A 71,923-nucleotide genomic window follows, 5' to 3' on the forward strand; every position below is an offset into this window, starting at 1 on the left:
ATTGTCCAGCGTCCTTATCAAGATATCTGAGATTGTGCCCATTATTTCACTTCCGTTCAGGCAGCCCTGATTGATGAAGGAAAACAAACAATAGACTTAAAATGAAGGAAATAAACAATATACGTTTTAACTAAGCAGTTATATAAGTATATGCAAATCCAGAGGTTTACTGAGCAATCTCCGGATGCTGGTCATAATGGTACTTGGAGAGTCAATAGTTCTCTGAGGTGGTACTCATTGTAAAAAGTTTGAGAAACACTGCGTTACTGTATTTTGCCTGTGGGTCTCACTCTGGACAGCTGCTTCTAGTGTCTCTCAGCTCTCGCTGATCAACACCTCTCTTTCTCACTAGAGGAGCAATAGCACAAGGAGCAATAGCACAAGGACATGTGTGATCTACGCTTAGAACCTAGAAAGGCACGTTGCTCACTTTTCACTTTATTGTTTTCACTTAGTTTAATTCCTGTCTTCAAATTATCTGTTATAAAGTAACAATATGTTATGATTAGATATTTTAAAAAATGATATCACAGCAAATTCCACAACACCACCCATCAATAAATCCAGTGACCTTTAGATGCCTAAAGATGTAAGCCACAGGTGTACCACCAGTGTCACCTAGTGGTGATTTGCTGAACACCACCACTAGACACAAGACAATTACTGTAGACTAGCTGCACAAAAGGCTTTCAGTGAGCTTGTTTGTTTCCTGTGGAGCCGCCATTCTTTATTGTGACATGCTGATTCACCAGGTGCAAACACACCTGTCTCCACAGGAAATAAACAAGCTCACCGAGAGCCTTTTGTGCAACTACACAGTTGTCTCCACTTCCTTCGCCCATGAAGTGTTACTGTTCTTATCGATACTCCCTGCGTGTTAGTCAAGTAGCCACTGGCGGCTCATAACTGTTTTTGGTTCAGTTTCGAGGTATGGGGCAATGCATTGAGTTGTCCTGCTGGAAATCATACCAAATTGTTGTAATCCTCTTTACATTTCTCTTACTGTTGTATAGATATGTTTCAGCCACAAAAGGAACACATGCAGCTATGGTTCAGTTCTTTATATTTACAAGCCAACCCTTCATGCACTCTTTTAGATTGATTCTGAATAAAATAAACTTTATTGTTTTAGTTTGGGAATAATAATGAACAGTGTCACACAAAGCTAGTTTGCTCTTGTGTTCTTGTTTTATGTACAGTATGTTACACTCCCTTTATGCAACCAGCTTCAGGGGTTTTCCAGATCCTGCTTTACGAGTTTACTGCCCTAGTGTCTTTCGTTTTCAGAGAAAGGAGACTCGGCATAGCTTTGTGAGGCCTGCCAACAAATGTTTTGCCTCCAGTTAACGTAGTGACGTAGGCTCAGCAACGGTCTATACAGCTATGGTTCAATATCATTTATATATACATATGTCAACCCTTCATCGACTAATTAAATGGAAGATTAATTCTGGAAAAAAAAAAAAACACACCAGCATGAGTATGGGAGTAGCCTACACATTTATTCAGTTGTTAACTTTATAAGTACTGTAGACATAAGGTGCTGACATGTGTGTAAATGTAAAAAAAAACCCATTTATTTTTCATTTTATTAATGAAAACATCTGATCAGATCCCAGGATATGTGCTTTAGTTAATGTTTGTTTTGTTGTTTTTTCTATTTCAGGATAAGGTTAATGAAGGTTACAAAATACACCACCATGTGCTGCATTTTTGCAACTACATCAGATGAGATAATATAACATTAGACATGTTTTGTACTTCAGGTCTTGAGAATTACTTCAAAACAGAAAAATAGAATATATAGTTCAGTAACACAAACTGCGATCATCTGCAAATAATTATGCAATAAGAACAGTTGGAGAGAAGAGGTGTGTCATCATAACAACATTCCCAGTGAAATATCCTGCACATGCAACCCCTTAATCCTCTACTGCAATTTTGATACATGTTTCAACCCCCCATCCAATATATTCACCCAGTGTTTCTCCAATCGCTCCACTTAGGTGTCTGATCTCATCAATTACACTTTCCGGAATTTCGCCAGCGCGTCCTTTAGCCCATTTTCCAGCCGCCTTTGTTCCTGCCTCTCCGCCAGCTCTCCCACCTGCTCCTCCTCCACGTTCACCCCCATGTTTGTATCCTTCTTTTGCTCCTGTATATGCACCAGTGACACCTCCTGCAGCTGCTCCTGTTGTTGCCCCTGCAGCTGCTGCAGTAAATACACCAGCTACTACTGCTCCTAGTTTTGTTCCAGCAACTGCTCCCACTGGGCCTCCTAGAACCATTCCGCCGAGTGCTCCTATCGCCGCTCCCCCGGCCGCTCCTCCTGCTGCTCCCCCGGCTCCTCCCCCAGCGCCTCCTGCAACTGCTCCTATGACTTCATCTTCTTTGGGGAGCAAAACGTTAAAAAGGAGTTAAAAGTGAACTCTTTATTGTGAAATCATGAAAATTGTGTGTGTGTGTGTGTGCGCGCGTGTGTGTGTGTGTGTGTGTGTGTGTGTGTGTGTGTGTGTGTGTGTGTGTGTGTGTGTGTGATGATCTCTAGTAGCATTTCTTTTACAAACCGTTGGAGGAAACGGTAGCATAAAATGGACATTCTGTAAATTAATTAACTGTGCGCTGAGAGCTTATCAACTTCAGGTAGGTGACTAATGCTCAACATTTTTGTTCAGCGGTAAAACTGGTTTGGTAGTGTAGTAGAAATATTTTATAATTTACTTTAAACATGAACATCAGCTTCTGATCACGCCAAAACTCAACCAACTAACCATGTGACCTTTTGAACATATGTTGATGATGTAACTATCTTGTGACCATGTGACTGATCATTGTTGATGAGGCCTTTCTTCTTGATTGAATGTAAAGAGAATACACAGTGCAGGAGACTTCAGTAGTGCCATCGCCCTATAGTGGTGTGCTACGCTGAGTCTCCGGCCGTAGTCTTGAACTGTTGTTAGCTAATAAATGTCTTATCATACTTTATAATCTCTGAAACTGCTTTTGTCTGCTTGATACGTCTTGAAATGTCTTACTTCAGTAGGAAGGGTCATGATGAACTAGATGTACCGCACAATATGACCGCCATCTCTCCACAACAATAAAACATCAATTTGTCTCCATCCCCTATTGTTGCAACTTTTGAGCATGCAAATAGCCTAAGTTTTTGATTTATCACATTGCATTTGTAAGATGTTACAAAATGGCCTAATGTGGTCAAATTTTCTGTCCATGGTATACTTTTATTAAAATGAGTTGTGTAAGTGGTTTAGATTCAAAAATTAAACACCAATTTGTTGATTAAAATTACTGAAAGTTGCATTTTGTGCTAAGAAGTTTTATTTTTACCATTTGATTTGCTAGTTGCCAAGGCGCTCCTCAGTCTAGCCATTAACAATAACATATAATGTTGGAATATTATGACATATTTTGGAGCACAAAAATACAAAAAAATAAATGTGTAAAAAATGTCAAGTGCTTATAGTGCTTATAGATAAAGGAAAATTGATGAACTGCAGATAAAGAGACAGATACAAAAAATGTTAAAATATAAAATATTTCTTACTTGTTGACTGATGGCCGGCAGATAACAGAGGCATTATCCACAGCAGCATCAACCACCAGACCATGATGTTTTTCATCTTCTTGAGTCTTTCCAGAGCTTTTCAAATGAGACCAGACAGTGAGGAGAGTTCAGACAGACTCTGTGATAGCTCTGATTGATCTCCAGTGAATCTCTGTGGCATATATGCCATACAGTCACATCAACGTTACCTGTACATGCACAAGCACCTCCCTGTCAGCCTCCAGTTTCAGTTTCATTTCCTCTTACACACTTAGCAAACCTGATAACCCACTGATAACACTAGGCAATTGTATTGTGCATTATTCACCTGACTTCCTCAGAAATGAAACTCAAAATGATTAACCCTCCTGCCCTCCTGCCTGCATGTCTGCCTGCTATCTGGAATCATGTCTCCTGCTATCTGGAATCCTGGAATATGTTCAAGAAAAGCAGAGATGATTTCAATGTGAAGGTTTATCATTAATCTTACACCTAGGCTATACACCAGGTCCGCAACTGAAGTTATCCTGTTGTTCAGCCTTAGGTGTGGAGGTTTAGTTACTTAAACAACTTTTTTTTGGTAAATATTAATCTTCATAACAACTTGAATGTCATGAAAATGATAATAACTACTTTTCAACCAAAAATGCAGCTAAGTGAAAAGCTTGAGAAACACTCCGTTACTGTATTTTGCCTGTGGGTCTCACACTGGACAGCCGCTTTTAGTGTCCCAACACCTCTCTCACTCACTAGAGGAGCAATAGCACAAGGACATGTGTGATAGAACACTTAGAACCTAGAAATGCGTGTTGCTCACTTTTCATTGTATTGTTTCTCTTCGTTTCTTATTCCTGTCTTTAAATTCAAATCCAAATACTCTGTTATAAAGTAACAATAGAATATGTTATGAACAGATATAGAGAAATGAAAATCTCACAGCAAATTCCACAACACCCCCCATCAGGGCCTCTTTCTCATGTAAATCCAGTGACCTTTTTCCAGTGACCTAAAGATTGCCTTTGTAAGCCACAGGTGTATCACAAGTGCCACCTAGTGGTGATTTGCTGAACAGCACCACTAGACACAAGACAATTAGACTAGCTGCACAAAAGGCTCTTAGTGAGTTTGTTTGTTTCATGTGGAGCAGCCACTCTGAATATAATTAGCGTCTACACGTTCTTCTTTATCGTAACATGCTGATAATAGGTGCAACACTAATTGAATTCAGAATAGTGCCAGGTTCAAACACACTTGGCTCCGCAGGAAATAAACAAGCTCACCAAGAGCCTTTCACTCGTTAATTCTATCCACTTCCTCAGCCCATGTTATGTTATTATCCATGCTTCCTAAAGCTTGTTAGTCGAGTTACCACTGGCTGCCAATAAATGCTTTTGGTTTAGTTTCAAGGTATGGGCCTTTGTAATGAGTTGCTTAATCCTCTTCAACCCAATACCAGTGTTGTAAATGTGTTGTTTCAGCCACAGGAAGAACCTATACAGCTGATCAATTGTGTATACTGTATATACAGTACAAGTCAGTCCTTCATGGACTATTTAACATTACTTCTGAAAAAAAAAATCGGAAAATAAAACACCAGTATGCATGTAAGGGAGTGGCCTACACATTTATTAAGTTGTTAATTTTTTAAAGTACTATAAGCAGAAGTTGCCAACACACCGCATGTGTATGTAAAAAGCATAACATGATCTTTCTATTAGTGAAATCAAATCTGATTGAAATACGTGCTTCAGCTAGCTTCTGTTGTTTTTTGTCGTTTTTTTTCTATTTCTCGAGAAGGTTCATGATTGGGTTACACAATACACCATGCACTTTTACATCAGGGTTTTTAGAATTTCTTCAAAATAGGAAAATATAAGATATTGTTCAGTGACACAAACTGCGATCATCTGCAATTAATAATGCAATGAGAACAGTTGGAGAGAAGGGGTGTCACATTATTACAGCAATAACAACATTCCCAGTTTAATATCCTGCCCATGCAACCCCTTAATTCCTTTACCCTACTGCATGTTTGATAAGTTTTTCAGTCTCCTTTCCAGTATATTCACCCACTGTTTCTCCAATCGTTCCTCCTAGGTCTGTGATGTCATCAAAAATGCTGTCAGCCTTGCCTTTAGCCCATTTTGTTCCTGCCTCTCCACCAGCTCTCCCACCTGCTGCTCCTCCATGTTCACCCCCATGTTTGTATCCCTCTTTTGCTCCTTTATATGCACCAATGGCAACTCCTACAGCTGCTCCTGCTTTTGCCCCTGCAACTGCTCCATTAACTGCTCCAGCAGGTCCTCCTACAACCATTCCCCCAAGTGCTCCCATTACTGCTCCCCCAGCTGCTCCTCCTGTTGCTCCACCCACTCCTCCCCCAAAAGATCCTGCAATTAATCCTATGAGTTCATCACCTAGAGGTCCACATTTTTCAAATCCAGTAGCCTGCGATGAAAACAGACCGCCTCCGAGAGCTGCTCCATGTATTGGTGAAGCAACAGCATGGATGGGAAACAGATGAGTGAAAACGCATTGGACTGCTCCTTCTAGTTTGTCTCCTGAAACCATCACTCCTGAAGGTCCTCCTAAGGACCTATGAGAAACTGATATGAAGAGGTACATTTAAATTGAAATTTTTAATTCAAATTCATGGTGAACTCCTCAATTCTTCTTCTGTGAAACATTCATAAATAGTCTGTGTGTGTTTGTGTGTGTGTGTGTGTGTGTGTGTGTGTGTGTGTGTGAGAGAGAGAGAGAGAGAGATTTTGACTGCAAAATCTAATAGTTATTCTTACTGCTATTCTTCAAAATGTTTAGCTACTATGACTTAGTTTTTGTCTTTTGTTGATTATGTTGAGTGTAATTTAATGTTGAGGTGGAAAAGTAAACATGATCATTTAAATCAAGTATACTATACTTGAATTTGTGAAGTTTTGCTAGACTGTGAAGTTAGTAAGTTTACCTTGGTTTAAAAAAACACATGCAAACCAATTGCTTCGACATTACAGACTAATCTGGAATAAGAATTGCAAGTTGTGCTAACAAATGCTTACTTAGTGTAGTGCACTTACTGTACACTACTGCGTTAACCTTGAATTACTGTAACCATTAACCATGGTTATTAAAAGTAAAATATATTGTGAGTTTCTTACATCACAACATACAGTCATGGTTTAAATTGTTGGCACCCATGCCAAAGTTGACTAAAAAGAGGGATTATAAAATCATCTTTTCGAAATTGATTTTAATGGCTTAAGTAATAAAATGAGGAAAAATCCAACCCTTAAGGACACCAATTTTGTTTGTGAATGAATAATGTATCATAAATAAATAAATGTTGCTTCCCAAAATACTGGGGTCAAAAATATTGGCACCCCTATGTAACCCTATGGGAATTTACTGTAACACATAGGGTTAACAAATGGGCGGGCCGTTTTTTTTTTAATTTTAGAAGCCACTTGAAGTTCCTTTGACCTTTGGAACTGAAATAGCCCCACATCATCACACACCCTTCACCATACCTAGAGATAAGCATGGTGTTTTGTTCGGTTTTGTTCAGTTAGCTTGTTAGCTTGTTTGATTTGCATTGAGCTCAATGAGCATCTAATCTTTAAGTAAGGTTATTAAACTGATTTTACAGTGTAGCACACATTTCAGCAATTCAAGTATTGTTTACTTTTCTACCTGAAAATTAAGTAACACTCATTTTGCACAAATAATAAAAAAAACAATAAAAAAGAAAAAAAAACGGAATTCTACTTACTAGAACCGTTTTATATATATATATATATATATATATAATATATATATACTTTATTGTTTAAATCAATCATTTATGGACTATAATCCACATGTAATTCCACATCTTTACATGTTACTAGAACATTTTAAGTAAGGAAAGCTATTATCGTTTACAGTGTGTTTTAAAAATTCTCTTACTCATTAATTGATTGCCTGCAGATAACAGAGGCATTGTCCACACCAGCATCAACAAGACCACGATGTCTTTCATCTTTGTGTGTCTTCTCTCTCCGACTGATCTTCAATGAGTTCCTGAATCTTTGTGGCATATACCTTACAGTCAACTTTAGCTGCACATGCACAAGCACCTCCCTCTCACCCTCCAGTCCCAGTTTCATTTCCTCGTATACACTTAGCAAACCTGATAAACCACTGAGGTTGTGCATGAATCGCCTTACTTCCTCAGAAATGAAACTCAAAATGATGAACCAGAGACAGGCCAGAGTGGCTGTGTTAAGTCAGCAGGTATAGTCAGCAATGGTCGGGTTTCCCAGATTTGTTAAGAAGCTCTTACAGTTTTTTACGATTGTTTACACACTAAAATAATTTTTTTCACACAATTTGCAAAATTTTACTCCAAGGAGCAAAACACCTCCACCGATTTGCAAAACATTACACACAATGTCTACTTCACCCTTTTTGCAAAACATTACACACAGTGATTTGTACAACTCTACACACATTTCCACACCTTAGACACAGATAAGGATTGTGAGGTTACTGTACTTCCTTGTCATTACAAAGCCCCGGATTGCCAATGACTACACTAATGAACGAATTGGATAATCACATCCACCAGGTGTGTAAGCACACATGTGCAAAATTGAAAACGCAGCACTCAGGTGTGCTATACAGTCTTGTTGCTTTTACAGTAGTTGTTCTTCAGAGTCAAAGTGTATGTACTTTATGCAGTAGCTTTTATTTGTTTCATTGATTTCATTGTTGGTTGATTACTGTTACTATTTATAGTAAGAAATACTGTAAGTATTGAAAGAAATACTTGAAATATTCAGTCTACAGCATCAGTGTTGTGCAGTGCAAGTGCAAGTTTATAGACCTATTTGTGTACATTTTTTCCGATGTCGAACTAATCATGAAGAATGTTGTGGGTTTGTCACTATTTTTTGGACATCTAAATTATCCCCTACATAACAATGTCTGGGCAAACATCTAGCACATGCTATTTCCTAATTTTTCTTTTTACAAATGTGTTTTGCATTTATCACTGCAGTGTGAAACTGGCTGCAATAGTGTCTGATCATTGAGGACTGTGTTTGTTAAATGACAACTAATAGCATTTTTACAAATATGTGTATATGTTTTGACTGAAGTGTGTATGTTTTGACTGAAGTGTTTCATTTTGCAAAGAATCTAGGAATTATGCAAACTGAGTGTGGCGTTTGGATACCTGTGCTTAAATTTTGTTAAAAAGAACTCGGTTTTAAAAATTGCGTGTAAACAATTGAAAAAAACTGTAAGTGCTAAAAACTTCCAGGAGCGTTCTTAGAGCGTTCCTAAGAAGTTCTTAGCACTTAAGAGCTTCTTAACGAATCTGGGAAACCAAGCCAATATCAGTCCTGCGAATTTTCTCCTCAAAAATAAATTACACTTGTCAATTTGTTTCCATCTCCTACAGTACATCCCCTACTACAACTTTTATGTATGTAAATGAGTGTGTGCATGTGTGCTTTTCTGTTTATAGGTTTTCCCTTTTGAGTGTGTGTGGTGGGAGTGATGGATGTGTGTGTGTGTGTGCGTGTGTGTGTGTGTGTGTGTGTGTGTGTGTGTGTGTGTGTGTGTGTGTGTGTGTGTGTGTGCGTGTGTGCTTGCGTCTGTCTGCTTGCCTGCATTTGTCTGTGTCTCTGTGTGTTTGTGTGTAGGGATGTTTGGGTTAGTGTGTGTGTGTGTGTGTGTGTGTGTGTGCATGCATGTGTGCACGTGTTTATGTGTGTCTGTGCATGCAGGTGCGTGTGTGCTTGCGTATGCCTGCCTGTCTACTGTATGTGTATGTGTATGTGTGTGTGTGTGTGTGTGTGTGTGTGTGTGTTTATGGGGGTGTGTTAGTGTGTGTGTGTGTGTACGTGTACTGTATGTGTGTGAGTGTGTGCGTACCTGTGTGTATATATGAACAGTATGCTGGTGTGTGTGTTTATGTGTCTGTATGTGTGTGTGTGTGTGTGTGTCGTTGAAAAAAATAAACCTGTATGACCGCAGCTTCACAGCATGGTGCATGGTCATAATAATTTTGTTTTTCAAAGGATACTAATGTGATATACTATATGATAGACCTGAAAATTTCGAGTCCCTATGGGACAATTCTCAAAGCATGTCAGCATGTAAATAAGTATGGAATGCTGATAGTAAACCATTTCTATGCACCATTATATGACTTAGTTTTAGTTTGAGAATAATTATGGACAGTGTCACACAAAGCTAGTTTGTTCTTGTGTTCTTGTTTTATTTATGTTACCCTCCCTTTATGCAACCAGCTTCAGGTGCTTTCCAGATCCTGCTGTACTAGTTTGCTGCCCTCGTGTCTTTCGTTTTCAGAGAAAGGAGACTCGGCATAGCAGTGTGAGGCCTGCCAACAAATGAAAGACATTTGGGCGTGGGGGGGGGGGGGGGGGGTGGGGGGGGGGAGAGATGACCTTGATAACTGGTGCACGCTATGACTTGGCAGGATTCCTTTATGTGTAGAAGCGGGTGCGCACATCTGAGTATTTTAAAATAGGTGCTGGACTCAAAAAAGGCGACAGTAAAAGGACAAAAAAAGTCCGCACACTAAGGCTCCAATATTATTTCTTTCTTTTATTCACCACATGTGACGTTTCGGGCCACAGCCCTTCCTCAGACATAAGATAGGTATCTAGCAGCCCATACTTATATACTAATTATACTGATTAAACACCTGACATCACATGATTATCCTTTATGACCTTTACTCTGAAAAATAAAGGTGCTTAATTTTTTTTTTCTTTTTTTTACGGAGTGTCTATTTGCACCCCTCGTACACAGCTGAGCTATTTAAACCCTGTGACGTAACAACAAAAACATTTTGCTCACGTGCTAACCCTGGCAGGACTATTTTGGCAGAAGATGGCCTACCTAAGTCCTAAATCTAACCATTTAGGATTATCAAAATAATATTTTAGATGGGAAAGTGCAGTGGCGGTTCTAGGATTTTTCTGTAACAGGGGCCATTAAGGGGCCAGATGTTACATTCAGGGGCCGAGTACAGGGTACATCCAAGCACAGAAAATCATTTATTCAGTTCAAGTTTTCTCATTTATTACTGTGCGTAAAGGACACAATGCATAGAACTCATTGAATGCAACACACCACACGCACATACTCTTACCCTTATACTCTTATTTATACTATGCATAAAGGGTACACTGCATACAACAATGCATAGACCACACACACACACACACACACACACACACACACACACACACACACACACACACACACACACATTACTACAGCAATACTGCCAAGCCTGAAAAGCTCATGGAACATCTCTTTGAAAGACTCCAGAAAAGCAACAAACTCAAGGAGCGTGGTCACTTTTTTCTATCCTATCCAGCACTCTCTTGATCTGATACACATACTCTTACCCTTATACTCTTATCTATAGGCTACTATGCATAAAGGGTACACTGCATACAACAATAGACACCCCCCCACACACACACACACACATTACAGCAAGCCTGAAAAGCTCATGGAACATCTCTTTGAAAGACTCCAGAAAAGCAACAAACTCAAGGAGTGTGGTCACTTTTTTCTATCCTATCCAGCACTCTCTTGATCTGATACACATAGGCTACTCTTATAGGCTACTTATTTATTTGCTGCAACTGAGCAGAGCAGCCACTCGTTTAATATGAGCCCTAAGCTGTTTTAAGGGCATTTTCACTACCTCTAGTTAGAAGCATTTATTCTGGTCATTGTAAGTGCCATTCGCACATGCTACATATTGCTTTTTTCAGCACAGTCTAGGCTATCTAGATCTGCCACAATATCATGTATAAATACTTGCATTGATTTGATTTAGATTTTTAAATAATACAAATTTGAAAAGCGTACTATACAAATTCTTATATTTTGACGGGTAGGCTATCTCACCACAGCAAGCAGACAGCTCAACATGACTTGCATGGTTGTGTAGGCCTGACTGTCCTGAAAATGGCAATATAAGAACCATGATGGAGGTATACTTTGGGGCTGAGCAATTTACAGAAATATGTGGTGTGTGCCTTCCAGAAATAAATGGCAATTTTTATTTAGTGATGAAAAAATGACTTTCTCTCCATATTTGTGACACTAGCTGATCTCTCCATATTTGTGACACTAGCTGATCTGACATGACTTGTTTGCGATAGCACACATGACGTGCACAGATGATGATTCTCTATAATATTTGTTTTACTGCATTGCAATGAACACAGTAAAGGCAAAAAGTGTTTATTTGACAAACAAATTTGGATGCAATATGAGTCTTGAATTGGAAACCATACAGGAGTTTGCTAGGATCTCAAAACCGTGTTATGAACGTGACTTGTCAAAGAGAAACACATGATAACATTGGATTATGAACATAGGCTATTATGCACACAAAAACACGAGGTAAGTGGAGCTAAATGAAGTTATTATTTTGCTGTCACTTCGTCTGTTTTATGGCCTAGAAGGTTGCATTTGGTATCTGTGGATAGCTCTAGCTCTCCTCTTTCATCTGACATGCGTGCCATATCTTTTTGATAGCGGTTTCACGAGGAAATCAAACGAGAGTAAAGGTAGCCAAAGCTATATGACATTATTATTTGTTTGTAACTTCGTCTGATTTTATAATACGAAATGATCGATGTATTTGGTATCAATGCAAAGCTCTGCTTCTCCTCTTTCATTTGATATGCGTGTCATGTCTGTGCGATGCGTGGTCCGCGAGTAATTCAAGCGAGAGTTCTGGATGCGCCGGTGAACGCAGAGCAATATAGACTGTAAATATGATATACTTTGATTTAACTTCATGATTTTATTTTATTTTCATACTTGGTCGTACAGACAAGTGTCTAGTATCGTTGGAAAGCCCCGGTTCTGCTCTTTCCTGCAATATAAGTCTCATCTCTCTGTGACTAATAATAGCGGAGCAATGTAACAAAGAAAATGTGTGCGTTTTTTGACGCACTTTGCGACCGTCGGGCTCATAGGGTTAAAGCACGCGGCTGCCTGTAGAACGTCAGTCGAACCGAACGTGGTGGTGCACAGCTGTGGAGGGAGCGGGAGGGAGAGGCGGCTGGGGTCGGGAGAGGGAGGGAGGACGACAGCTCAGAGCTGCGTGAACAGCAGTGACGACTCAGACAAGGAGGAGGAAAAGTCGCCGGCCAGACACACGAAAAAGTCGCCAGATTTGTTGTCAGTCGCTAGATAAGATTTTCGGTCGCCAGAAACGGCCAAAAGTCGCTAAATCTAGCGACAAAGTTGCTAAGTTGGCAACACTGCTTGAAACGTTGGCTACCAGCTCTGGTAATGTTAGCTAGCTCTGGCTCTGGTAGCCAACGTTTCAAGCAAGGTCAAGAGCTCCAGGTGTGCATCGACTCATTACTGCCGCCAACTGTTTTGGTGTGGTATTGCATCTGTGACCGAAGTAAAAAGACTCCGGTTGCTCTTTCATCGGCGATTAATGGAACAGGGGCACTTCGGGGGCCAATCAGATTTCAGTAGGGGCCAGGGCCCCTGTGGCCCCGCCCCTAGAACCGCCCCTGGGAAAGTGGTGCTAAATTTCCATAAACTTTGTTCAGTGAATGGGTAAAACCGTCCGTTTGTAAGCAAAATCAAGAAATACGATCTTTTAGTTTGTTAACCATTACTGTACCTAGCAACCACATTGAAATATTAGCAGCATCCCACTTTATACCCAAGGGATCTGTAGCGAAGATGTGATTGGGTTGCTATTCTGTGATCCAGGGTTTGAATCTCAGTTGAAGCAATGCCTATTTTTGGTAGCACTTTATAATAACCATCCGTTATAAATGGTTAATTGATGCTTTATTTTGCAACTATAATTAAACATTTACTAACTTAATAATCATAAATTAATCATTTGTAGATAACAATCAATGATTACTAAACACATAACTTACGAATACATTATTATCAGCTTATGAAAAAAGAAACAATTTATTTATATACAACATACGGAAAAATATCTGTGTAGTGATAACTTGATTTCAATATATTTTATATCAATAAACTACATTATTATTGCAAATATCATATTATTAATAATGATATATTGAGTTATTGTTAATGATTATAATGTTGATTGTAGGCCTTTCCATAGCCATATCCTCAACGCCTATGCCTATTACATAGGTCGATTAACTATTGAACTATAAATGATGTTCTATTGATTAACAGTTAGTTAGATAAACAATTACAATATTTGTTTTTCAGATGGCTATGATAAAGTTGGGCCTTAGTCGGTAACACTCCATAATAAGGGTCCTTAATAAATAGCAAACTAATCATTAACTAACCCTTTGTTAATATTTATTAACTGTTACTAAAATATCTATTTGCCACAAGTTAATGTTTTTTTCATCATTAATTAAATATTAGTTGTTTGCATATAATCTGTATGTTAATGTTTTAACAAATAGAAAACAATCTATTAACTAATATTGTATTAATATTTGTTAATAGTTAACTAAATGTATTTTTGGCACAAATTAACAATTATTTCTTCCATCATTAAATGTTAAATGTTTATTTACAAACTATATGTTAATATGAAAGTTAATGACATATTATTATTTAACTAATTGTTATTAAACTGTGTTTCTACCTATCCCAATATGAACCACTCCTTATAGGACCCTTGAAGTAATTGGTTAAGCTTAATTAATATATTAGTAATATATAACTATCAGTATGGAGGACCCTTATAATAAAGTTGGTTAAGTGTAATTAATATAATAGTAATATATAACTATTAGTATGGGGGACCCTTATAATAAAGTTGGTTAAGCTTAATTAATACTTTAGTAACATATAACTATCAGTATGGAGGACCCTTATAATAAAGTTGGTTAAGCGTAATTAATGTATTAGTAATATATAACTATTAGTATGGGGACCCTTATAATAAAGTTGGTTAAGCTTAATGAATACATTAGTAATATATAACTATCAGTATGGGGACCCTTATAATAAAGTTGGAACAGTAATTATTAATCATTTACAAATATTTATTATAACATTTATCAACGATAGCATATATTTTACACTGGATCTCTCTCACTGGAAATGAATGATCTCAGCACACATTGTTGGGAAGGAGGATGAAAATGCTTTATTCATAAAGTCAAAGAACTCTCAAATAGCTTTTTGCTTTCTACTGGAACACTGACCACTGATGGTTCACCTGATGGTCTCCTGGAACACTGACCATGTAAACGCAGTCAATGATAGTTAAACTGATCAAAAAAGATTAACTAGAATGACAACAGAATGTATAAAATATTAAATAAACAGAGAAAGAGCGAGTGGGTTCAACCAGAGAGTGAGAAAAAGAGAGAAAGACAGAAAGTGTTAGTGAGGAAAGGACTTGGAAATGGAAATGTTGGTTTGGATGGAGTTGATTAGGCTAAGTGGCGTCGGTTAGCACACCCGTGATCGAAGCAGTTTCTTCCTTTAATTTCTTTTATTGCGTTGCCTTCAACAATTGCCATACAACAATAAAGTTATGTGTGGTCTGTAAGGAACCAAAGAAGCCATCATTAGTAATACGGTCACTGTACCACATAATCACTGTCTAATAAACAAGGCAGGCCACATGTTAAACTAAGCACCCCATTTGCATCCAATGCTCATTGGCAATTTACTGTCACATAAAGATAGCCTAAATTAACTGAATAGCTGATATCTTTGTTATATTCTATGAACATAACCATATCTCAATCACACACACAACATAAGACAGGATACATGCATTGACATTACTAACCAAAGTGAAAGTTTCCCTCAAGGCTAATCTCCGCTTAGCATAACGCTAAGTTAGCATTCCAAACGAACATGACACACATCCATATCCCACCAAAAACAGGCCCTACACAAGACTCAGCCTAAGTATCTCGGTTACTTTCACTTACTTCGTGTTTTGCACGCACACAAGGTGTTCACACAACTCAAACTGTAGGCAATAGGCAGCAAACTCGTTCAGTGATAGCTGCTAACATAATGGCATGGACTCCACCAACGCTGTAACTTAGGAAAACTAACATGAGGCTAAAGTACACAGGAGGACGTTTCTAGGCAACCACACCCTCTACAAAATAAGAGTCCATACAGAGTGAGAGAGACAGAGCACAAGAAAGAGGGAGACTATGAGAGAGAAAGACAGAATGAGAGACAGGCAATAGAAACGGGCAAAAATAAAATAAAAATAATAATGTCCTCTTTGCATACAGTATTGATTTGCACTGACTTCTTTAGTGTAGGCTAGTTTTCGCATCAATTTGCTAGCCTACATCTTTCAGGACCTTGGTGAACCTTGTGAGTTTCCAGTGTGAGACTGATAGTTAGTTAGCCTACTAATATATCAATTAAGCTTAACCAACTTTATTATAAGGGTCCTATGAGGAGTGGTTCATATTGGGATGAAGGCAGAAACACAGTTTAATAACAATTAGTTAATAATAATATGTCATTAACTTTTATATGAACATATAGCCTAGTTTGTAAATATACATCTAACATTCTAATGTAAGAAATATAACTGTTAATTAGTGCCAAAACAACATTTAGTTAACTATTAACACAATATTAGTTAATAGATTGCTTTCTATTTGTTAAAAACATTAACATACAGTTTATATGCAAACAACTAATTTAATTAATGATGAAAAAAACATTAACTTGTGGCAAATAGATATTTTAGTAACAATTAACAAATATTAACAAAGGGTTAGTTAATGATTAGTTTGCTATTAACAAAGGGTTAGTTAATGGCTAGTTTGCTATTTATTAAGGACCCTTATTATGGAGTGTTACCCAATTTCTTTTTACATTTCTTGGCAATGTTGTGGAGTATAGGCGACCCAGAGTGGACCATTGCGATCATTCCACTCAATTAAGGTGATCTTTAGCAAGTCAGCTGTCCGATTCCCCCTGCGTCTTGAGATGTTCTCCTTGTAGGCTAACTCCGCCAGGCCCTCTCGATGTGCTGTGTGGCAACCTGTAGCCTATCTGCATTGACGAATGCTTGACTGTGTGTCAGGTTCACATACTCCTACCCAAATGCAGGCAGTAGCTGACGATAGGCTCACCGCCATTCATCACTTAAAACTAAGGTCCCTGTTCTAATATTGTGGACGATGAGAGGTACCAGCTTGTCTTGTCCTTTTTGCCACTAGAACAGACGACATCTTTTGTGCTTCACACCGAGCATCCCAAACACGCACCTGTTTCCTGTTCAAGCAAGTTGCATTTAATCTTTCTAAATCAGTTTTCTCCTCTGCAGCTATTTCATAAGCTTCTTTAAATTATTTTTACTTTAAATTAGTTGCACCTCCCTTGCTAAACCAGGCATTTTGATTCCATAAGGAAATATCATTTCTCTGTCCAGTTTGTGCCATAAAATACGCGCCAGAACAGAAGTGCATTGGTAGCTGTGAAGCTAGCAGCGATGGGGTGGAGGGAAACGTCAATATACAAAATACAAGCATTGACCGATTATACTGTCTTGCCATAATTTTATCAGCCTCCATTTACCATGGTTGGTTTCCAGTAATATGCTATGAATTATAAAATGTACAAATTATAAATCAACCTAGCAAGTTGCAATCCCAAAGAGAGGGATCTCAAACTCTTATTTTGAAGTCAATGAATTCAGGAAACTACGTCTGAGGGTGACTAAACTTTCCTTTTTCGTCAGGTTATGTTGTTGTTAACAAGTTGCTAGTGACATGATCTCGAAGTATGTGGACTTATAAGAAGAAATTAAGCATATAATTACATGTCATTGTCATTTATCTCAGACACGAAATATTAAAAAGAAAAAGTAGACATTTTACAAGGTCGGGGAATATCAGGAAACTAGATGGTGAAACTAATTCGCCTGTAACCCTATCGACGACGATGGCGGTTGCAGAGGAGAAGACTTGTTAGCCTGAATGAATGGCTAGCCAGAAAACATAGCAATGGGTCGCTTACTCCACGACATTGCCAAGAAAAAACAGAAGTTGTCCATTTTAATTTGATTCATGATCATTGTTTTGTCAACTTTCATAAATGTTTTGGTGAAACTTCAAATAAACATTGTGTTTATAGATGGTTTGCATTCCAGTTATTGATTGCCATTTTTAGATAATTTACAAATTGTTTATTAACATGTAAAAGACTAAGATGCAACTTTATAATAGCCATCCAAATTCTTCTCCAAAAAAGGTTTGATGCAAGTCATTTCCCATCAATGAATGATATTTACATTTTTAGATAGTTTACAAATGATTTACTGACAAATAAAAGACTAAGACCCAACTTTATCATAGCCATCTGAAAAACAAATATTGTAATTGTTTATCTAACTAACTGTTAATCAATAGAAAATCATTTATAGTTCAATAGTTAATCGACCTATGTAATAGGCATAGGCGTTGAGGATATGGCTATGGAAAGGCCTACAATCAACATTATAATCATTAACAATAACTCAATATATCATTATTAATAATTTGATATTTGCAATAATAATGTAGCTTACTAATATAAAATAAACTGAAATCAAGTTATCACTAAACAGATATCTTTTAGTATGTTATATATAAATAAATTGTTTCTTTTTTCATAAGCTGATAATAAAGTATGTGTAAGTTATGTGTTTAGTAATCATTGATTGTTATCTACAAATGATTCATTTATGATTATTAAGTTATTAAATGTTTAATTATAGTTGCAAAATAAAGCATCAATTAACCATTTATAACGGATGGTTATTATAAAGTGCTACCCTATTTTTTTGCATGGCAAAGTATGAACGACTCTCTCTTTTCTTAGATGACGTTACCTCGCTGCAAATACTGTAAGAGTTTGTGCTTTTTGAACCTGTCAAAGATTGACTAGTTTTATTTCAGTTATGAGAACAGTTGAGTAGAAGTAGGCTTCAGTAGTTGTGAGTAGAAAGGTTTCTTGGTGTTTTGAGCCCTCAACTTTGTCTTCAAGGCAGCGCTGCCTGGAAACGCTTGGGTAAGGCATGGGTTAAGGTTAGAGTTAGGGTTAGGAGTAGGATTACGTGCCCTTAAGTCAACAGTGGCAGCGCTGCCTGTAAGACAACTCAGAAAACAACTCTTTGAACTAGCTTGCCTTTGATCAAGCTACCACATGACCACTCATCAGCCTAATATTTGTATAATCACCATAGCCTACTGTACATAGTAAGTAACCCAGACATGGCGAAACAGCTAAAAACTGTTAAAAACTAAATTACTGTAGAGCTGGTAAATACACAGGCCTATTGACAGTGTACTGTACATGGATGTTAGACATCGGGTGTAAATAGTATTGTTGATTGTTACACTATTTACACCCGGGTGTAAATAGTATTGTTGATTATACACTATTTACACCCGGATGTAAATAGTAATGTTCATTATTTGCACCTGCTGCCTTTTTATAATCTTTGGATGGTTCCATGGACAGTCAAAACTCTGTGTTGAACCATTACATGAGGCAAAAGGTTCCTCACATTGGAAATGGTTCTTCAGATCATAATGGGCTAGGCTTATACTATTTTCTGTTTTGTCTGCCTGCTTTGGCAATATGAGTACCCCTTGTCATGCCAATAAAGCTCTTTGAATCTGAATCTGAATCTGAATCTGAGAGAGAGAGAGAGAGAGAGAGAGAGAGAGAGAGAGAGAGAGAGAGAGAGAGAGAGAGAGAGAGAGACTAAACTCCAAAGGCCCTGAGTGGGAGGTACTTGTGAACACACACAGGTTTACCATGGTTTGTCACTTACAGAGTTTGTGGACTTTCCTACCAGTCTGTTCTCGTTTTATAAGCTCTGAGTAGACAAAACCCCCTCAAGGAGATGGACCACTTTGTTATCTGGTTGACACTGTTGTGGACAATGGCGTTGTTATCTGCTGGCATCCCATTATCGAGTAAGAGAGACTTTTTTGTTTCTTACCACCTCTCATTCTTTCTGGAACTCAAGCTCTTTTTTTTGTTTTTAAGTTGATTTTTAGTATGTGTCACTTATTGTACTGTAATATATTTAATCATGGTTTCTCTAAATGTAGGCTTATCAAATAATGTTTAAGTTAACTCTTTGCTCTACTTGTTTTGTTTGTAGCCTTCTGAACAAACCAGTTCAACCACTGTGCTAGCCTTGATCTCGGACGTTTGTGGGTTGTGATCAATTGCTCCAAAAACAACAACTTCAGAAAGAAATAACTAACTGGTTGAATTCCACGTCTCCCATTAACATTAGTATGGAGAGAATTTACTGAGGGGTATTTCACAAAGGCAGAATTAAGAAATCCAAGACAAGTGATAAAGCCAGGCTTGTTGTCAGGTTATCCTAGCTCAAGACGTCCTCAAATCCTACTAATCCAGGATGAGTAGGAGAGACTATGTGAAGATAGTAATTCAGGATATGTGCACATTTTCATTTTCAAAAACCCACGGTTGAAATAAAAGATGCAGAAAATAGTATCTTTCACACAAAGTGAAGAAACAATAAAGTAAAGATTTTCTTTTTTGAAATAGCAAGCGCAGATCTATAGTATCTTGATGTGATTCATACTAGAACTAATGCATACTGGTTAGAATGGCTGACTTCATCCAGCCAGAGAGGAACTTGTCACTGTGTCACCATATCATCTGACCGTAACATGTCACAGGAGACTGCACTTTCATTCAGTTCTTTCCACGGACTGCACAAACTCAAACCCGCCCTCATGACGTCATTTCAAAGACGCGATAGGGCAGTTTGGAAGTGTACAATCACTAAATGTATACAATTAATTTATTGTATGGTCCCTCATGAACCAAATTACACAAAACTTGGCATACATTCAGGGTGTCATAATGATCTTACACTTCATTTAGCCATTTTGAACCTGTCAACCAAAGATACTTGCGATTACAATGCCTCATTTTTACTTTTTCATTTTTGACTAGGTGGCGCCAGATATTAAATGAGTGCTTATGGTATGGGTTGACATGGCTCCTAGGCCCTAGTTCTTGAGATATTCACAGGAGACTGTATCCGGCCATCTACATGCCAGTTGTTGTAGTCACTAAATGTACATACATCAATTTATTGTATGGCCCCCCATGAACAAAATGCCACAAAACTTGGCATGCATTCAGAGGTTGTCATAATGATCCTACACTTCTAATTTGTTGCAGTTTCGACCATGTCAGCCACAGACACCTGCTATTACAACACCTCATTTTTGCTATTTCATTTTTAACTAGGTGGCGTTATACATGAAATAAGTGGTTATGGGATGGGTATCACATGGAGGTCTGATTTGAATGACAGCTAGCTAAACCAATAAGACCATACAATTACTGTTAGAATTAACTTAGCTTGGCTGTTAGCCTGATCGGAACCAGGCTACATGCAGAGAAAAAAAATACCCATGTCAACTTATGTGCCATCTCTTTTGTGAAATCAAGTCAAGGCTAAATTCATAACCAACAAATCCCAGCCTAAGGGGCAAAAGAGTACACGTGTGCATTGTGCACAAAATAAGTGGTGCTTCTGCTGGCTGCTCCTAACAGGTTTTACATAAACATGAGCAAAGATTAGGTAAAGTTCAACAGTAGACATTAAAGCAGGGCTGTACGCTAAGCTTTTTCACTAGGAGCACAGGTGCTCCTAAATGAAAAAGTTTAGGAGCACAGAAAAAAATTTAGGAGCACTATGACATTTCCTTGAAAACCTTCTTGCCTTAAGCAGGATACAGATCATTCACAGCAGTGGCAATCATAGTCTCTGCTCAAACCCTACACACACAGAAAATGGCTTGTCTTGTTTCTATTTCATATTTTGAATTCAGAATTTGTATACATTTTGTTATCAATTTATAGCATTTTAGGATCTGCATAATTACTTATAGCTTAAAATATTCAGTAAACTGAATACTTCATATTGATTACACTGTAATGATATTACAGGGGTGGTGTGTAGGTCTAATTGAGTGCCTGTCACTTTAAGATGTACGTGAACATAATTAGGTTTCATTCGGTTTTAGGAAAAGAGTCAAGCATAGTTCAAGGATACATCATGTTTTCATTAAATAACTTAAATGTTCAAAAAACGAACAAAGGTAAAGACAAATATTTCTGGTGTAATAGAAAAGATGAGTGTCCACTGTCCAATAACGTTAACTTCTATGATTTAGGTAGCCTACCATGGCATGGCATCGTGAGTTGTCACTTTTTCCTTGGTCATGTTTAATTGGCTGGGTGCTTAACTTACTCTACCATGACTCGTCTTGGAGTTTGGTAGGCTATATCTGTTATATCCAATGAGTGACAACCAGAGCTCAAAATAAAACGTTAAGGTATTCTCCTGATAACGTTAGTGGAATGGAATTAATGTGAATGTAACCTCCATACAAAGACGCAGAGTGGCTATATGATGCGCACATTTGCCTTTTTAAAGCAGGTGTAGCCTACACCAAATCGTGGTTAATCCATCATTTAGACAACAGAATCAGTCGGATTTCTCTCATAGAAGTCAACCAGGCCTATGTCAAATGCAGGCTGGGGTGAAGCTAACACGGTTTCCACACCGTGTTTATCAACCGTGATAATAATAATATTTGAAATGAACACGGTAATTGTAGGCTATATAGTCAACATTCTTATCATGGTTTGCCGTTTCAACGGTTGGCTAATCGTAAGTCACCAACTGATAACGAACAGATTGAAGAAAAAGAAGAATGGTTTTGGAGTGACATTTCTTGCGTGTGTGAGAGACAGCAGGTTGATGCTGAAAGCGTGAGTTTCCAGCCAGGAGCGTTCGAGTTGTCAACTATGAAATTTGTATACAGATGCGCGAAAATTGTACTAGCCTATACTTTGATCCACTTGGTGTGGATTTTTAGGAGCAAAATGCGAATAAAAGGGTTGAATTCAGTACTCGCACCTGTGCTCCCATTTCATATTTTCAATTAGCACAATATATATTTCCTCGCATTTGCGACGAGGTGCTCGCAGTGTACAGCCCTGCATTAAAGACAACATAGAATAATTCAAATGTTCAAAATTGTGCAAACCAGTGACAGCAATCCTTGTCAAACACCGCATTCTTATGGAGATTCTTTACAAGCATAGTTTAGCAACCAAATTGTTTTAGTGTTCCCTGATGGGATATACACAACCGCTCATACATTATATATACTCACAAACTCTTCCTGAATGTTTTTACACAGGAGAAATAAGGATTGTGCTGCTGGGTAAAACTGGAGCTGGAAAGAGCACAACAGGAAACACCATCCTGAGGAGACCTGCTTTCGAAAAAAGTTCAGGTCTTCAATCTGTTACTTCAACTTCTCGTAAGGAGAGTGGAGATGTGGATGGGAGACGGGTCACAGTGGTGGACACCCCAGGACTGTTTGATACAAAGATTGAGATAGAGAAGTGTGTCAATCTGTCCCTTCCTGGCCCTCATGCCTTTCTGCTGGTGATCAGACTGGATATGAGATTCACAGAGGAGGAAAGGAATACAGTAAAGTGGTTCCAGGAGAACTTTAGTGAAAAGGCTGAACATTTTACCATAGTGCTGTTTACTCATGTTGATCAGCTGGATCAATCAGTGGAACATACAATAAATCAAGATCAGGGTATGAAGGAGATCATCAAGAAATGTGGGGGTAGATATCATGCTCTTAATTATGTCGAAAAGAATCAGACTTCAGTTAAAGCGCTCTTGGACAAGATTTGCACCATGGTGGAGGAAAATAACAATGAATATTACACAAACAAGATGTATCAGGATGCTCAGGAGAGGATGAGAGAAGAGGAGGAGAGAAAGCAAAAGGAAGAAAAGAAGAAAAGGGAGGAGGAGGAGAAAAGGATTAGAGAGGACGAAAGACGGAAAATGAAAGAGGAAGAGATGAAAAAGGAAGAGGAAAAGACATTTCGCAAAACATTGTGTTCATCTGCAGGAGCAATTATGATGGGAGTCCTGGGCCTGTTTGGAGGACCCCCTGTTGCAGCGCTTACTGGACTTGTGGTGGGAGCAGCAGGAAGTTATTGGGCGAAGTTCATGATGACAATCTTTGCAGTCCATTTACTGGATACCCCATTACCCCTTGGCTTACGGATCTTGCTGTATGTTTCTGTCATCACAATGTCAATGCTCCTAAGCGATGGCACACATTTTTTAGCCAGATTTTTTTTTTTGACATGCAGCAAACATCTCTTCACAATCCGCTAACTGCCTGTTGTTGCTTTTACAGTATTGTTCCTCAGAGTCAAAGTGTATGTACTTTATGCAGTCATTTTTATTTGTCTACAGATTTGATTTGTTTCATTGATTTCATTGTTGAAATGGTTGATTACTGTAACTAATTATGGTGAGAAATACTATACAGTAAGTATTGAAAGAAATACTTGAAATATCAAATATTAAAGGTGCTAAAAGCAATGTCACACATTTGTAGGCAAACAATGTTGTCATATGCAGCAAACATCTCCTCACAATCCGCTAACTGCCTGTTCCTTGAACACCCTGTAAAAAATGTGGTCTCTGTAAGCAGCCCAGGCTCCACAAACGACACCAAAAACAAACTGATGCAACCTGCACCACAAAACATAACAGTGTTCCAGCCAACATAAATTGGCAGCCTAGCAGGGAAAAAGCAAAAATGGAATCACCACTCTTCAGCTTCAGCTGTTTATTAATTTGTTTTTTGTTTTTATTAGAAAAAGGGCAAATTACAGATGTGCCTCAACACTATTTGTCTAACAGATCAGCATTGTGCCTTTGTGATACATAGCTAAATAAATAACAAATGTATAGTAATTCTAGCCAGTTGATTTGTCAGATAAAAAAAAAATATGGAACCATTCAATGGTGAGGAAAAAAATATGGAATCACAAACCTAAAAATCTTAATTAGTACTTTGTTATGACCATTTTAATTTTCTGAGGCATGCACTTCATTAATGTTGAACAATATTCATCAATCAGCTTTCAGCTTTGTGGAGTAGCAGTTGACACATCAGCTTTATTTTACAATGAAAAATGTACATGAGACAATAATTTCCAAATAAACCCACACATTCCCTCCTAATAATAATGTTCCAAACCTGCAACAATCAACATACAAGGCACACATTTGGTAAAGCCTTTCTGAAGAGCCAATCAGCAGATTGTGGACCAGCTTAGCAGACAATCAGAAGAGTACCAAACCATTTACTGTAGATATATTTAGGTATCTTGCTCTAGTGTCAGAGCCAGAGCAGAGGGCTTGGTCTCCTACTGACCCCAAGGACCATCTATAATCAGACCTCTTAGCAGTTCTGTTTCTACAGCATTGCCTTCAGGATATAAACATTATAAGGGGGAGAAACAAAAGTTCATAACCTGATGGTGAATCTGCCCATGGGTACAGTTTGCCTAGGGATCACTCAGCATGTCAAACTGTATGTTGTTGAGAATATGATGTTGACATTTTTGTATGACATTTCTTTTTTTTTTTTTTTGGGTTATGGACATTTGGTACAGTATGCATCACTGACAGATGCCCTATTGCATTAAAGATGGACTGCAGGAGCTGTTTGTTATGTTTTGATTAGTCTGTTATTCAAATGCTTCACACATGTCCAATACATCCATTTTGAGCTTCCTAGAGTGTTATACAAGGCATGTACAGTACTGTAGACACAGACACAGATTCAATATCTAAACAGGGCTTCAATAGCAGGGTTTATTCATAAGCAACATTTCAAGAACTGTATGAACAACAGCTTATGGAGGAGGCTTATGTGAAGTTAATGAATAGGTGTACAACATGTAGCTTGGCCTGTGGCCCTCATTTATCAAAGAAGAAAGCAGTGCAGTGCAGATCAGACTGGACTGACATGCGAGTCAGTTTACGCCTGGACACAGTACATGTCATGTGTATCTGTTTTGGAGCTTAAGCACTCTCATCTCAGGTGCCTTGTCCCTACAATTAACATCATGGAGGCACATGTTTAAATTATAAACATTTCTGACCTCAAAATGTGACACAGTGACATTGCAGGTCCAGCTAAACCAGTTACTTTTAAGTAGGGCCCACCCTAATATCAAATGTAAGATCCATTTGGGCAATTGGCATGGGACATTTCTGGAGCCTGTGGATCACCCCACTTAAATTCCAGCCCTTGGAATTTCTTAAGGCCCCATAACAAGTCTGTAGCTAGGGGACCAACATGGACCTGGAATGTGTTGCCCATAGGGGCTCTCATCAAAATCCAGTAACATATCCCTTATCTGCAATTGGCATAGGGCTGCAATAGTGGCTGCAATTACGGCAATTGCGCATTCGATCTACTGGTCATAAAGGTTGAGTCATCCATTTTCCCTCAGGTGCACTCACAGACACACAGAGGATTCGGTCTATTGTGAACTTTATAGGTAAGTAAGGAATTGCCATGTAACGTCCTAATGAAACAATAGACCATTGTCAACTGTATTGTCAGTCACACTCTTACTGTAAGTGGGGCTCAGACCAAAGATCTGTGATGAGACGAGCTGCAACGTTCTAAAACGTTGCAACTGCGACTAGACATGTTGAATGTTTCGCAACGGCTTGCAACTACTCTACGTGCAACATTTAATTCACACCGCTGCAACTTGGTTTTGTCTCGTCACAAATCTTTGGTGTGAATTGGGCCTTAAAAATGAACAACTAGCCTGTAAGTAAGGACCTACAATGGAAGAAGAATAATAACAAGCTCTATTGTCAGAGTAGTTTTGACACTTAATTGAATGGACTATACAGTATGTGCTCAGAATAGTGTTTAAAACTAGATGTACCGCAAAGCGATACACAATATGACCGCCGCTCAGTCCTGCACATTCTCTCCGCAAATATCAATCACGCTTGTGTTTCCATCGCCTACTCCATCCCTACTGCAACTTTTATGTATGTAAATGAGTGTGTGCATGTGTGCGCTTGCTTTTGTGTATGAGTGCTTCTCTGTCTAGTGTGAGTGTGTGTCTGCTTGTGTGTGTGTTTAATGTGTCTCTGAGTATATGTTCACTGTGTTCTCTGCCGTCACTGTCACTCCAATATCAGATAACACACACACACACACACACACACACACACACACTCACATGCGCGCGTGTGCACACACACACACACACACACACACACACACAAACACACATACACAGGCACACACTCACACACACACACTCGCACACACACACACACACACACACAAACACACATACACAGGCACACACTCACACACACACACTCGCACACACACACACACACACACACACACACACACTCGCACACACACACACACACACACACACACACACACACACACACACACACACACACACACACACACACACACACACACACACACACACACACACACACACACACACACAACACACACACACAGGCACACCCAGAGAAAAAGAGAGAACACACACAGAATACACACAGATAACACAGACACAGAGAGAGAGAGAGAGTGAGAGAGAGAGAGAGAGAGAGAGAGAGAAAGAAAGAGAACACACACAGAACATGCACATACACACATATACACACATGCAAACACACAGATGGGCACACAGAAACGCACCCACACACTATAGTACATCACACACACACTCACTTCTCAGCTCCGGTGGTCTCACAAAATGTACTCAAAGATGTGTGTGTGCATGTGTGTGTGTGTGTGTGTGTAGGTGTGTGTGTGTGTGTGTGTGTGTGTAAGGGTGTATGTGTGCATGCGTGTGGGCGTGTTTGTGCATGTGTTTGTATAATGTTTTATGTACATGTGTGTATGTAGTGGTGCGTGTGTGTGTAGGTATGCGTGTGTGTGTGTGTGTATTTATGTGTTGTGTGTGTGTGTGTGTGTGTTCCTGCATGTTTGTTGCACCCAGAGCAACCATTCTCTTTTAAAACATATTTGGAAACTAGTTGATTAAAGGTTTCTAATGGTGTCACTTATATGTTTCTAGGACAAAAACTAGCAGAGATTGAGATGTTTGGAACAGTTTTTGAAATCCCCAGGGGGGATAATACCACCATCTTCTGGCCGATGGGTATACAGTCCTGAATGTACACATAAATCCATTTATTTTATAGCCCCCCATGGATGAAATTCCACAAAACTTGGCATACTCCCAGAGGGTGTCAGGTTAATCATACACATGAAATTTGGTGCAGTTCATAACATCTCATCTGAAGATAGGGGCAATTAAAGCAATATTACATTGCATTTTCAATTTTTATGATGGGGGGGCAAATCACAAATGACTGGTTATAAGCTAAGTTGATGCAAGCTCTAGAGAACAACATACCATAAACATTTTGTCATCCTCGGTGCCACGGTTCAGGTAGTTATGTAGGAAAAACTGTCATTTTTGGGCTTCGGGCGGGGGCAGCGCGGGGGTGGAGTGACCCCCGGGGACGAAACGAAAATTTTCCATAGAACTCTACTGGGGCTACATGCCCACCAAGTTTCATGCGCTCCGGTGTTACGGTGTCCCGGGAATCGTTGACGAAAAATGACGGGAAAAAAGAAAAAAAAAAAAAAAAAAAAAAAAAAAAACTTTGACAACAACTATATGACCGCTTCGCTAGCTACGCTAGCGGCGGTCATAATGAACTAAAGACTTTAAGGAGAATTTTGGTTGATGACATTTTTTGTAAGAACAGGGCCCTATGTTGTAATCGGTCGGAATTCTCCTGAACATTGTTGACTTTACTGCCCTCCTTTCAGAAACATATTTTAGTTCCATCAACTGACACACTGAGGAAGGCAGAACGCCGAAACGCGTCTGTGTGAATAAATGGTGATTATGCATAGTGCAGCTTTCTTTCTTGTTTTTCAATGATAGTTCCATCAACTTGCAATCAACAAATGTGATTAAGAGAGATCACTGAACAAACCATATACAGTATACCTGTTTTCAGTAAGTTTTAGCAGGGATGGCTGCTATTTTCATGAACATGCACAAACATGTACAAACTATTTGTCTAACTTGACTAAATTGATTTATGTTCAGTTTCCACATAGCAGGAGATGGATATAAGTAAACGTGAGTATGCGTAAATGTAAAATGTTCAATGCTAATGAATGAACCTTTCTTTAAAATCACACTTTTACCGATGGAAAGTGCAACATAGTGAATGTGAACTTTGAAACATTCAAAGGCTCAAAAGATGACCAACAGGATGACAAACAAAGGAAGTTGCTGCATGCTTTGCATAAATACCAGGAAACCATGGGGAGAGAGGGCACCACAGCACACAAAGTGACAGCAGGTGAGTGGGACTTCAACAGACCTGTACTGCACATGACATTAGCCTACTGAAATTCCGTACTTTTTTTACTCATTTGGTAGATCCTTTTAACCCAGTGAAAACCTACGCTAAAGCGTCAGTGTACCAAATCTGGCCAATAAGATCAAGTCCAGGAAGTGAACAATTGGGCAATTGCTCTGTCGCTAGTTTGGAGTGGTCGCATGGTTTTAAACTGGAGTTGGAGTTTAAAACTGTGTTAAACTCCAAACTAGCGACAGAGCAATTGCCCCAGTATGTCTGAGATATCCATGTGATGGTGTTAATAGTTGTTACGAGAGGAGGCACTCTCAGAAGAGGTGGGTCTTAATAAGACATGACATGATGAACAGATACTGTATGTAACATTATAATTGTGTTCAAATAAAGGGTTAACATCAGAGCAAGTTGCTATACAATTCCAGGATTAAGCTCAAATGAGAACAAACACACACACACCATAAGAACAAACACACAATCCTTGTTAGGACACTTGCAGTTAGTAGCACTGTATTTGCACAATGTTATTGTAACCCCACACCTTTCTGACAGTTCCGACCGATGAGGTTGAGGAGCGACAGCGCTACCGTCATCAATGGAAGACTGAGGAACGGCAACGCAGCCTCCAGGAGAGACTCGAGATATGTCTGGCTGCCATTATAGGGCTTGTGTTGGGCTATGCTGCTCATGGTGTCCCAGGTCTCCTCTCTGGATGCTTGACTGGTGTAGCCGTATGGTTCATCATGGGTCTCTTTAGAAACTGGTATGGGCAATGAGTGTGGGTGTGAATACTGAGGCTGAAGCAGAGGTTGAAGCAGAAAAAAACATTTTAAAAAGACAAATTAACTTAGCGAAGAATAAATAAATATAATGATGAATATGTCTGTGTGACTACATACTGTATGCCATGTCCTGTTAGCATCATTGAGAAAGAAATGACTAGACAAACATGAAAAAACTATGTTTCTTGAAGTGCAGCCAGTTGATTTCTCATTCAAATGTGTTTGTAATGTCAAAGTGTGTCATTAGTATATGGGCTCCTTTTCAAATGAGCACGATAAAGCTGAGGGTGGACTTATTGTTTTTTTTATTGCCTTCTGGACTACAGCACCACAATCTGTGTTAATTATTTAACAGAGAAATAAAATAGAAAAACAACAAGGCACCTTTTGAGATCCACGGTGCCATTCCATGTTAAACCTACAGTACTGTACATGTAGGTCTAAATTCAGCCAGGAAATCAGATGGCAACAGGCAAACACATTATTGTACAAGTCATTGTACTGAAAATACTACTGAATGGTAAACACTGACCTTTGTTAATGCTATCTTTAACACGTTCAATGGAATACATTGCCTTCATGTACAACTGCAGTAGTGAAAACAATAACAGACTAGAGAAGCTATAAAGTATGTCAGTCTGTCTCTGGCTAGGAACCTGCAACAATTTCAATTGTGCAAAAGGGCGACTTTGGAATAAGTTATAGTAAAAAAGTTTGTGCACATCCCAGGTCTAGGTGCAGAACAAGGGTAAATCGTTTCGGGTTTCGACCGAGTGGTAGTGAATCTAGAGAAGACCACACGGTCGAAACGTCATTATTCTGTGCTAAAGAAAAGAAAATAAAACTAAAAAGAAGGATTTCAAGTGTGCAAACTCTTTTCCATTTTTTACGACTTTGGAATAAAACATGCACAGTATTAAGTAAGCATGTAACACTGATAAACACATCATCTATGCTGGACTCCATTTTCACACCAAACAAGGACTTTGAAATAAGGCAGTATTCACTCAGCTGAGAAGTTTGAGCCATAACAAATGGTATGGTGGAAATTAAACTCAGGGTGCACATTACACACACACACACACACACACACACACACACACACATGCGCGCGCGCGCGCGGACACACACACACACACACACACACACACGCACACACACACACTAGTTGCATCTAGGGGTCATGTCTTTCTGGACCGCAGAGAATATGGTTGAGAACAGCTGAGATAATTTAATTGTACATTGAAGTGAAGTTTTATCATTAATCTGACACTTGGGCTCCACCAGGTCAGCAACTGCAACTCTCTGTTTGTGGACTAGTTTTAGAAAAAAATTGTAGTTGTAACCTTTTAAATGTATGCACCGCTATCAGCACTGTAAGAAGTTCCTAGAAACTCTGCTGCCAGTTGATTCATGTTTTTTTTTTTTTTTTAATGGGGAAATGTTCTTACAGTGAGGCCTTGTGTTTCACTGATTACAGAAGATGATTGCAGCAACCATGTAACACTTTCCTGGTTTTGTAGACCTCTAAACATGTTTTAATTGGATGATAAAAAAAACAATGACTGTCCAATAACTGAACTAAGCAGAGATCCCTTCTGTGGCACCTTTAGTCATACCACACTGCCTAGTGGTGATCTGCTGAACAGCCTCACTAAGTACAAATGATGATCAGAGCCTGTTTATGGGGAACCGGTTCACTCCCTATGAACTCCGCTGTACTTGCAATATGTTGTAGTTCCACTAGGGGCGATCATGAGTAAGTGCAAAAACAATGGGGGTCTATGGAGCTAGACTGCTAAATATGTCTCTTTCACCTTTCACCAAGATTTAGTTTTTGCAAGCTCAGTATGGATTATAAGTCAAAATTTGAATGAACAAGTACTTATGTCCTTTCGATTTCTTACAGGTTAGCCGATATCATGCTATAACTGTTTGGTTTATGGAGTATAGTTGGAGCATGGTTTATTAATGCTTTAAGTTGTAAGCTTGTACCCAGTACACATTTGTATATCTGTGCTCACATTGTAAAGATATATAAGATTTTCCATTCTGCATATCAATTGCCTGATGAAGCCAAATAAAGATAGATAGCGTCAATTCATTTCAGCTATCAGGGTCAATAATATTAGTACAACCGATAAATAATCCTTATTAATCAACAATAATAGCTCATTTCTATTATTGAAAATAATTATAAAACCCGATCAGATCCCAGACTACATGTCGAGTGATATTATACTCATCATATATTATGCACAAAATCCATTTTTTAAATTTCTACATGTATAAATGTTTCAACAACTGACCCTATGTGTTCCCAGAGAAAAGACCACAATTGTCACCACAAAGTCGCCTGCGATAGGAACTGATTTGACCAGGCTACGTTATTGTAGTAACATAGGGATTGTGGTAATACTAATAGTTTACTATTGTTGGTTTACATGTGACTGTGTTCCTGTTCATGTATTATGTTGGAGAAATTACAATAAACAAAGTAAAACTGCTCAAATATGTTCAACAACCAGTATTTACTGAAAGGTTATTGCCATCCTGTGACATCATAATATGCCAATTAGATGAGTAAATTTACCCCCTTCATAAACTTTAGTTCATTCTCATTTGTAATGTTCAAATTTACAGTAGGACTATCTTTTTCAAGCCATGGCCTTTTGACATTTTTATGCAAAAATCCCAAAATGTGTCTTTTTTTAATAACCCTGGTGGTTAGAGGGTTACAGATGAAAACATCATTGCTAAATCTTTCATTCTTCTGCTTGATACATTCAGATAAGATACCGTGTGTTTGTCTATGCAAGCATGTACTGTATGTATTTACACACAATAACACATAGCAGGTTACCAACAAAATATGTATGAACAATTGAATACATAAATAGTTAAGCTTTCTATTGACTGTGGCGTTGTCTCAACCACTGTGACCTATTTAAACAAATACAGTATGATGTACTGTATGTTGTGCCAATGCATTGTGAGTCTTCTTAACAAACCAGTTACAGCCCCAGCCGTGGCGCGACTGGCTGGGGCACCTGCACCGCACGCCGGCGACCCGGGTTCGATTCCCGCTCCGTGGTCCTTTCCGGATCCCACCCCAACGCTCTCTCCCACTCACTTCCTGTCTCTCTCAACTGTCTTATCATTAAAGGCATAAAAGCCCAAAAAATATATATATAAAAAAAAAAAAACAGTTACACCACTGAACAGATGTATTGTGCATTAGCGACCAACTGACTTCTGCAGAAATGAAACTCAAAATGATTAACCAAGACAAGCCAAGTGTCAAGTGTCAGCAAATAATAATGCACAATACAATATATATAACATATACTGTGACAGTATGTGCCTCTATGTCAGAGGACAATCTGATCAGAAAATAAGTTAATATTGATAAGCATTGTGCTTGCTGTAATAACTTTTATTAACCATTATTTTCAGAATAATAACATAATAAAAGCGGGTCAGCATACAAACAAATATGGCATATGGCTACACAGAGAACAATTTCCGTGCATCATTCTGTGGCTTACTATTAGAGTGGGAATAATTGTGAACAATGTTACATGAAGTCAGTTTGTTCTTGTTTATGCTGGATTCAGTCTAACCACAGTTCCCATCCTACTGTCAATAAAATTAATCAGAATGTATACATATGGCAGCCATTAGTCCCTAGTCATTTTATTATTTTCATTTGTATAAAACATACCTGTGACCTATCCATGCCCTTACATGCCCCTAGTCATTTTGTTCTTTTCATTTGTATAACAAATACCTGTGACCTATTCTTTATCTTAAATGCTCTGACGGCAACAATTTCTGGCATGTAAGGGAAAAGACTCTCACAAACTTGCCGCAAATCAAGAATGTGCACACAATGGCTATAGGCGTGGTGCCGTGATGTGCGATGATATGCTCTCCAGATCCTGCTGTACTAGTATCCTGCCTTCTTGTCTTTCGTTTACAGAGAAAGGAATGAGAGACTCAGGTGTGAGGCCTGTCAAGAGAGGAAATGGTTTTCGGCTCGGACGAAAAAAAAACATGACCGATAACTGGTGCACACTATGCGTGGGTGCCCTGCTTGGCGGAACACGGCAGGGGTGATGTTGCCTGCTTCTCCGGATTGCGACAGTTGGTCGGGCTGCTGTCTTGTCTTCATTTGGTTTTGTTTGATGTTTGATTTATTATTTCGTCCCAGTTACTTTTGGTTTGGTTGTCTTTGTCCGTTGTCTATCTTTTGTGAACAGGCGGAGTGTTAATGAGCAATTCACCATTAATTAATGTAAATTGACTATTTATGCATGACTATCAACTTCATTCACAAATGTTAAAGCACAACCTGTTCGTCACTTTACCTGAGGAGCCGCAGACATTATTAACTAATGGAAATATAATGCTTAGCTAATGAGGACATGCCTATATTTATACAATGTGGATTCTTCGATATTCTCTGAAAATGATCTTTGGAACACATTTTTCAGAAACCAAGAAATCAACATGATCATGTGTAATTGATCATTATTCTTAATGATTTACCTAATGCTCAAGATGATTGTTGTCCATACCTGATGTCATTAATATGACAGACAATGAATTCATGTTAATTAATGAAATTTTCATGTATAATTAATGCATGAGTTAATGAATGAACTCAGGATAATTCATAACATTTAGTTAACATGAATTCATGTGGTATTACTTTTCTTTTTTCTCCATGACAGTGATGTCCACAATTTTGTCCGACAGTCATCATGACCATGCTTAATTAATCATGATTCATGATGATGTGCCCGTGTACTTAATGTTTAAGATGATGAGTTGTTTATGCATGAATTCATTAATGACAATCAGTTAATTCACGTCCCTAGTCCCTAGTCATTTTATTATTTTCATTTGTATAAAACATACCTGTGACCTATCCATGCCCTTACATGCCCCTAGTCATTTTGTTCTTTTCATTTGTATAACAAATACCTGTGACCTATTCTTTATCTTACATGCTCTGACGGCAACAATTTCTGGCATGTAAGGGAAAAGACTCTCACAAACTTGCCGCAAATCAAGAATGTGCACACAATGGCTATAGGCGTGGTGCCGTGATGTGCGATGATATCCTCTCCAGATCCTGCTGTACTAGTATCCTGCCTTCTTGTCTTTCATTTACAGAGAAAGGAATGAGAGACTCAGGTGTGAGGCCTGTCAAGAGAGGAAATGGTTTTCGGCTCGGACGGAAAAAAAACATGACCGATAACCGATAAATACCGATAAACACTATGCGTGGGGCACTTAATGAGCTTTCTTCTGGCTCTATAAATAGAGATTATTATTATTACTATTATTAGTAGTATGACAGATGCACATACTTAGTTTTTGTGTGGGAGCTATTGTGAACAGTGTCTGTTTGTTCTTGTGAGGCTAGCAAGTGCTGTATTTATATTAACCTCCCTTTATGTGAATAGCTAGCAGATATGACAGCCTATGAGCTGCAAGTCTATCAGCAAAATTAATATGGTAATTGTATAGGTTTGGTGTGGCAAGCATAACACTTTTCCCCCTTAGAATTATAGGGTTCTAATTGCATTCTGAGGAGTTCTGAGATATTAAGCTTCAAAATTTTAGAATTCCATAGAGTTGTGACATAATGTGAAATATGGCTCTTTAGATATAATGTCCAAAAATGCATGCAACTTCAAGAAACACCTCACCTCACCTTATGAACGTGTCACAGAATAATGATGACCCAGTCCATCCAGTACAGCACAGCAGTGGGAGCCGCGCCAACTTAATTTCCATTTCTTTCCATTTCAAATCACTTCCTGGAGACCACTCATATCACGTGTGTCTGTGTGTGTGTGTGTGTGTGTGTGTGTGTGTGTGTGTGTGTGTGTGTGTGTGTGTGTGTGTGTGTGTGTGTGTGTGTGGGTGTGTGTGTGTGTGTGTGTGTGTGTGTGTGTATGTGTGTGTGCCTGTGCATGTCAGCCAGAGGGAGTTTCCGTCACTAACTGCTGATCTGTTGATGACAGTCTGTTTCAAAAGAAAGTTGAATGAAACTGGTCTCATTTTAGACTTACAGTAAGCTCTGCACAGACTTAAGAAGATGAAACACTTGATGATTTTGACGTTGTTGTGGACATTTTTATCCACAGGCACTGCATCAGGTGAGGATTTTTTTTTAATGTCTTGCTCGCTTGCTCTTTTTTTTGCCTTTTCTCTCTTCATCCATCACTTTTGTCCTCTAGCTCTCTTTCAGGTTGTGTTAGATCCGTTAAAGTTATTTAATGTTTCGCGTTTCATTCGTCTGAGACATATTGACATAACCTAATTATACTAGACTATACTATCATGTGTAATATGTAAAAAAAAAACGAATGACCGATGACTAAGAAACGCAGAAGTTATTATTTTTTGCTATGTGTACATATCACGTAGCCTGGAGACCAGACCCTCTTCTTCGCAGAGAGTCTGGCCTGTTCACTCATTTTTTGAATTAAGCCATTAAGATCAATTGTCAAAGAAAGATGATTTTATATTCCTCTTTTTAGTCAACGTTAGCATTGGGTCAAATGCTTAGTCCCCCCACTGTAGAATGTAACCACCCAATATGTATGAGCAATTGTACACATAAATAGTCAGGCTTTCTGTTGACTTTGCCGTTGTCTCAGCCATTGTGACCTCTTTAAACAAATATGATGCATGTTGTGCCAATGCATTGTGAGTCTTCTTAACAAACCAGTTAAACCACTGAGCCGATGGATTGTGCATTAGCCAACTGACTTCTGCAGAAATGAAACTCAAAAGGATGAACCGAGACAAGCCAAGTCAGCAAATTATAATGCACAATACAGTGCAACAAATTTTTCATTCGTCTGAGACATATTGACATAACCTAATTGACTATACTATAATGTGTAATATGTAAAAAAAAAACGAATTACAGATGAATAAGACATGCAGAAGTTACTATTTTTTGCTATTTTTTTCTATGTGTACATATCATGTAGCCTGGAGACCAGACCCTCTTCTTCGCAGAGAGTCTGGCCTATAGCTCCATTGGCAAACGTATATTTCCATACTAGACGGAGTATGAAGAGAGATGTAAATGAGTGGAGGTACGTAGTCAGGCGGGGGCCAGGCTGCGTAGCATGAGCCTTTTTAAAATAAATCAATTGAAGCAGTATTTTCAACATTGCTCACAGACTTACACAGAAAAGAAACTGATATTCAAAGCAAGTTAATTGACAACACATGGCATAACACATCAAAAACACTTTGTCAGAACAAATGTCAATGTTAATGTCAATTTATTTGTATAGCACATTTAAAAAACAACAACAGTTGACCAAAGTGCTGTAAAAATAAAACAAAAATAATAGTAAAGTAACACAAAATAATGTAGAAAGTTTGTAAAATAACTGTAAAAACGGTCAACGGTTAATACGCACACACACAAACACACACACACACACGCACACGCACACACACTTATCATCAATGATCATCAACTTATCAAGTTGATCAACAATTAACAATCAACAATTTGTGGTTGATGGTCTTGTTATCATTACTGTAACATAGCCTATACCTGAGCCAGATTATCCATAAGGATCCAATGTTCAGGGGCACCAACCATGCAGTGGGGGGCACCACATGATAAAACTTCAAATACAAATATTTGTTGTAAATTGTTATATCCACAGGAAGTATTTATTGCGTGAATGGGTTAGCAAAACCATAGCTTTTGGAGAACAGCAGCAGATCATTCCCCTAATTCACTTGAATGTGCAACAGCCAGTGTTCTGTGTTCACTCCAGCGAGAGAGAAATAAATGTTTCAAAAGCTGTGTCATCACCATAGGCTATTTGCTACGATTTACTTCAGTTAGGCTACAAACAAGTCATGACTTATGCTCATAATTTAGACTACAACAGCCTAATTTCGAGTAGCCTAGGTGAGACCCTGTCTGTATGTCTGTATCACTGGATTATTAATGCATAGGCCTACAATATAATATCTATTTTTTTAGTAAATGTAAAATACATAGATTAGGCTAATGACAAAATTGCAAGGCCATTATGGCACCAGATTGTCTTAATAAGCCTACCATTATTATATTATAAGTCATCATAATCATCGTTGGCATGGCATGTCACATGAGGGGTTGGATTGGACCTGGGCAAGAGCTGTTATTGGATCAGTCCAGTGTCAGTATGGAAACTGAACCAATGGGCCACTGACTGCCCTTTCTTTGGACCAATCATTGACCAAACAAATTAAATTATACTATACAGTAGCTGCCCAAAAGGTGTGTCAGCGCACCATGAAAACAGTATGACAGATGACCAGTCCGCCCCTGGAGTTAACGCTCTCAAACTTTGGCACCTACACGAAGTGTCTGAGTTAGCTTGCTGAGTTATGCTGAGTTATGAATGTTTCTCTACAGAGGAATTGAGGATTGTGCTGCTGGGTAGGAGTGGAGTTGGAAAGAGTGCAACAGGAAACACCATCCTGGGAAGAGAAGCCTTCAGGGAAGATTCATCGTCTGACTCGGTCACCTCAGTTTCTTCTCAGGAGACTGGAGAGGTGCAGGGGAGACAGATAACTGTGGTTGACACTCCAGGACTATTCGATACAGCTAAGACACCAGATGACGTGAAAAGAGAAATAGAGAAGTGTGTCAACCTGTCTCTTCCTGGACCTCACGTCTTTCTTTTGGTGATCCGATTGGGAGTGAGATTCACAGAGGAGGAGATTAACACAGTGAAGTGGATCCAGAAGAACTTTGGCAAGAGATCAGCACAGTTCACAATAGTGCTGTTCACTCATGTCGATCAACTGAGGGGTAAATCAGTGAAGAATGCCCTAAATAAAGATCTTCAGACCTTGATAGACAATTGTGGGGGCAGATATCATGCCTTTGATAACGAACAAAAGGATGACCAGACTCAGGTCTTAGAGCTGCTGGAGAAGATTGACTCCATGGTGGAGAAGAATGGGGGAGAATACTACACAAATAAGATGTACCAGGAGGTTCAGAGCAGGATCAGAGAAGAGGAGGAGAGGAGGAGACAGGAGGAGCAGAGAGAAAGAGAAGAGAAAGAGATGAAGATCAGAGAACGTGAAAGACAGATAATGATGGTGGAAGAGCAACTGGAGGATGCATGTGTATATTCTGTAGTATTCCTGGGGACATACATTGGGGAGCCAAAACGTGAAGTTACAGTATTAATAAGGGTGGTTGTAGGATACAAAATGGCAAGAATACCATGCAGCTATTTGTTAAAAATGGCTAGAATACCTATGTTGTTTCTTAATCTGCTTTGATCTTTAAAACAAACCATGCATTCATGGTCAAACCTTTAATCAAACATTAAGATTAATATATCATACACACATGTTATGTACAATATCTATGACATCTCAAAAATAATTGAATTGCATGTATTATGCGATTGTGCCTTTCCTTCAGATAGCAAGCAATTGTGTTGCTATATACTGTATCTTCTACTGTCCATTGTTCACTTGTGAGAATTTCAAGATAAACTGGCAAAATGCCCCATAGTTGTATGTAGAGTGAACTTTATTGATTTGTTATTAAAGGTTATTCTCCAATAAACTAAGGGTATCTATGATTGATGTGTGTTCATTCACCCAAAAAGTTCCAGAGGGTTTTTTTCACAAAGGCATAATTAGGAAATCCAAGATAAATGACAGAAATATTGTCGTATGTTGGAAAATATCATGTGATATACAGTATTAGCCAATATATTCCCATATATGGAAAGTATAGGGACGTAGCAGTTACTGACTAAAGTGAAAACTGAGGCTATGTTTAATGTGATACAACGGAATAAATAAAGTTGCGATGAGAAACTGTACTGAAATCAAGCGATGGACTAGCCTGGGTGTTCCCATGCTGCCTTGCGCACGATTTGATTCACGTTGCTAAACTACCGCCCAAATTTTTGCCTCAGATAGGTGACCAGTCACAGAACAGGGGGGGAAGCAAGACGATGATGAGCTATGCAAAGACACATTAATAGACATCCGTAGCGGCCAATAAACGGATCTGGGCATTTTTTCACATACGAGAAAATGAACGTTTGGTTGACAGACCACGTCTCATTGAGAAGTGGTAGCGCTAGCCCGGCTAGCGATGGACAGCCAATCCAGAGGCAAGCTGTGCTAGTGACAGAAATAAGACGACCAGGAAGCAGCCTGTCAGAGGGGCCGTCACCAAGCTTATATTTGAGACAGATCATATACAGACCAAAAGCTTAGACACACCTTCTCATTCAATTAGTTTCCTTTCTTTTCATGACTATTGACATTGTAGACCTACAATGAAGGCATCAAAACTATGAATTAACACATGTGGAAATATGTACTTAACAAAAAAGTGTAAAACAACTGAAAATATGCTTTATATTCTAGTTTCTTCGAAGTAGCCACCTTTGCTCTGATTACTGCTTTGCACACACTCTGCATTCTCTTGATGAGCTTCAAGTAGGGGTGGCACGGTTTTTGAAAAAATGCTCCGAACCGTGCGGTTCGCATGTCACGGTTCGGAGTGTGTGTTCGTCGTACGGTCCTACGGTTCCGGCTAGTTATGGCATGCGCAATTGATTCCCATATTATGTGACGACGTGTTTCCCTTACGTGCGAGAGTAGGAGTATGGAGTTTTGAGTGCTGCGCAAGGTTTTAGAAATGGCAAGTGCGAGAGATCATCCCTAGCGTGGTCAAACTGATGCACCTGACCCTGCTCGGGTGGAAGCATGTTCTTCCGCAACTGTTGACTATGCGTGCAACTTTACCAAACAGTAGAAGTAAACTCATTCTCCTTGGCCCGCTCTCGTGCACGCTCAATGGACACCCGCCCTCGACATGCACATTAATCCAAATAGAACATTCACAATCGTGAACGCAATGACGCACACAGAAGACGATTAGCTAAATTACTGTTAAAAACGGTTAGCATCATTAGAAGGCTATGCTGCAGACATTTGATAAAAACTCTTGCATTCAAGTTGACTGACCATCTCAATACCAATGTTTTCAACCCCAAGGCTTAAAAGGGCCTGTCCCAAGGAGAAAAAGTATTAGCTTACCTTGAAACTAAAACACATGTGGGGAAACTGAACAGTCCAACCAGTAGAGTATGATGAGCTTAGCCTGCTACTTTGTTTACAATATTTTGAGGCTTCAGCCAGCTGAATTTAAGAGGTGGAGTTATAATGAATAGTAGCTATAATCTGCATAAAGTTTGCTGTTATGAATATCAGACATGTCAGTATATAGAATGTATAAATAATTACATAATGTGTGTGTTTCAAATAAAGACAAGCTTTACATCTTGTTAAATCATCATTCACACTATATGAAAGGAGAGCGATAAAAAGGCGATGCAATGAAAAATATGGGTGAACGACCTACATTTAGTGCTGGTGCACCATTCCTGCCAAATAAATGAAAAGATTGTTGAAATCATCAATGTCTTCCCTCTTGCTTTATCAAAATCTCAACTGAAGCTTAAAGTTTCCTCAGACAATAATGTGCTTTATGTGAAGTCAAATTCAGTGTGTGCATTATTACATGATAACTATTCTCTAAATACTCTAGCCTAATTGTGGATGATTAAGCTATATGCTGAAATATGTTTCTGGAGTGTTAAAGAGTAAAAGAAAAAATAACAACAAGAACCGTATACCGAACCGAAAACCGTGACCCTAAACCATGATACGAACCGAACCGTAGATTTTGTGCACCGTGCCATCCCTAGCTTCAAGAGGCAGTCCCCTGAAATGGTTTTCACTTCACATGTGTGCCCTGTCAGGTTTAATAAGTGGGATTTCTTGCCTTAAAAATGGGGTTGGGAATCAGTTGTGTTGTGCAGAAGTCAGGGGTGATACACAGCTGATAGTCCTACAGAATAGACTGTTAGAATTTGTATTATGGCAAGAAAAAAGCAGCTAAGTAAAGAAAAACGAGTGGCCATCATTACTTTAAGAAATGAAGGTCAGTCAGTCCGAAAAATTGGGAAAACTTTGAAAGTGTCCCCAAGTGCAGTCGCAAAAACCATCAAGCGCTACAATGAAACTGGCCGTCCCAGGAAAGGAAGACCAAGAGTCACCTCTGCTGCGAAGGATAAGTTCATCCGAATCACCAGCCTCAGAAATCGCAAGTTAACAGCAGCTCTGATTAGAGACCAGGCCAATGCCACACAGCAGCAGACACATCTCTAGAACAACTGTTAAAGGAATACGCCACCCAAAAATGAAATCTCTCGGTCACCCCCAGAGTTAGAACAGTGAAAAAAACCCGGTTAAAATCCGTCCGGGCATTGTCCTGCTTTGGGAGCAGCGTTTTTAGCTTTAGCTTAGCACAGTTGCTGTAAATGAAGGGTGTCAGTTAGCACGTCCTTCAAAAAAAGTGACCGAGACATCTACATTTTTTAAAAAATATATCTTAAGTTTTTCAGGCGGCATAGCATCGCGCAGCAGTAAATCGGCGGCGCATTAGAAGGTTGAATAGTTGAATTGATGGACTATCTCGGACATAACACCTTTCCTGTACATGTGCAGCCTATTTGCTGTAATGTAGCATATTATATTGACACATTTCATGGCCTACAATAGCCATAGGCGATGATTACTTTCTCTTTGGCAAACGCAACATTCATGAATTAGGCCTAGGCATATATTTAACATTATTTTCAAAGGACAAATTTCAGTGTCGTACGGTTTTGTAATTCATGTATTAATAGTATGATGCGTTCTCTCTGCGAAAATAAAGTCTGTTGCGCTTAAATCGCTCTAGTTTCCCGCCTTCCTTGATGACAGCTTCTAGCTGTCAAAATTAACAAGGTTCAGCTGGACGTCACAGTGGCTCGAGATCACTAATGATCTCTTTTGGACGTATAATGCACCTTCATGTCGTAAATTCTAGGGGCGAGGCCATTAAAACGGGCATAATATTGGGGGTGTGATATTTAAATCACGCTTGTTTCCAGCCGCCACATTTATCAGCACACGTTTATTCTTACGCTGGAATTGGAGTGATACGAAAGTTTGATGAATCACACGTGAGCCCCGTCGTAAGATGATTTCTGCGCTCAGATATACGCTGGTTTCTACACTCTGTTGATAAATGAGGGCCACTGTGTGCCATGGAAATTATAGTGCCTATAGTCTTCGCTGTTGGATAAGCAAGACACACATGGACACAATCACACAAACCATCTGTGTTTTTTTCTCTACAGCAGAATACAGGATTGTGCTGCTGGGTAAAAGTGGAGCTGGGAAGAGTGCAACTGCAAACACCATCCTGGGAAGAGAAGCCTTCAAAGAAGATTTCTCTCCTGACTCAGTCACATCAGTTTCCCAAAAGGAGAGTGGAGAGGTGCATGGGAGAAACATCACACTGGTTGACACCCCAGGACTGTTTGATACTCGTAAGACTGCAGGCGAGCTAAAGAGTGAGATAGAGAAGTGTGTTGAGATGTCTGTTCCTGGGCCCCACATGTTCCTGCTGGTGGTCAGATTAGGGGTGAGATTCACTGAAGAGGAAAGAAACGCAGTGAAGTGGATCCAGAAGAACTTTGATGAGAGAGCAGCAGAGTTTACTATGGTACTGTTCACCCATGTTGATCAGCTGAAGGGGAAATCAGTGGAGAACACCATCAATAAAGATATTCGAAACTTGGTTGACAGCTGTAGGGGTGGGTATCATGCCTTTAATAACTGGGAGAAGGATGACCAGACTCAGGTGATAGAGCTACTGAAGAAGATGGAGGCCATGGTGAAGAGGAACCAGGGAAAATACTACAGAAACTATATGTACCGGGAGGCTCAGAGAAAGATGAGAGAAGAGGAGGAGAGGAAGAGACAGGAGGAGGAGAGGGAAAGACAGGAGCGTGATGAGAAGATCCAAGAAGATGAAAGAAGGAAACAGAAAAAGGAAAGAGAAGAAGAGAAGCAGACATTCCGCCGTTGGACATGTAGAGCTATTGGAACAGCTGTGGGTGGAGGCTTAGGATTTGTTTATTCACTTTGGGGTGCACCAATTGGAGCAACAACAGCAGCCTTCTTTGCAGACCAACATGCAGAGATACTTTGCTCCTGGGCAGCATAGGACATTTATGAACAATACTTCATTATAATGTGATGCAAGTGACACCTTAATGCATGAATTATTACTACATTGATTACTATAGATATTGGAATTATAAAGGTGTTTAAAAAAAAAAACATGGTTTAATAGCAATAACATTTTAGAAAGGTGTTGTTTGAAAAAGAAAATCTCTGTAGGCTTACCTATACTAAAAGTGCTTCACAGTGAAGGGGGAACCTCACTAAATACCCCCAAAATGCAGCAATCACCTGAGTGATAGATGTCAGCCATCATGTGCCGGGCTGATCATCTCACTCCAGTCTGAGGTGAGTGAGGGAGTCTTGTTGGGAATTTGTCAGGCGCTCAGGTTATCTTTTCAAAGGCCCATTTCCTGTAGCCTGATTACCATCGACTTTCAAAGGCTCTGCGGGACTTTAGTCTGACCAAGAGCCTGTGCTAACACGGTTTCTCCAAGCGCTGGTTGACCCGCCTCCTTTAAGTGCCTCGATTTGCTACTGGTCGATGTCAGAAAGCGGTTTGCCAAGTTTAAACCAATAACAACACTCTTTCCTCTGCCTTGAACACGCCTCTACCCAGAGCCGTTGGAGCTGCTCAAAGTTGATTGGTTCTCGACCAAAGGGGGCAGTTCCGCAGATTTCGGGAACTCAGAAATCCTTCCCGATTAGCAGTTGACCAGACCAGCGACAGCAAAAGCCGAAGGTGTTACGTCACTGGGAGGGCGTGCCAGGCTACATTTCCTGCACTTTAGTCTATCCATAATGTCTCAAAGGCTTTGGGGGTTGATAATTATCCTGACTAAGCTAGTAATCTCAAAAGGCAAAATCAGCATAATCAACAGAACACAAAAGCTTAGTTATACTAACTAAACATTTTAAGTCAGAGTAACTATTAGATTTTAAAGAACGCGTACACTGTAAAACCCGATTTGTTGTTTCAACTTAAATATTCATGTTTGCAAAATAATTGTATGTCAAGACAACAAAGACAATTGAGTTAACTCAAATAAATATTTATATTTGACACGACTCAACTTTAGTTTGTATAACTTGATATAGCTTTAGTTGATTTAACTTCAGCACTTGATAACTTTAGTTGATATAACTTCACTCGGAAGCTTGTTCTCAGAATGCAACTGCCCCAGTCAACACATTCTTAAAGATATTACATATAAAGTCTTACTTAAATTTAATCTTGAAAAAAAAAAAAAAAATAAGTGACAGTGACACTAAAGGCTATTCTGTTGTTGTCATGTTTTCATGTCATTGTTTATTAGTGCCACAAACCATTAAGTAGATTACCATCCTCAACATCTAATTGAGAAAATAGTCCATTTGCATTACACTCAAGAGGAAGTAATTCTATTCTCTAAAATGATAAAATATTTTAGTAATGGTCTTCTCCTTAGTGGTAATGCTGACAATACTCTGAAAATCCCTCACAGCTCATCGAGCCTAGTGATGGTTTGCAAACCAGCGATTTTTAAACTTTCATTTGGTAACACTCCATAATAAGGGTCCTTAATAAATAGCAAACTAATCATTAACTAACCCTTTGTTAATATTTGTTAACTGTTACTAAAATATCTATTTGCCACAAGTTAATGTTTTTTTCATCATTAATTAAATATTAGTTGTTTGCATATAGCCTGTATGTTAATGTTTTAACAAATAGAAAACAATCTATTAACTACTATTGTATTAATATTTGTTAATAGTTAACTAAATGTATTTTTGGCACAAATTAACAGTTATTTCTTCCATCATTAAATGTTAAATGTTTATTTACAAACTATATGTTAATATGAAAGTTAATGACATATTATTATTTAACTAATTGTTATTAAACTGTGTTTCTACCTATCCCAATATGAACCACTCCTTATAGGACCCTTGAAGTAATTGGTTAAGCTTAATTAATATATTAGTAATATATAACTATCAGTATGGAGGACCCTTATAATAAAGTTGGTTAAGTGTAATTAATATATTAGTAATATATAACTATTAGTATGGGGGACCCTTATAATAAAGTTGTTTAAGCTTAATTAATACTTTAGTAACATATAACTATCAGTATGGAGGACCCTTATAATAAAGTTGGTTAAGCGTAATTAATGTATTAGTAATATATAACTATTAGTATGGGGACCCTTATAATAAAGTTGGTTAAGCTTAATGAATACATTAGTAATATATAACCATCAGTATGGGGACCCTTATAATAAAGTTGGAACAGTAATTATTAATCATTTACAAATATTTATTATAACATTTATCAACGATAGCAAATATTTTACACTGGATCTCTCTCACTGGAAATGACGATCTCAGCACACATTGTTGGGAAGGAGGATGAAAATGCTTTATTCATAAAGTCAAAGAACTCTCAAATAGCTTTTTGCTTTCTACTGGAACACTGACCACTGATGGTTCACCTGATGGTCTCCTGGAACACTGACCATGTAAACGCAGTCAATGATAGTTAAACTGATCAAAAAAGATTAACTAGAATGACAACAGAATGTATAAAATATTAAATAAACAGAGAAAGAGCGAGTGGGTTCAACCAGAGAGTGAGAAAAAGAGAGAAAGACAGAAAGTGTTAGTGAGGAAAGGACTTAAAAATGGAAATGTTGGTTTGGATGGAGTTGATTAGGCTAAGTGGCGTCGGTTAGCACACCCGTGATCGAAGCAGTTTCTTCCTTTAATTTCTTTTATTGCGTTGCCTTCAACAATTGCCATACAACAATAAAGTTATGTGTGGTCTGTAAGGAACCAAAGAAGCCATCATTAGTAATACGGTCACTGTACCACATAATCACTGTCTAATAAACAAGGCAGGCCACATGTTAAACAAAGCACCCCATTTGCATCCAATGCTCATTGGCAATTTACTGTCACATAAAGATAGCCTAAATGAACTGAATAGCTGATATCTTTGTTATATTCTATGAACATAACCATATCTCAATCACACACACAACATAAGACAGGATACATGCATTGACATTACTAACCAAAGTGAAAGTATAAGTTTCCCTTAGGCCTAAGGCTAATCTCCGCTTAGCATAACGCTAAGTTAGCATTCCAAACGAGCATGACACACATCCATATCCCACCAAAAACAGGCCCTACACATGACTCAGCCTAAGTATCTCGGTTACTTTCACTTACTTCGTGTTTTGCACGCACACAAGGTGTTCACACAACTCAAACTGTAGGCAATAGGCAGCAAACTTGTTCAGTGATAGCTGCTAACATAATGGCATGGACTCCACCAACGCTGTAACTTAGGAAAACTAACATGAGGCTAAAGTACACAGGAGGACGTTTCTAGGCAACCACACCCTCTACAAAATAAGAGTCTTTCATACAAAGTGAGAGAGACAGAGCACAAGAAAGAGATCGAGGGAGAGTATGAGAGAGAAAGACAGAATGAGAGACAGGCATTAGAAACGGGCAAAAATAAAATAAAAATAATAATGTCCTCTTTGCATACAGGATTGATTTGCACTGACTTCTTTAGTAGGCTAGTTTTCGCATCAATTTGCTAGCCTACATCTTTCAGGACCTTGGTGAACCTTGTGAGTTTCCAGTGTGAGAGACCCATAGCCTACTGATAGTTAGTTACTAATATATCAATTAAGCTTAACCAACTTTATTATAAGAGTCCTATGAGGAGTGGTTCATATTGGGATGAAGGCAGAAACACAGTTTAATAACAATTAGTTAATAATAATATGTCATTAACTTTTATATTAACATATAGCCTAGCCTAGTTTGTAAATAAACATCTAACATTCTAATGTAAGAAATATAACTGTTAATTAGTGCCAAAACAACATTTAGTTAACTATTAACACAATATTAGTTAATAGATTGCTTTCTATTTGTTAAAAACATTAACATACAGTTTATATGCAAACAACTAATATTTAATTAATGATGAAAAAAACATTAACTTGTGGCAAATAAGTATTTTAGTAACAATTAACAAATATTAACAAAGGGTTAGTTAATGTTTAGTTTGCTATTAACAAAGGGTTAGTTAATGGCTAGTTTGCTATTTATTAAGGACCCTTATTATGGAGTGTTACCTAGAATCCTTATTTATGCCAAAACGTTACATTAATGACTCTCTGTGCTGCACTACTTCCTGGAGGGGGTGCAACGAAGAGCAGTGAAAGCGCGGAATTCTGGGAATTGTTGGCTTTTATTGAAAAGCGCCAAAAATAATTTTTCAGCTTTTTCTCCCATCTCAGATGAAAATGAGGGAATCATTCAATAGTATGACTGGGTTTCTAACCATATAAAGCTTAATGCCCATGGGTGAAATGCTCCTTTAAGGGTATGTCATAGTTAATTAGTCAGTTTTTCTTTTATTTTTATTTTTTTACTTATGCACCCTTTCGCACATGAGTTAAAAGGAAGGCGTGCTGGAGTCTCATTCAGTTGGCTACAATCTGCTACCTAACCACTAGAGGACACTACATGATCACAATGAACCTTTAAGGTTGACCCAGAGCCCAGACACATCACCTTCAACATCACCTCTTGAAGTGTGTTTTTTTTCCCAACAATCTCCTCTGTTTAGACATGATATGAGAGAGATGTGTAATGAATTACAGTCACAAAACAGTTTTGAGGGAAAAAGAAACAAACTAGATATACATCTTGAGATGGAACATGTTGACACTATTTATTCTCCTCCCAATTCATCTCTGTTTTACAGTAATAGCACTGCTGGTTATGTCTCTGTCCACCCGACCAGCTTTCACTCCCAACATGGCTGATCCTGCTAGTGCTGCTGCCCCAACACTAGCAGGAATGTACAGCTTATTCCCAAAGAGTATTGTAGACATAGGCACCTTGTTATGTATAAACTTTATTGGTTGCTGTTTGGCCATGATATGACAGAGCTCTGTAATCAAATACAGTTAACATTACAGTTGTGATTAAAAAAATTTAAAAAAAATAAAACAAACTTTGAAACTATGTATTCTCCTCCCAATTCATCTCTGTTTTAATAGCACTGCTGGTAATGTCTCTGTCCACTGCACCAGCTTTCACCCTCAACATGGCTGCTCCTGCTAGTGTTGCTGCCCCAACACCAGCCACAGCTGCCCCTGCAGCTCCAGCTACCACCAGCCCTCCTGTCAGTAAACAGACTCCTGCTACCCCACCCCACTTAGAGACGGCCTTCAATCCAGACACTTCCTCCTTCAGCCTCTTTCTCACATTGCTCATGTCTTCCTCTGCCTTTCTCTTGATGGCAATTTTGTCTTTCTTTTGACGTTTAGCATTTTCTCTCTCTTCACAGATTACTTTATCAGCCTGTTTCCTCTCATTTTCTCTCTCTTCATTAGCCTGCTTCCTCTCCTCCTCTGCTTTTTTCTCTGCTTCTTCTCTCTTCCTTCTCTCCCTGTCTATCTCAATCTCTGCGTTCTTTCTCTCCTCCTCAGCTTTCTTCTCTGCTTCCTCTCTCTTCCTCCTCTCCCTGTCTATCTCAGTTCTTGCTTTCTCTCTCTCCTGTTCAGCAATTCTCTCCGCTGCTTGCCTTTTCACTCTCTCCTCTCTGATCTGTTCTCTAAGCGTCTCTTGGGCATCCTGATACATCTTGTTGGTGTAATATTCTCCATTGTTCTGCTTCACCATGGCCTGTATCTTCTCCAGAAGAGAAGCGACCTGACTCTGGTCATTCTTCTCTTTATTGTTAAAAGTGTGGTATCTTCCCTTACAAGAATGAAGGAGCGACAGAATGTTAGGACTCTGACGAAGCAAAGGATCTATATCTCTGCCTTTTAGTATATCACAGTAAGTAAACAACACAATAGTGTACTTCAAAGCTCTGTCCCCAAAGTTCTCCTTGATCCACATTACAGCGTTCTTCTCCTCATCAGTGAACCTAACTCCTAGTCTGATCACCAGCAGGAAGGCGTGAGGTCCAGGGAAGGACATATCCACACATTTCCCTATTTGTGTCTTCAGTGCATCAGCCATCATGGCTGTGCCAAATAGTCCTGGTGTGTCCACCACTTTGACTTTTACACTGGACACTATTGCAGACTCTTCTGCGCAGGTTTCAGTTACAGACTGTGGCGACAGCTCCACTTTGAAAGCTTCCTTTCCAAGGATGGTGTTGGCTGAAGCACTCTTTCCAGATCCAGTTTTTCCCACCATCACAATCCTCAATTCGCGAACTGTGAAGATATTGAAAAAAATGCTACCCAATAGGAAGTAACCTCTTGGAAACTACTGCTACTCAGAAGGATATCTGTATTCTGCCTGCCCCTGAAGGGTGGCAATTGTCTTGTTGGCTCAGCTAGCATTCATTCAAATCAAACCTCCATGCGCATTTTCAAGGAGCTTTATTCCATTTATATACTATTTGCTACATGTATTTACTCACAAAACATAACAGATTGTCTGCCTAACACCCAATGACTATCATTTTAATTAAGGTAGCCAGCCTGATAATTATCAACATACTCATTTGCTTCTTTTGTTGATGGACATTTGATGAATAGCCTTCTGTAGAAGCTGAGTGGAAGTTAGACTTACCATGTTCCATCATCTCATTGGTCGGTTCACAGTTGATGATAATCAGCTTTCAAGTGGCGCCCACAAAAACAGTACATCAGATCAGGTGATATCTGCTTTGTGCAGGGAACAGTGATACAATCTGAGTCGTGCCATGAAATGAACACTTAATTGAAGGCTGCTGTAAATGATAAAGTAAAGACTCCATGGGAAAATGTAAAAGTAGTTACTTATAACACCGTTCCAATCTATAAACACATTTTTGTCAAATTCACCAAATTGCCCTTATCTAATTTGAAATATGATACTAGCATTCCACCGCACTTAAACCAATATGAAATATAAGTAATTAACATAAAAAGATTACCTTTCTGTCATCAAATGTCAATGGGTTCTTGCAATACTGTGTTTTCTTGGTGACTACGGTTAATTATTATTCATGACCATAAACAAGCTTCCACCAAAGAACTTGTGATGGTTGCTGAAAATAAGAGACAACATTGATCGATACATCTATTCACTTACCCCTTTACTGTATGTCCTCCATAAGATGATCAAACAGAAGTTTAAAGGAGATCAAGTAAACAGACTTCTACGCCACTCAACAAATTATTTGAAAAGCAACTGCTTGGTGCGGCACTCCCTGTAATGGATTACTGTTGGACTTTGTCACTGTAGTAACAATGAGAGCGGTACTGCCTAGAATCCACCACATAAGAAGACAACTAATTGTTCATACATAAATACATAAATATACATATACTTTTTATGGTTTATATGTTACCTGTTAATAATACATAGTAATTTTACCAGCATTGAAAAATACAGTGTGTGTGTGTGTGTGTGTGTGTGTGCGTGTGTGTGCGTGTGTGTGTGTGTGTGTGTGCGTGCGTGCGTGTGTGTGTATATATATATATATCCTTGAATGCCATGCCACTACTATTTGCCAATTATTCCAGGCCAATTTATGAATTTATGGATTCAGCTTAATTATAGTTTCTCATATTTACCACTGCTTCAGCATTCTGTTCTTTTCAAGACACACTGGCCCTCATTTATGAAACGTGCGTACGACCAAAAATAGGCGTAAAACAGGCGTACGCTTGTTTCCACGCAAAGTATGGCATTTATCAATGTGAATGTGATCGGTGGCTACGCTCAAATCTCACGTCTAGTCTCAACTTGTGTACACAAGTTTTTCAGGCGGCATAGCATCGCGCAGCAGTAAATCGGCGGTGCATTAGAAAGTTGAATAGTTGAATTGATGGACTATCTTGGACATAACACCTTTCCTGTACATGTGCAGCCTATTTGCTGTAATGTAGCATATTATATTGACACATTTCATGGCTTAGAATAGCCATAGGCGATGATTACTTTCTCTTTGGCAAACGGAACATTCATGAATTAGGCCTAGGCATATATATTTTAAATGATTTTCAAAGGGCAAATTTCAGTGTCATACGGTTTTGTAATTAATGTATTTATAGTATGATGCGTTCTCTCTGCGAAAATAAAGTCTGTTGCACTGAAATCGCTCAGTTTCCCACCTTCCTTGATGACTGCTTCTAGCTGTCAAAATTAACAAGGTTCAGCTGGACGTCACTGTGGCTCGAGATCACTAATGATCTCTTTTGGACGTATAATGCACCTTCATGTCGTAAATTCTAGGGGCGAGGCCATTAAAACGAGCATAATATAGGGGCGTGATATTTAAATCACGCTTGTTTCCAGCCGCCACATTTATCAACACACGTTTATTCTTACGCTGGAATTGGAGTGATACGAAAGTTTGATGAATCACACGTGAGCCCCGTCGTAAGATGATTTCTGCGCTCAGATATACACTGGTTTCTACGCTCTGTTGATAAATGAGGGCCATTAAACCTAACTATTCACATTAACAATATTTGCAACTGGCTTGCACACAAAATATTTGCTTGTCACACAATTTTTGAAACCTGTCACTCAAACCGCTTTTTGCTAAACACCACACACAATTCTCTACCTGGTTTGACTTGTGCTGTGCCTTGGTTGAGAAATGGTACTAATTGAAACAAAAAAACGCATGGCTATAAATTACCTGCTGTAGCAATGAGAGCTGACAACAATACGACCCAAGACGAGTGTGAAGCGGAAGAGAAACGATTATCAGCACCTGGTGTCACACACTAACTGGGTGTCTGCTGGCCAACAACATTGTGCAAGCATTACAGTGACAAGTGCACACATCTTTGAAAATGTGTCAATGGCAGCTTGCTTTGGAGCATTGGAGGGTCTCTTACATTTGTGAAGCTGAAAGCAGGCTATGCAACACTAGTGACGTTCAAATGTATTGTCTGAAGCCCAGCTCGCGTTTGTAAGAGGGACTTTACGACCATCTGAGGCCTACAATGCTTTCGGGGAACCCAGTCCTGTTCCACTGAATCTCATTGCCATGCCAGCCAAGAGGCAGCCACGCACCGAGTGGCTTCAAACGCGTTATGAGGGGAGAACATGTTTTTGTTGGGCTCACATTACAGAGTTTTTTGTTTTTTTTTAAATATATTTTTTGGGCCTTTTTGCCTTTAATAGTATAGGACAGTGAAGAGGTAGACAGGAAACAAAATGGGACAGAGAGATGGGGTGGGATCGGGAAATGACCGTAGGCCGGATTCGAACCTGGGTCCCCATGGGCACTCGGACCCGTAAATGGTATGGGCGCTGTAGCTTGCTGCCAACAGCGCCCCCCGCATTACAGGTTTTTTTTTTTAAATGTTTTACGATTTTTAAAATCAGGTGGCATCACACACATGAAGATAAATCTTTCCAGTTGGGGACACACAGGAGACATGGGGATTCACACAGTTCAGGATTTTACCTAAGCGAAAACAGCTGTGCACCCCTTGAAGTGTAGCCTAGAAATGTAGACGCCCCTAGCGGCAGCAAATTTAATTGGCTAGCCACAGTCTAGCAACTCTCTGCTTGACTTTGGAGCTGGGCTCAGGCAGAAACCACAGAACCAATCACATCGTGTATAGAGTCGGGAGGCGGGCTTAACATAATGATGACTTACATGCAACCTGAAGTTGCGACTGTTAAGCATCCTGCTACTTGAAAACAAGAAAATGATTCGTTTAGCGCTATCCTATTGCGTGGAGAGGGAATTTGAAAGACAAATGTTTATCCCACCCCTCAGATTGAGCCCTGCCAACGGTGATTTCCCAGACCCTACATCATGATGTGGGTATGGCTGGTTAGGCTACTTGAAGTGTTCTTTTTCAACACAATCTCCGAAGTCTCCTCACATTGTGCCACATTGTGCCACATCTGCCATACCTGTCCCTGTCCCTATGGCCTATACCTGCTCTCCCACTGCAGTCTACTGAAACGGACTGATGCTAACACTGATGAGAGTATAGGAGCTGGAATGGTGGGTAATTTTACTAATAGATTGACAGCCTATTCTCACAGAGTATTGGAGACATAGGCACCATTGTTATGTATAAACTTTATTGGTTGCTGTTTGGCCATGATATAAAAGTGCTGTGTAATCAAATACAGTTACATTACAGTTTTGATTAAAAAAAAAAAAAAAAAAAAACTATTTATTCTCCTCCCAATTCATCTCTGTTTTAATAGCACTGTCAGCAATGTCTCTGTCCACTGCACCAGCTTTCACCCTCAACATGGCTGCTCCTGCCAGTGTTGCTGCCCCAACACCAGCCACAGCTGCCCCAGCAGCTCCAGCTACCACCAGCCCTCCTGTCAGTAAACAGACTCCTGCTACCCCACCCCACTTAGAGACAGCCTGCCACCCAGACACTTCCTCCTTCAGCCTCTTTCTCACATTGCTCATGTCTTCCTCTGCCTTTCTCTTGATGGCTTTTTTGTCTTTCTTTTGACGTTTTGCATTTTCTCTCTCTTCACAGATTACTTTATCAGCCTGTTTCCTCTCATTTTCTCTCTCTTCATCAGCCTGCTTCCTCTCCTCCTCTGCTTTTTTCTCTGCTTCTTCTCTCTTACTCCTCTCCCTGTCTATCTCAATCTCTGCGTTCTTTCTCTCCTCCTCAGCTTTCTTCTCTGCTTCCTCTCTCGTTCTCCTCTCCCTGTCTATCTCAGTTTTTGCTTTCTCTCTCTCCTGTTCAGCAATTCTCTCTGCTGCTTGCCTTTTCACTCTCTCCTCTCTGATCTGTTCTCTAAGCGTCTCTTGAGCATCCTGATACATCTTGTTGGTGTAAAATTCTCCATTGTTCTGCTTCACCATGGCCTGTATCTTCTCCAGAAGAGAAGCGACCTGACTCTGATCTGTCTTGTCTTTATTGTTAAAAGTGTGGTACCTTCCCTCACACGAATGAAGTAGGGACTGAATATTGGTACTGTTACTGAGCAAAGGATCTATAGGGTTTCCCTTTAGTATATCACAATAAGTAAACAGCACAATAGTGTACTTCAAAGCTCTGTCCCCAAAGTTCTCCTTGATCCACATCACTGCATTCTTCTCCTCATCAGTGAACCTAACTCCTAGTCTGATCACCAGCAGGAAAGCGTGAGGTCCAGGGAAGGACATATCCACACATTTCTCTATTTGTCTCTTTAGTGCATCAGCCACCATGTCCGTGCCAAATAGTCCTGGTGTGTCCACCACTTTCACTCTTACGCCGGACACTTTTGCAGACTCTTCTGCGCAGGTTTCAGTCACAGACTGTGGCGACAGCTCCACTTTGAAGGCTTCCTGCCCAAGGATGGTGTTGGCTAAAGCACTCTTTCCAGATCCAGTTTTGCCCACCATCACAATCCTCAATTCACGAACTGTGAAGAGACATTGGGGGAGAAAAAAAGGATTAAAATGAGCCATCTAGGTAGGGGGAGAAACTACCAACAAACAAAAAACTTACAGTCAGTTGGTGGGGTCTTGCTCCTTCGCCGTTGTCTTCCTTCAGAGAAAGGATCAAGACATATGGGCTTTAGCATTTTAATCTCAGTCTCTCTTAAGCCTTTACTAGGAAGATCTAAATTTTAGATGTAACCATCTCACATTCAAAAGAAGAATGCCCCGTACAAAATAGAATTTCCCAAAAAGGTAAGTAATTGTAACTCAAACACTCAGAAAGATGTGGTAAACTAGAAATAAAGTTGTATGGTAGGAGTAGGCTTTTGAGAGTGCTAGACCAAACTTATATGTTTGCTAAGAAAAGAAAAAAAGGTCGCACTTTGCATTTAAATGTGTTTTTATTGCACAGACGCGTTTCGGCTTAGCGCCTTCCTCAGTGTGCTCTTGAGACTAGAAAAACTAGAAAAAAAAACAAAATGTTAACTTTTTCATAATTTCATTTCACAGACACAGACACAGACATTCACACAATGTATCCATTACTACAAAGGAGCAGAGAACAAAGGCAGAATGAAAAAGTTAACATTGACCAATTAATCTCCCAGTTAATGTGCATGTATTCACAGTATTTAGACACAGAATGCCTTACCATGCTTCATCATTTTTCTGGTTGGTTCAGTTGATGATAATCAGCTATCAAGTCAACAGATCAATCAGAGGTTCTGATATTTGCTGCGTTCTGGAAAATACAACAACAACAACATTGATAACAGTTGAGACATATCAGGAATAGATGTGATCATTTTTGGCTGCTGAAAAATAACGAAGCTAAGTCTCCTAAAGGGGAAAATGTCAAAGTATGTCAATGTATAATACATTTTTGTAAAATTCACCAAATTGCCCTTGTATTGGCCACACTAGCAACTGTCCAATCTCATGTGCAGAACTCTTCTGTGCATTTGTATTTTGTGGGCTACGTTTGAACTCTTTTGCAAAATTACATTCAGTGTATTGCATGTTGTAGAACTGTAGCATGCTCTATGACTGACCTAATGAATTCAAGCCACTTTTAAAATCTCAAATGGCTCATGTCCCTGTTTTATCTCATGATGGAGATGTGTCTTTAAATTAATTTACATATCAAGCACTTTGTCTGGTTCAGGCTTTTTGATGTTTCTTCTACAGTAAGCCTGCAGTGTGTAAACAGTCAGCCTCTCTGATATAACCTCTTTTTCACAGCCTTGCAAATGATCATAAGAGCTAAATATATATTATATCAAAAAAGTGAAGTTGGAAAAGAGTTGCTCAGAACGATTAGCAGTTACAGTACGTTTTGTCAATGCAAAAAACTGAGTATTATCTATTTACTTTTTGGTTTCCTAACATGTCATCACACTTTCTAAACAATGTGTCCTCATCATAATTGTTATTTTTTCAAATGTCAATGGGTCCTTATACTATAATAGGGTTACTGTATGTCATTGATCTATGTGGCTAATTATTATTGATGACCATAAACAGACTTCCATAATTACTGCAAAGTATTCAGAATTAGCTAGTTTATGTGCAAAACACATGATTAAGGAAAACAAAGCTAATTTTACAAGTCAGCCTAAAAAATTTAACTCGAAGTTAGAATTTAAATGGTTGTCAGCTGTGCCATAGTTATGATTCCAAAGTAGAGGTCATATGCAAGGACATATCATTTACGTTTCTACAACACGGCCACAACAAACCACTGAAATACAAAAGCACAATGAATACAGAAGTACAATGAATAATATAACTCATAAATGCGAATGCTATGTGTTACATACCAAACATATGGAAAGCTTGGAAACAGCAAGCCACGTCATTTATGGCATACAAGTAAAAATGTCAATAGTGATTTGATTTGAGATTTGATCGGTAATCGATAAATCTGTGCACTTACCCCATAACAGTATATCTATTAGTCCATAAGATACGCAAATTGAGGTAATGTTCAAATAAAATAACATATAGGCCTATCAAACGCACTTTTACTCCAGACGACGAACCATTTGAAAAGTATCTGCTTGCCTGGCACTCCCTGTAATGGATTGCTGTTGGACTTTGTCACTGCAATAACAGCGGGAGAGGAACAACAGTGCAGTGAGGGAAGACAGCGCAATGTGTAACATATATTTAAAAGACTGGCTGACTGAAGTAAAAAAGAACATAAAGAAGTGTCATTGCTTAGACATCACCACCAATAAGAAGATGATTAATGTAACAAATTTACTTAAAGGAAAAAATAAAGAAAGAATTACAATACAACAGCAAATATTACAATTCTACACTGGTGGCAAGCTGCAATACCTTATCAGACTTTGTCATTGTACTGACGGTTAGAGTGGCTTTGCACCAGGGGGAGTGACATTGCTGGTTGTTTTTACAGTTTTGTTCAATTGCAACAATTCTGACAACTGGGCCCATTTTATTTTAGCATTTATTTTTCTACACACAATTAACAGAAAACCGCACCTAAGTAGCAGAGTTCATCTAATCTTTTGAAAAATTAAACACTTCAGTCAGTACTATAGAATTATTTATCAAAACTCTATTTTGATCAATGTTAACACTTGGAGGTCCGGGGCCTTTTCAGGCACTTTGAGGCAGTCTGCTATACCTTCAGATTTCTGAGTTTTTCATCTAACTAAAAACACCTATGCAAAAGTGGCACATATGGTTATATTCTAGGTCCTCCGCAATACTTAGATGGGTTGCATAGTAGTGCAGCGGATAAGCAGATGGAATACAAATCCATGGACCCAGATTTGACTCCTGGCTGAAGCCATGTATTTTTTTTTGGATGCCAAAATATGAATGACTTCTTTTCTCTTAGATGACGTTACCTCGCGGCAAATAAGAGTTTGTGCTTTTTGAACCAGATGGACTAGTTTTATTTCAGTTATGATTACAGTTAAGTAGCAGTAGGCTTCAGAAGTTGTGAGTAGAAAGGTTTCTTGGTGTTTTGAGCCCCCAATGTTGTCTTCAAGGCAGCGCTGCCTGGAAGGTGCTGGGGTTAGGCATGGGTTAAGGTTAGGGTTAAGGTTAGGAGTAGGATTAAGTGCCTTTAAGTCAACAGTGGCAGCGCTGCCTGGAAGACAACTCAGAAAACAACTCTTTGAACTAGCTTGTCTTTGATCAAGCTACCACATGACCACTCATTAGCCTAATATTTGTAAAATCACTTCTAAGTAACCGAGACGTGGCAAAACAGCTAAAAACGGTTAAAAACTAAATAAGGCCTAGCCTAGCCTACTGTAGAGCTAGTAAATACACAGGCCTATTGACAGGGTACATGGATGTTAAACATTGGGTGTAAATAGTAATGTTGATTATTTGCACCCGGGTGTAAATAGTAATGTTGATTATTTTCACCCGGGTGTAAATAGTATTGTTGATTATTTCCACCCGGGTGCAAATAGTCTCTGCCCTTTTATTGTTTCGGAGTGTCCTAGGCCCCATAGCTGAGCTATTTACACCCTGTGACGTAACAACAAAAGAAACGGACCATCTTGGCAGGAGATGTCCTATCTAAGTCCTAAATCTAACAATTTAGGATTATTAAAACAATATTTTAGAAAGTGGTGCTACATTTCCACGAAGTTTGCTCAGTGAACGGGTAAAACCGTCCGTTTGTAAGCGAAATCAAAAAATGCGATCTTTTGGTTTGTTTTCCGTTACCTAGCAATCACAATTTATATGCAATATGTCCCGCATTATTTCCACGGGTTGTAGTGTAGTGGGTACGTGATCGGCTCAAAGATTCAAGGTTTGAATCTCTGCTCAGGTGATGCCTTTTTTTTTCATGGTACAAACGACTCTCTCTTTTCTTAGATGACGTTACCTCGCGGCAAATAAGAGTTTGTGCTCTTTGAACCTGTCAAATATAAACTAGTTTTATTTCAGTTTTGTACAGTTGAGTAGAAGTTTAAGTCAACAGTGGCAGCGCTGCCTGGAAGACAACTCAGAAAATAACTCTTTGAACTAACTTGCCTTTGATCAAGCTACCACATGACCACTCATCAGCCTAATATTTGTATAATCACTTCCATATATTGTAAGTTACCCAGACATGGCGAAACAGCTAAAAACTGTAGAGCTGGTAAATAGCCTACAGGCCTATTGACAGTGTACATGGATGTTAGACATCGGGTGTAAGCATTGTTGATTAGACACACCCGGGTGTAAACAGTAATGTTGATTATTTGCACCCAGGTGTAAATAGTATTGTTCATTATTTGCACCCGGGTGTAAATAGAATCGGAGTGTCTATTTGCACCCCTGGTGCAAATAGCCTTGGCCACATAGCTGAGCTATTTACACCCTGTGACGTAAAGTTAGGTCCAAAAGAAATGGACCTAAAATGTTTTACTATGGACACCTGGGTGTAAATAGTATTATTGACTATGGACACCTGAGTGTAAATAGTATTATTGACTATGGACACCTGGGTGTAAATAGCAACAATGGCTATTTGCCCTATGCATGAATAACAATGTAACAGTGATCGCTATTTACAAATACCGGGTGCAAATAGCATCTGCCATTATAGACACCCCGGGTGTAAATAGTAATGCTCATAATTTGCACCCTGGGTGCAAATAGCATCTGCCTTATTGTTTTTACAAAGTGCCATTGATACATTTTCTTTTACAACTTATATATTTGGAAACTAGTTGATTAAAGGTTTCTAATGGTGTCACTTATATGTTTGGCCATCATATTTTCATCAATAGCGGAATGGTAATCGAGAGAGTTGGGAGAATTCACTAGGGGTGGCACGGTTCACAAAATCCACGGTTCGGTTCGTATCACGGTTTAGGGTCACGGTTTTCGGTTCGGTACGGTTCTTGTTGTTATTTTTTCTTTTACTCTTTAACACTCAAGAAACATATTTCAGCACATAGCTTAATCATCCACAATTAGGCTAGAGTATTTAGAGAATAGCTATCATGTAATAATGCACAAACTGAATTTGACTTCACATAAAGCACATTATTGTCTGAGGAAACTTTAAGCTTCAGTTGAGATTTTGATAAAGCAAGAGGGAAGACATTGATGATTTCAACAATCTTTTAATTTATTTGGCAGGGATGGTGCACCAGCACAAAATGTAGGTCGTCCACCCATATTTTTCATTGCATCGCCTTTTCATCGCTCTCCTTTCATATAGTGTGAATGATTTTTTAACAAGATGTAAAGCTTGTCTTTATTTGAAACACACACACATTATATAATTATTTATACATTCTATATACTGACATGTCTGATATTCATAACAGCAAACTTTATGCAGATTATAGCCTACTATTCATTATAACTCCACCTCTTAAATTCAGCCCTCTGGCTGAAGCCTCAAAAGTAGCAGGCTAGCTACTCTATTGGTTGGACTGTTCAGTTTCCCCACATGTGTTTTAGTTTCAAGGTAAGCTAATACTTTTTCTTCTTGGGACAGGCCCTTTTAAGCCTTGGACTTGAAAACATTGGTATTGAGATGGTCAGTCAACTTGAATGCAGTGGTTTTTATCAAATGTCTGCAGCATAGCCTTCTAATGATGCTAACCGTTTTTAACAGTAATTTAGCTAATCGTCTTCTGTGCGTCATTGCGTGTTGTGTTCATGTAATACAGTATACATACATATATTTTTACAGTTCTAATTCTATTACTTAGGATGCCTGTTTTACGTTGCACTTTTGACACTGTAAGGCCACCGCAGATAAATAAACAAGTGCGTTGCTGCATCCATGAAGTGAAGACTAGTCGTTCTTTTAGCAACATAACATTGCGTTCACGATTGTGAATGTTCTATTTTGGATTAATGTGCATGTCGAGGGCGGGTGTCCATTGAGCGCGCACGAGAGCGGGCCAAGGAGAATGAGTTTACTTCTACTGTTTGGTAAAGTTGCACGCATAGTCTACAGTTGCAAGGAAGAACATGCTTCCACCCGAGCAGGGTCAGATGCATCAGTTTGACCACGCTAGGGATGATCTCTCGCACTTGCCATTTCTAAAACCTTGCGCGCAGCACTCAAAACTCCATACTCCATACTCCTACTCTCGCACGTAAGGGAAACACGTCGTCACATATGGGAATCAATTGCGCATGCCATAACTAGCCTGAACCGTAGGACCGTACGACGAACACACACTCCGAACCGTGACATGCGAACCGCACGGTTCGGAGCATTTTTCAAAAACCGTGCCACCCCTAGAATTCACTAATTCTGCCGGTGGTGTTTTGGGTCATCATATTGCTGTTTGCAGGGCCTGTTCTTCCTACAGGCCAACTAGGCGGCCGCCTAGGGCGCCAAATTGGTTGAGGGGCGCCCTAAAGCATCTTTCTTTCTTTTTTTTTTTTAACAACATTGATTAACAAAATAAGAAACGCTGGAAACAGAAAGTCATTACAAAGTAGCCTGAAAAGCGGAGCTAGCGTCTTCAATTGTAACAAAAGTGTGGTCTCATTATAGCCCGATAACTAAACCCATGTAGAAAGACGCATCATACGCGTCCGGCGTATGATTTCGACAGGCTGATGTGTGTGTGAGCGTGTGTCAGTCAATCGTAACAGTTTGCATAATCTTTGCAACGTTACATTGTAGGCCTAAACATTGTTGCAATGTCATATCTGCCTCGTTTTAACGGTTAGCTTTATGTTACTACAATGCTGAAGAGAAAGTCATTGTAGGTCCGGTTCCAATAAACAAAACGTATCTAATAGGAGTCCTATGGCTGACGCGTGTTCTTATAAAAAGTATTGTCTTCCATTTAATGCTCTTGAATGTTTATTGTAACAAACAGCACAGTTCATAGGCTACTCATACAATTGACACGACCAACACGGCCAGAAAAACCGTGGAAATCCAAACATCTGATGCCGTGTATCATTCAGTCACGTTCTATATACCAAAAGCTAAAAAGTCTTAAAGTGACATGCACCTAATTAAACAACATGTCACGTTGGGCCTACAGTGTAATCACACTAAGTTAAGTTATACCAAATTATAAGACATGAAATCAATTAAGATTAGAAAACATCAGAATTATTTAGCATATTACATTCCAAATTAATTATTCCAAATCTTCAATAGCAGAGGCCTATCTGACGGTTACAGTCATCATTCTAAATAACCTATGGCTGTGAGTTTTAATTGTTTTCATGCATGTCTGGTTAACATGTGAGGAATGTTTTGGAGACATACAGTACATGTGTTTTAGGCATAGTGCTGGCCCTAATCTCTGACTGAAAGTGTGCAGAATTTATGCATTTACATAACAATATTTACAAAATGTTCTCGGGGGAGACACCCTCGAACCCCCAATAAAATTTGGGAAAATCTCAGTATCGCCTAGGGCAGCCAATGGGCTAGGGCCGGCCCTGGCTGTTTGAATATTGTACTTTGATGTACAGCACCTTTGAGTTTTTGTTTTGGCTATCTTGGGTGCCTAAACATTACTATGGATTTACTCCCACCTATTAGTGTGTTCCTGTTACTTAGTTTTTGCCTTCTTGGTGCTGTGTAGTGGGGTGTAACAGCGCAACCCACGATCGCAAGAGGGAAAGAATCGCTAATACTATATTTCTGCTTCTTGTCTTCTGCATCTGAATGAATGGATATTACGTTCAGTACGCTACCAACATGGTGGCTATTCCTAGAATGCAAGGCGTGTGCCCGAGCCCTATTGCAGATCCGTACCACACACAAGAAGCAGACCCGTACCACACACACAATAAGCGGACCCGTATTGCAAATCCGTATAGGCTTACCACACACAATAAGCTGACCCGTATGGCAGATCCGTAGGCTACCACACACAAGAAGTGGACCTGTACGGGTTCGCTACCACACACAAGAAGTGGACCTGTGCGGGTTCGCTTATTGTGTGTGGTACAGATCTGCAATACGGTTCTACCTCTTATGTGTGGTACGGGTCCGCTTATTGTGTGTGGTACGGATCTGCAATACGGTTCCGCCTCTTAGAATAGAATATATACTTTTTTTGTGTGTGGAACTTTTCTTGTGTGTGGTAGGCTACGGGTCCGCTTATTGTGTGGTACGGATCTGCAATGCGGTTCCGCCTCTTATGTGTGGTACGGGTCCGCTTCTTGTGTGTGGTACGGATCTGCAATACAGGTCCCATATTACATATGACTTTAGGCAGACATTCACAACATCCCCAACTCACCACTATAAAAAACTTTGCAGAAGAATTAAGGATACTGCTTATCACAATTTTATGTCTTTATAAACCTCATGGTTTAGATATAAAATATAACCTAAACTTTCTCTGATAACTTTAATTATATTTTGTGTAGGCCTACTTTGTTGAGGTTTGCTTCCCAGCATGCATTGCAAATATCAGTTTTGAATTTTGAAACAATGTGGTTGGGACTTAGCCTGGTCCTGACCATCCCATAATACTACCATTTCATTTCGTATTATGGTCTGGAATTTCTTTGCTCTAAAGCGCTTGCAGGAAGCGGGAAGTAACGCCCAGTTCTGGTTTGAATTGATTGGACAGCTCTCACCCAATCGGCGATAGTTACTCATAACAACATAGCGCAGGCGTTTAAAGTCATCGTCACGAGCGCCCTCCCCCTTTCGCCCCCACCAACCCGTCTCTTCGTTTATTGGCTGCTTTCTGGAGGGGGGGCGTTCTGTTACAATTCTACCGAGCAGAATGCTCCACAGAGGAGCACGGCCAGACTCGTAGTGGAGGCAATCCTTGGCCGGAAGTACGTGGATGGCTCGCGAGGCTAGTTGGGACTTAGCTTATAGGCTAACCTACTCCACTGATGTTTTGAACAATAACATTACTAGATATGACCATTGACTTAGTAATTTATTAGGGGGAAAATACACCGTAGTCGTGAAAGTATCAGACCTAACCGGGTATAAATATCCAGCTAACTAAAGAGTTAATTAATCAGCTGGACATGATCACCATTCTACAAGCCGCATTCACAGGTAAGACAAATTAGTAGTCTATCATAAATTCAAATGTACGTAATTGCTAACTATTGCTGTAGGCCAATGTCTGCTTAATAATAATGACAGGTGTTTCACTCACATGAATAATCACCAAACGCCGTGTTATCCGTGAAAGAATTACTTGGGGGGGGGGGGGAGGAAACCCAGGGGCGTAGCGTGCGACGGTGCAGCTGAGCTTCGCAGGGCCCTTTGCATATCGGAATTAGCCCCGCGCCTCCTAACTTTACGACTTAAAGTCAATTATTGTCAGAAATGACGCCGTCTCTTCCTGTATATTCAAATTGGCGAACTGATTGCTATTTAAATCCTTCACTATCTTCTACAACTTGGTCTCATGGTGGCACCTATCCATTCCCCAATTCTTGTATTTTCTCCTACTTTCCATATCATTTTGATTTTACTAATGACATTTCAATGTTAGAATCAAAATTAGTCAATAAAACTAATACCATTAATGATTATTTTATCGTCAACTTACAAGATGTTGTAACATGGCCTGCTGGGAAATCTGTTTGTCCAGTCATAACATTTTCACGTCATCTCTGATCATAGGCTGCTGCACATGCTAGCAAATGTAAACAGGTATAGGCTACTACTCTTACTAAAGTCGTGGAAAGTCAGCAAATTAATAAAGACAAATCTGAGGAGTGCCATGGGTCAGGAGCGACTGAGTGGATTGGCCATACTCTCCATCGAAAATGACAGGGCGAGGAAATTGGATTTCACCACAATAGTGAACGAGTTTGCTGAGCAGAAGACACGCAAAGTAGGCCTACACTTCTGACGACGGGTGAGTCCAAGGGTTTTTGCTTATACGGCAACTGATCGGCGAACAGGTTAGTTAAATGGCCGCTGTGCCATAATTTATGTGTCTGTTTGTTCTTTGATGAGTTTGCAGAGAGGCGCGCTCAAACTCCAAGATATCTCCTTCTTCGGGTGCGAGTTAAATATCGTATTCCAATGTGCAAAAGAACTCACTAGCTAATTATCTTATACTTTATTGTAGCTCCATGCCTATAAAACAAACGCGTTTCGGCGTCAAGCCGTCCTCAGTGTGTTCTTTGATGAGGCCATTGTCGTGCTGCAAGGGAACGTGGTGTGTTCAGTTGAATGAATTTGTATGCATTCTGTTTTTGATCGTAGGCTGTGTGCAAGTTACGCAAATAGTCGCTGTCCATGTAATAATGACCGTGCGTGCGTTCTCTCCCTCTGTGGTCGGTCGGTGTGTGTCTTGAGATATACAGGGATGGGTTGAGATAGGGGGGGGGGGGGTCCAGCGCCAGACTTGCACCGGGGCCTTGCGCAACTACGCTACGCTACTGAGGAAACCTAAACGGCACAAAACTCAGTTGGGTGAAAGTCAAGGTAATAAGATATTTCCTCTTTTCACGTCGCGGTGAGAAATACGTTCTTTAAAATGCTCTGAATCATCGCCGGGATGTTTTCTTGTTTGTTGGGAGCAATCTTAGCCCTTATTAGCACCAGATCAGTAAAACGGATCCAAAACAATTTTGGACCGATGTGCGTTTGGATGCCGGATCAGGTCCATTATGCAGATCCGTGCCGAATGTTGTGGTAGATGTGGCCCAGTTCCGTCCCAGTGTAGTTTTGCTATCTGGGTAGGCCTCATCTAAAATCATTGCTCAGAAGAACTGATTTGTGTCTGTCGCTGACGCTAACATTTGTCCATATTTTAGATGACAATGTTGGGGAGTACAAACACTGGCGTAGGTTTAGGGGGGGACGCATGGGACTAGTCCCATTCAATATTTTAAGATGACAAAATTGTCCCCCCCAATATTTCCGCGAACTTATTTTTGCGTTCCGACGGCCAGCACGACAGTAGGCCTACAAGGCACGCCGTGATTTGATTGGCTGAAAACGCTAAACGCACGGGACGCGAGAGTGTCAAAGCAGATTAGCAGAGTCTGACTGGCACTGGCAGACAAACGTGCGTGCGGGTGTCGACGATAACGGTAAGTTACCGAGGCTGTCTGCCAATACATACCCCATAAAGGCCAGAGTAAAACATTTGAACATTCCCTTTGCTCTTTAGCACGTATATGTTTGCCCCTTTTTGTACTTTGTAGATCATCTATGCCACCCAAGAGGGAACATACAAAGCTTTGCACATACGAAGGGGACATAAAGCTTTTTCACAAAGCAAATAACTATAGCCACACAAACTAGCAGTGGTAACGTTAGTGACCAGACTTTCAAATTTAGATTGTACCTTGGAAAATATTATTAACTAGTGATAGTAGGCTATATGTTACCCAGTATATTGTTACAGCTAAACCTAGCGTCTGTAATATTTCAACCAAGGTTAGGAGCATTGATTAGGGGTGTGCAGCACGGATAGTGGCATAGAAGTTGCTTCATCTATCTTGATAGAATGCCAACGTTTCCTTACCAAGTCACCAAGGAGGCTTAATTAGCCTACCTTAAGTTAGAATCTTACTGTCACAATAAACAGTGGATCTGAGACATTTTCGTTTCTATATTAATTCTGTAATGTATTAGTGTGTAGCCCATACAATGCAGAGGATTAAAAGGGAGACCACCGAATTCACAGAACTGTCATTGCATTGCTAGACCAGTTCTGAAAGTACTTCCCTGTGGCAGTACTTTTTGCTAGTATAATGTCCATAATAATTTATGTTAATAAAATGTTGTTTGTTCAGCATTACACAGTCTCAGGTATTTATGAATTATTATGTCGCATAAATGTATAGACATTATTCCTAAACTATGGTCTATCTAACTACTATCAAAAACGAATTACAGTCTTCCCAGTAAAAGTTCACTTCTGGGTGTCCCCCCCAAAGCTGAGACCAAACCTACGCCCTTGAGTACAGTACAAATGTCACAAGTAGGGCTGGGACTCGATTAAAAAAAATAATCTAATTAATTAGAGGCTTTGTAATTAATTAATCGTAAATGAATACATAGGCCTACGCTTAAGCAACTAAAATATTGTTTATTAATAAGTCCAACAGACCAGTGAAATTTTTGCCATAAAGAGTAGCAATACCATATTTAGAAATAGTACATTTTCAGAAATTCAGGTAGCCTATAGATAGGTAGACCTTCTGTAAACTATAATACTGTGATATCCTGTTAATTGTGTGTCACCTGTTACCTTGAGTTGAGTTCATGAAATTGTTGTGTCCCTTTAAGGGGAACTGGGGGGGTGGAGTTTACGTGTGTGCGTGTGTGCTTGTATGCGGTTCTGAGTGTGAAGTTTCTTTTAAGTCTATGGAAGTTGGACATGGAATTAGGTGCGGTGGATTACTGTTATAAGCGTGAGTTGTGGCTGTAACAGCAACTCGGTTGCTATTTGTTTAATAAATAAAGCTCAGAGGTTTCCCTCAAGTGTCTGGAGTATCACAATACTTTGTCCACGCTAGCTGCTTTATGTTTTGCACTGAGGTGATACCTGTGGTGATACGCGAATTCCTTGTTGGATAGGTTGCAGACAACCATGCTCTTATCGACGCTTCCATCCGTTCGTTTTTAGTAACATTTCCCATCCACGGGGCCAACCAACGCGGTCACATCAGCTTCTTTGTTCATGTTCACTGTGCCACTATGGTTTGTTTTGTCTGAACCGAACTGAACTCATGCGCGTTAGTTGGTGCTCCAGTATAATCGGTCCGTCTGAAACTCATCCAATGAGAAACGTTCCGCGGTGCAAAAATAAATAGGCATACGATTAAAATGCGTAAATTTTTTTAACGCATTAATGTTTGTGTAATTAATTAATCATAATTAACGCGTTAAAGTCCCGGCCCTAGTCACAAGGTGACTTGGGGAGGGAACTAACTGTTGCAAATTGTTCCCTTGGGGAAGGTAAACGAGGGGCGCCGCCCGGAACAAGATGGCTGCCCAGGGAACTAATTCGAACAATGAACATTTAATCAAGACTGGCAATGAGTTGCAGGTGTGAGGTATGCCAGCAGGGGCAGTGATTGGCAAATCACACAGGACACACACAGGATAAGGCCGGAGCGGCCGGACGGGCAGGTGAGCGGACTGGACCACGTTGGCGACGGCGCCTCCCGACGGACTGGGAGGCGAGCGCGGGGCTAGGCCCAAGTTGTCTCAAGGAACCGGGAATTGCGCGCTGGGTCTGAGGCCCCACGTCGACGCTGCAGCAAGCAAGGAGAGCAACCCTCTGCCTAGGGCATGTGGACTGAACCGAAGTGTGAGTAGCAGTCGCAGGCTGCCGGATACTGCACCGTAGAATGGACCGTTTTATACCTTTTACTGAACGTTTATGCCGTGTTGTGGATCCCCCTGTCCAAGGGAAGCCCCTGATCTCTGCCTGCTTGCTCACGAGTGCGTTTGCTGTGTCGACTACACACGAACTTTAATTGCTGTGCTTTGCTTGCACATTTTGCACATTGCTTCTCTCCAGGCTGCTATGGGCCGACCGCGGACCCACTCCCTTCCCCCCCGTTGTTAATTGTGTATTTTAGTGAATAAATTCTCTGTTTTGTTTTCACCTTGCCTCTGTCTACCTTATTGCTTGGGTGTGGTCAATGCTCCCCTGTGTCGAACTCTAGAATGGGTGGGTGCCAGTGGCGACCCCTACCTGTGACACAAACACCATGTTTTTAACAGTTGAGGGTGACAAGTACCCCCTATAACCGACAGACAGAAATCAGTGAGGCATTAATGTGCATTGTAGGGTAGGGGCTGTAAAATACTTATCATGTACAGTGCTGAAATGCCTTAGCCTGGCAAGCCAAACTATACAGAAATGTATAGTCTGGAGTCGGACCATTCACAGAGCTGAAGCCTGTGGGTGGGATGAACCAGTGTCTTTCAAACTGCCTCTGCACATAATAGGCCAGCACTTGAGACCAATCGTAGCTGGTCGGTAAAACGGCAAATACATCCTTCTTTAAAACTAATGACTTGAGTGCTTCTTTCTGCTCAACCTTCAAAGAAAAGCCCAAGTCTAACTCTTCCAAAGCTGATTTAAACGAGCGCGTCGAACGAGGACGCATGGTCAAGCCCCCTTGGCTATATAGGAAGCCGAAGGTGCCCCCGCGCGTTCATATGCAACGCGAAGGGCTGCCATAGACAACTGTAAATGCAGCTCTGTCGTCACCGTCCTAAGGCGGGCTCAAGGACTCCGTACACAGATAGAGCGTTCTGATTGGACTGACTGACTTGGTGTTGGACGCAGGATTGCCTTAACGGTGCAACCCTAGACCATCCCGCTAGGCAAAACATATTTTTTGCCGCTAGAAATGCCTGTCACTTTAGACATATTCAGGGATGCAAACAGCTCGCTTTTCGGCGCCTCCCGCTTTTTTCACGTCGCTTTGTGGGACTTGTGTGAATCATGCAAATCCGAAGAGTTTTTTTTTAGGGGGGGGGGGGGGTCTGTAGATAATTGAGATGCAGTAAATGAAGAAGAAAACAATTCTTTCTACTTCGAAGTTGTCCATTGAATTGCATGTGACAAGGGGAAACATCTAATGACATCAAAGAATTCACTGAGGGCAGCGACGGAGAACGGTAGAAGGCTACTTTGCCTATGGATAACCAGATTACGCACCTTTACGCATGTCCTCCGCTTGCCATGTGGATAAAGTTAAGTTCGTCATGCACACCTCTGGATGGGTTATAAAAGCTGACTCTGCTGATATCATCAATAATAAAATCAGGATTAAGATCAGATCAAACAGCTCTGTGTCTACCGTAACATATCCAAAAATAGCCTTTGTCTTTTAAGTGTCGGGAGGAGCACACCTGTTTTCTGTGGAGTATAACCTAGAATTGTTTTTTAGACTATGCCTACTTAGCCTATTATGGGAAGACAATTACGTGAGTGAGGCTAATTTGTCATGTTATGTTGTTTAGTAGTTGTATTGGAAATCATGGCCTTATTGTAGTAGTTGTTAATTTATGTCAACATCGTTTGAATTGTAGCAATATGGCTAATCGCGATTAGCATAATTTTGGTTTAGCCCTTATCATTTTTTGCATTTAGATTACCAACTAACTATATCCTCTTTTTTTATTGGCCTACTATGTTTGGATTAGATGTAGCTGGCAGTGCAGCAACCTGCCTTGACAAAAAAAACCTTGTAGGAGTGTATATGGGACTTGCATAAAGAATAGCTATAGTATAGAATATAGAACACAATAAAGCAATGTTGAGAAGAGCTATATAAAAAATAGTATTCCCATCATTTGTTTGTATTTGGCAGTAATTGTTTTGTTAGTGGTGTGCCAATATTTCACTGAAACCTTAGAATGTGTAGGCATGGGCTAATAGGCTATGTAGGCCTAAACAGCAAGTTTAGGGGGATTTTGCAATTTGCAAAAATCATTTTGGACAAAACAAAAAAAGGTTGCACTGGGCGTTCTTTTAAGATTTCAGTGCCCAAACATTACTACAATGGCTTTTTTTCGGCAGGGTACTGAACATCATGACCCCCCTACATTCACCGTAGTGACCATGGGTATTTCTCAAAGTCAAGAGCTCGTCCTTGATAGAATGCTTTCTTTCAAGTCGAGTGCTAGAGAGACAAGGCTACACACCTTCCCAGTACCCCCTCCAGCCGTCAAGATCACATGCAATGGAACAGCCTAGCGAGTGTGGAAGTGCACGTCAATTGTGCAAGGCTCCGGCTGCGCGCTTAATTAGAACCGTGGAAATTGTGCTGCTTTTACAGGAGTTCCGACAACTGCAGCTGCATGTTCCTTTAAATAAACTTTTTGGAGTAGCCTACAATATTTCCACATTCGACTTGGTCTTCACATATCACAATCCGTAGTTTATAATTATGTTAGTGTCAATGGAAAGTTATACCGGTAATTGGCAACAGCAACGGTAATGTTAAACTTCTACAAAGTTCGTAGCCTATTGGGCGTAATTCTGAGATAAATTAATAACAAGTCTATCACAACTTGTTCATGCACATTGACATATGCATTTAGGCCTATGATGAATATGCACAATAACTTGATAAATGCCTGAGCAAATATACGATGGCATTAACAAAACACTTGATAAATCATATTTAGCCTACATTAACACGCACTGCTTCTTTGCATCTACTTTCCATCTCCCTCTCTCTCTTTTTTTTTAAACCGCACCGTCAGAAAATTTCTAGTTGTTCAATACGCAAAGGATTGTGGGTTATTTCTTCACTCCGAGGATCCATCGATGCATCCTCCAAAATTCTACGAAATTCTCAGAACGAAGGACTCAGCACTTGCTAGAATTTGAAAGCATCCTTGACTTTGGAACAGTGCTTGACGAGATTTGATGACGTAACGTCCTTGAAAAAGTGGCTTGGAAGGAGCAATCCTTGACTTTGAGAAGCACCCACATATAGGCCTTCCTCCAAGATGCTCGATACCCATAATGCACCACCCCACGGCCACCGGCGCCACACTGCGCACCTAAGCACACCTACACCCCCCCCCCCCCCCCCCGCTCCGAGGCTCTCTCTTTTTTGACCACATGTGTGTTTGCATCCCTGCATATTGTGTTATGACGGTTCAGCAGTGTTGTCATTGTGACTGCTTTGTGAATGATTTCAGGACATGGTTTGATTTTGAGGACAGGTGTTCAACTGTTTTGAGTTGATTATTTGTTTTTTGGGGGGTTAGTGTTTCTAGTTTTGAGAAAAAGTTTGGAAATGGGTTTTAGCAATTGTGAAAAAACTGTAAGTGCAGTTCT

General features: G+C 39.6%; 7 protein-coding genes across 9 annotated transcripts in view; 2 read left to right on the forward strand and 5 right to left on the reverse strand.

Moving 5' to 3' along the window:
• Positions 1–1,481: 1,481 nt before the first annotated feature.
• On the reverse strand, positions 1,482–3,877 carry LOC134069051 (uncharacterized). Its single transcript, XM_062524937.1, has 2 exons — positions 3,566–3,877; positions 1,482–2,389 (listed from the first exon to the last, which is right to left on the reverse strand). Exons 1-2 carry the CDS (start codon positions 3,639–3,641, stop codon positions 1,923–1,925), a joined length of 543 nt encoding a protein of 180 aa, XP_062380921.1. The 5' UTR covers positions 3,642–3,877; the 3' UTR covers positions 1,482–1,922.
• A 1,293-nt stretch (positions 3,878–5,170) lies between these two features.
• Positions 5,171–7,622, reverse strand: LOC134069140 (uncharacterized). The gene is made up of 2 exons (XM_062525047.1): positions 7,508–7,622; positions 5,171–6,171 (listed from the first exon to the last, which is right to left on the reverse strand). The coding sequence occupies exons 1-2, from the start codon at positions 7,578–7,580 to the stop codon at positions 5,582–5,584; spliced, it is 663 nt and encodes a 220-aa protein (XP_062381031.1). The 5' UTR covers positions 7,581–7,622; the 3' UTR covers positions 5,171–5,581.
• Positions 7,623–19,394: 11,772 nt separating this feature from the next.
• On the forward strand, positions 19,395–25,168 carry LOC134084246 (GTPase IMAP family member 7-like). Its single transcript, XM_062539860.1, has 2 exons — positions 19,395–19,533; positions 22,822–25,168. The coding sequence occupies exons 1-2, from the start codon at positions 19,461–19,463 to the stop codon at positions 23,826–23,828; spliced, it is 1,080 nt and encodes a 359-aa protein (XP_062395844.1). The 5' UTR covers positions 19,395–19,460; the 3' UTR covers positions 23,829–25,168.
• A 10,481-nt stretch (positions 25,169–35,649) lies between these two features.
• LOC134084262 (GTPase IMAP family member 9-like) lies at positions 35,650–45,412 on the forward strand. Of its 3 annotated transcripts, none has more exons than XM_062539864.1 (2): positions 35,650–35,868; positions 42,970–45,412. In XM_062539864.1, exons 1-2 carry the CDS (start codon positions 35,808–35,810, stop codon positions 43,836–43,838), a joined length of 930 nt encoding a protein of 309 aa, XP_062395848.1. In that variant the 5' UTR covers positions 35,650–35,807; the 3' UTR covers positions 43,839–45,412. The 3 variants fall into 3 exon arrangements, with proteins under 3 accessions (XP_062395848.1, XP_062395847.1, XP_062395846.1); XM_062539863.1 differs by having other exon boundaries at positions 35,651–35,868; positions 42,967–45,412; XM_062539862.1 differs by lacking the exon at positions 42,970–45,412 and adding an exon at positions 38,151–39,300 and having other exon boundaries at positions 35,660–35,868.
• Positions 45,413–49,351: 3,939 nt separating this feature from the next.
• LOC134077106 (GTPase IMAP family member 7-like) lies at positions 49,352–50,408 on the reverse strand (the record flags this gene model as incomplete). The annotated part of the gene is made up of 2 exons (XM_062532522.1): positions 50,399–50,408; positions 49,352–50,037 (listed from the first exon to the last, which is right to left on the reverse strand). Coding segments are annotated over exons 1-2 (696 nt in total), but the record flags the coding sequence as incomplete, so codon positions are not given.
• Positions 50,409–51,030: 622 nt separating this feature from the next.
• LOC134077112 (GTPase IMAP family member 7-like) lies at positions 51,031–55,330 on the reverse strand. Its single transcript, XM_062532534.1, has 3 exons — positions 55,255–55,330; positions 54,526–55,168; positions 51,031–51,076 (listed from the first exon to the last, which is right to left on the reverse strand). The coding sequence occupies exons 1-3, from the start codon at positions 55,328–55,330 to the stop codon at positions 51,031–51,033; spliced, it is 765 nt and encodes a 254-aa protein (XP_062388518.1).
• Positions 55,331–68,779: 13,449 nt separating this feature from the next.
• Positions 68,780–71,923, reverse strand: part of LOC134077126 (GTPase IMAP family member 9-like) — a 10,400-nt gene continuing 7,256 nt past the window's right edge. Inside the window, exon 3 of the mRNA XM_062532539.1 lies at positions 68,780–68,812. Within this exon, the coding sequence (XP_062388523.1) occupies positions 68,780–68,812 (33 nt within the window). The remainder of the gene's footprint in view (positions 68,813–71,923) is intronic.

The sequence above is a fragment of the Sardina pilchardus genome, chromosome 1, assembly GCF_963854185.1.
Source record: "Sardina pilchardus chromosome 1, fSarPil1.1, whole genome shotgun sequence".
NCBI lineage: Eukaryota > Metazoa > Chordata > Actinopteri > Clupeiformes > Clupeidae > Sardina > Sardina pilchardus.

Bases quoted from the DNA above. Each gene is read 5' to 3' on its own strand.
- LOC134084246 (XM_062539860.1), top strand. From the start codon at position 19,461: ATGGACCACTTTGTTATCTGGTTGACACTGTTGTGGACAATGGCGTTG. The intron at 19,534-22,821 runs GTAAGAGAGACT...GTTTTTACACAG, and splicing joins TGCTGGCATCCCATTATCGA to GAGAAATAAGGATTGTGCTG.
- LOC134084262 (XM_062539862.1), top strand. From the start codon at position 35,808: ATGAAACACTTGATGATTTTGACGTTGTTGTGGACATTTTTATCCACA. The intron at 35,869-38,150 runs GTGAGGATTTTT...GTTTCTCTACAG, and splicing joins ATCCACAGGCACTGCATCAG to AGGAATTGAGGATTGTGCTG.
- LOC134069140 (XM_062525047.1), bottom strand. From the start codon at position 7,580: ATGAAAGACATCGTGGTCTTGTTGATGCTGGTGTGGACAATGCCTCTG. The intron at 6,172-7,507 runs GTAAGAGAATTT...TCTTCATATCAG, and splicing joins TGCAGGCAATCAATTAATGA to TTTCTCATAGGTCCTTAGGA.
- LOC134077112 (XM_062532534.1), bottom strand. From the start codon at position 55,330: ATGCTAAAGCCCATATGTCTTGATCCTTTCTCTGAAGGAAGACAACGG. The intron at 55,169-55,254 runs GTAAGTTTTTTG...GTCTCTTCACAG, and splicing joins CAAGACCCCACCAACTGACT to TTCGTGAATTGAGGATTGTG. The intron at 51,077-54,525 runs GCAAGCAGCAGA...GGTGGATTCTAG, and splicing joins AGAGAGGAGAGAGTGAAAAG to GCAGTACCGCTCTCATTGTT.
- LOC134069051 (XM_062524937.1), bottom strand. From the start codon at position 3,641: ATGAAAAACATCATGGTCTGGTGGTTGATGCTGCTGTGGATAATGCCT. The intron at 2,390-3,565 runs GTAAGAAATATT...TGCTCCCCAAAG, and splicing joins TGCCGGCCATCAGTCAACAA to AAGATGAAGTCATAGGAGCA.